Source organism: Crocodylus siamensis, chromosome 2 (genome assembly GCF_052110815.1).
Source record: "Crocodylus siamensis isolate JL-2025a chromosome 2, ASM5211081v1, whole genome shotgun sequence".
NCBI classification, from domain to species: Eukaryota; Metazoa; Chordata; order Crocodylia; family Crocodylidae; genus Crocodylus; species Crocodylus siamensis.
In genome coordinates, this window is record NC_143396.1 from 92,261,609 (window position 1) to 92,322,556 (window position 60,948).

The 60,948-nt window shown below is 41.6% G+C and overlaps 2 protein-coding genes and 1 pseudogene across 6 annotated transcripts; 1 reads left to right on the forward strand and 2 right to left on the reverse strand.

The window, feature by feature from the left end:
* The first annotated feature begins 10,547 nt into the window (after nucleotides 1-10,547).
* On the forward strand, nucleotides 10,548-28,206 carry TMEM184C (transmembrane protein 184C). 3 transcript variants are annotated; one of them, XM_090036355.1, is made up of 10 exons: nucleotides 10,548-10,800; nucleotides 12,392-12,522; nucleotides 12,626-12,662; nucleotides 17,055-17,260; nucleotides 18,203-18,277; nucleotides 20,411-20,504; nucleotides 22,313-22,425; nucleotides 24,213-24,312; nucleotides 24,838-25,009; nucleotides 26,301-28,206. In XM_090036355.1, the coding sequence occupies exons 1-10, from the start codon at nucleotides 10,567-10,569 to the stop codon at nucleotides 26,588-26,590; spliced, it is 1,452 nt and encodes a 483-aa protein (XP_089892481.1). In that variant the 5' UTR covers nucleotides 10,548-10,566; the 3' UTR covers nucleotides 26,591-28,206. The 3 variants fall into 3 exon arrangements, with proteins under 3 accessions (XP_089892481.1, XP_089892482.1, XP_089892483.1); XM_090036356.1 differs by having other exon boundaries at nucleotides 10,574-10,795; XM_090036357.1 differs by having other exon boundaries at nucleotides 10,701-10,805.
* Nucleotides 14,196-14,324, reverse strand: LOC149870506 (U4 spliceosomal RNA; annotated as a pseudogene).
* A 3,897-nt stretch (nucleotides 28,207-32,103) lies between the features above and the next one.
* On the reverse strand, nucleotides 32,104-60,724 carry PRMT9 (protein arginine methyltransferase 9). 3 transcript variants are annotated; one of them, XM_090036358.1, is made up of 14 exons: nucleotides 60,596-60,724; nucleotides 60,255-60,332; nucleotides 57,242-57,452; nucleotides 55,829-55,977; nucleotides 54,770-55,006; nucleotides 53,861-54,028; nucleotides 51,661-51,763; nucleotides 49,446-49,552; nucleotides 43,219-43,411; nucleotides 37,185-37,368; nucleotides 35,572-36,274; nucleotides 33,577-33,730; nucleotides 32,759-32,881; nucleotides 32,104-32,504 (listed from the first exon to the last, which is right to left on the reverse strand). In XM_090036358.1, the coding sequence occupies exons 3-14, from the start codon at nucleotides 57,425-57,427 to the stop codon at nucleotides 32,289-32,291; spliced, it is 2,523 nt and encodes an 840-aa protein (XP_089892484.1). In that variant the 5' UTR covers nucleotides 57,428-57,452; nucleotides 60,255-60,332; nucleotides 60,596-60,724; the 3' UTR covers nucleotides 32,104-32,288. The 3 variants fall into 3 exon arrangements, with proteins under 3 accessions (XP_089892484.1, XP_089892485.1, XP_089892486.1); XM_090036359.1 differs by having other exon boundaries at nucleotides 60,416-60,672; XM_090036360.1 differs by having other exon boundaries at nucleotides 60,255-60,640.
* Between the last annotated feature and the right edge of the window lie 224 nt (nucleotides 60,725-60,948).

The window sequence follows — 60,948 nt, forward strand, 5'->3', positions numbered from 1 at the left end:
AACAGCAGGCTTTCCAATTGGCTCTGATTACAGTAGCTGTAATTTCTACAGCTGCCAAACTACTCAGAGCTGGCCCCAGTTGCCTGCATGAGCATGGCTCTTTGCTTATGAACAGCATCCCTTCCAGTACCTAGAAGGCTAAACAGGAGGATAGCTGTTTCTTTCCCAGTCCCTGCCTGGACAACTTTGTTCCAGTATGGACCACTACTTCTGGCTCCTGATCCTCTAGGGCCAAGCCCATATGACCCACATCCCAGCTGTTCGCTGACACTACAGCTCAGAACCTGCTCCTCACAATAAGTGCCTATGCTCTTAAAAAAATAAACATAAATAACGGGTAATTTTTTTTAAAGCACAGTCAGATATGATAATGGCATGACCATTATCACCACTTCCAACTGTGTTTTAAAATAAATGGAAGCCAGTACTCAACCTTGGAAAGACTTGACCAGAGTATAAGCAGAGGTACAACATTAAATGCCTGGGGGACTTTAAAGTACAACAGTGAAACACCTGTGAATGTCAGCTGGGCTCAGGATCACGTAGCAGCTAAACAGGGGAGTTCCAAGATTGAAATTTTGGATGTAGGTTTCTAAATATCAACCAAGTCCCACTTTAGGTGCTTATGTCCTCTTTCCATTCTAGTCTTTGTTTCTTTGGCCCAATGGTGTTATAATGGTAAGATTACTTGATTTACCAGAATAAGAATATTTATTTGAGCAAACAAGTCAAACTGGAAATATACAAACTGATTAATCTATTTAAATTGTTCATGGTAACCATGGTACTTGCATCAGGATACTATTACCAAAAGTTTAAGGAAAAATAAGGGTGGCCTTACAACGCTATTACTGTTGCTAAGGAAATAAACTTACTTCTTGTTGATGTACAATGTTAAGAAGACAAATGAAATGTCTCTACGTAAGGTCGACTTTCATTAACTATTGAAAACAGAGATAAATCAAACTCCCTTGTGAAACTACTGAAATTGCTTCCATTCAGCTTACATGCTAATTCTGTAATGTCCTGCTGGTAATGTCTAAAGCCCTAAAAGAATAGGGAGCTTAATACTGTAACCTTTGGTGGCTTTTTACTACCAGTAGTACCTACAGAAGTTTTCCATCAAGTGACCTTATAAGTGACTGTATCAAATTTATATCTGTTGGGGGGGAAGCAGATGTACTGGAACTTTCATATTCTATGGCACCTTGGAAAAAAATGTTATTTACAGGAAGAAGTGATGAAACAGTAACAGTAGGGCAATGGTGAAATGATCTTCCTCAGTTCTTGCATTTAAGGTATGGTCTGCTGTAGATAATGCTGTAGGTAGGAGAATTGCTCCTTCATTGTTTTAAAAATAAAATTGAATAACACTGAAAAGAAGAACACCACCCCTCAGAATCTAGCAGAAAGAAGTCATTTGTACCAGGAAAGAGTATCATAACCCAATATAGACAGTATCCCAAAATCTGAGAGGATGGGAAAGTGTTAAAGACTGTGCAGGATGGCACACAAAAATGGTCATTGTAAATCATTGATATGGAACTATTTGGGTTACGACCAGGCAGAAATGTTCAAAGCCAGGTCAAGGAGGGCAGTCCCAGCTGGATATAACCGGGTCAGCTGTGCCTTGTTAGATTCAGAAACTTAAGGGACCCTGCAAACTCTAGGACTAGCAATGTTGGAGTCTGAAACAAAGTTGTGCCACAGCAGGAAATAGAGGAGTTTTGCAAAAGCTCAGAGTAAAAATTATGAGTCTGTGAACAGTACAAACTACCCTTCAGTGTTATGCCAACAGGCTATACTGCTGAAGAAACTTGAGGAATTCTATTAAGGACCAGCTTTTGCCTCCCTTGTCTCCCCCAGCAGTATCCATGATCCTTAAAAAAGTGGTATCATAATTATTTCTGGAGGAAGGCTAAGAATTCACTGCTGCTTAGCTTCCAGCACTGTTAAGGCTACAGTAGCAGGACTAAGGGCCTTTGGCTTTAGGGGAGATATTCTAAGTATTCTAAAACGTGCTCTCTCATACTTGACTTCAACAAAGGAAAATGCTTTCTACTGTTTTGAAACATGGATGTAGTATGGAAATATCACTACAGGGAAAGTGGGTTTGTGTCACTAAGGGCCCTGCTACACATTACAGCTGGCTTTCACTCAGCTTCAATTTGAGAGTTGTTACATACTTTCAGGCACTAACTTTAGATCTGGTTAATTCTTTTTATAGTGGGATAGTCATTTTATCATGTGATAAATTAATTTGCATCTGTGGCTGGTCTACATTTATTGTGCAATTAACCAGTTAATTGCATAATTTGTAGCAGGGGCAGAGATATTCTGGAAATGTATTGTTTTCTAATATAATAAGGGCCTTGCCAGGTGCTCACTTGCAACAGTTGCAAATCATTGGGCTGTAGTGACCTATTAAAGAAAATCCTTGCCTGGAAAGGAACAATTTTGCATTTCTAAAAAGACACTTAACGCATGCTAAACTATTTGAACCTTGTGGCTGCTTGAGTTTTAACTGTACTCAGTAAGTGTTGAGGGTGTGACATCACCTTTATTCTAAAATATTCTATTGTACTGAAGTCAGGGATGTGAAAGGTTAAATGTTTAAATGAGAAGTATATTTATACCGGTAATGCATTACCAGATAACATTTAAAGTGGGGCACAGTCCAGTGGGGAAGGAAGGGAAGCAGCACAGCGACTCAGGAACAGGAAGGTGGCAGGGCAGGGCAGGGCAGGCAGGAGGGAGAAGGGAAGGACTTGTGGCAACTGTTGAGAAGAGAAGTGACAATCGTTGATCCTCCTGGATCATGGTGTATGAATGAGGGCCACCCAGGCCTTCAATGCATATGCCTGGGCACATGGCTGACTGGTGCCTCCCGAGTCTGGTGGGGCACCCGCAGGCGCCACCTATGGGGCCGGAGATGGCAAGGTCCTGCAAGTGGTGGCAGTGGGGCTGGAGCTGGCAAGCTCATGAAGCGCATGCCCGCCCCCATGCCTGCCCTATGCATTGCCTGGGCAGGAATTCTTGGAGTAGTGGAGGCTGGTGGGACTTATACCCATAGCTAATGTGCTCCCTCCTTCCCAGTGGCACTGGCAGCTGCAGGAGGCTGGGAAAGCTCCTCACCTGCTGCTGTTGCCTGTAGCTTCAGGTGAGCTGTGTTGTCTAGCAGGGCTTACCACTGCCTCCTCTTCTCTCCTACCTACCCCAGTCTAACAACCCAGGGAGTTGTTCCTAGCAGCAGCTGTGTCCAAGCATATCTATGCATGGCTCCCAGCTCACCATGCTGCTCCAGGAAACAGGGCAGGGTGGAGCAGACACTAGCTTGGGGCTCCACACCACCCGCTGGGACTAGGTGTATATTATTGGTTAACTATTTAATGAATATAATTAGAGGAGGTTAAATGGATAATTTTTTTAAACTATATTTACATTCCTAACTGAAGTCTTGTCTAGTTTGTAGTGAAATATTACTTGTCCAGTCCTGTGATTCTGACTTAAAGGCCAAGGACAGAAAGAAAGACGGAGGCTATGCCACCAGTGATTGTGTAACCTTATACAAAAATACTTCAGTTCAATATGTTTTGGGAAGAGCTGCTCTCTGGTGACTAGAGCAAAGAACAAGAATCTGTTCCAATCTCTTCTATGGCCTTGGTGTGTGACCTTGTGCAAATGACTTATCTGTGCTGTATTTCTGTTTTCTCATCTGTAAAATTGGTAATAGTTAACTGCCTTTTAAAAATGCTTTGTGAACCTTGGATTTTAAAATGAAATTTGTTAGATGGTTTGCTAGTTGCCGGATAGAAGTAACAGTGGTGCTGGCAATTGCTTATTAAAACTCCTACTTCCTCTGACTCAAATATCTATGAATCTGAAAAATGGTAAGCTTTTTTTTTTTTTATCCCTTGAAGCAGCAGAATTTTCCAACCTGTTTTCTGTCCTGGCTTTATATTCCACTTGTTGGCACATCATCCCTTTTTATATGCATTCTAAGGCTATTATCAGTACAATCTCAGTAAGCCTTTAAAGACGCTGTTTTTAAACTGGGACTTATATGCAGTGCCTTTTTCTCCTTCATATTTCTTGGTATATAGGCAGTATTGCCAAATGCAAACATTCACAATTTATTAACTGGGCAGCAAAAAGTGAGTGGTTTGAAAATCAGAAGTTAAAAAACAAAACTTGAAAAATACAGTCCTTTTCCATTTACATACTGTAGAATGGTGCTTGAATCTCCCAGATTCCTGCAGAAAATACTAGATATTTTCACCCCCAGTGTCTAGATCCTAGTGATCTATTTATATTTTTGGGGATGCAGACTACATAGATATTTGGTGACGGAGGCACCTTACTGCCACCTAAATTCCTTTCTACCTTGTGACCTTTGGACACCAATGGCTTCTTTTTTAGACTTCAGCTACTCAGCCTCCTGTGTTGGGGAACCTGTATAAAATACTGGGGATGTATTTGTCAGTATCTAAGGCTGGTTTGCCCCTTAAGGCTAGGGACAGAAGTTACACACAAACCAGTTTAAGTGATCAAAATCTGATTTAAACCTGTAACAGAACAGAAGCTCAGTGCACATAAACTAGTTTCAGAATGGCTGAAACTGGTTTAAGGTAAACCTGGTTCAATGTACTGTAGTATCAGACTTAACTGATTTGAGTTAAACCAGTTTATGAAACTCCTGTCCCAAACCCTTTCCTGGTTCAAGTTAAATCCCCCAGCATGCCTTACAGCCCTGTGCTGGGCTGTCTACTCCATAAAGCAGGAATGAGCCCCAACCCTCTGCTTCCTAGCTAGAGCAGTGAGGGCTGGCTGACAAGGTGGGGGTGGGGTAGAAGCCCAGCTGGGGATGCATCTCCCCCGCCCCCCCCAAAAAAACCAAACAAACCAAAAACAAACCCCAAACCCTGGCTGAGGTCTGGGGCTAAGGAGGGAGGTTAAACACCTGTCCACCGCTCAAACTTACTGCTGGCTGCAACTAGACTACAAATCCCAGGGGCACCTGGAAGCAAGAAGAAGTGATGAGCAACCGTGCAGAGTTCTGCTGCTGTAATTCTGGACTGCAAATCCCAGAGACTTCGGGGCAAGTGAATATACAGCCAGAGAGCAATGCCCCTGGGCTTTTGGCTTGAGCTAATGAAGCCATGTTGTTGCATTTCCTGAATCAAAGGTAAATGTCTGTTCGCTTCTGTCTCAATTAAATCTATGCAGTTTAGACAAACCTGCAAAGACTGAACTGATTCAGCTTCACGCTTTTTGACTGTCAGTTCCTAGCTTAAAAGTGGAATGAAAGGAAAGTAGAGCGCTGCCAACTCTCCCTATTACCAGATCACATGCTAAGGAATTTGATGGGTTTTTGGTTTCCCCATTCACGAAGCTGTGCTGAGAAGAAATTATTTGCCACAGTGCCTAAATCACAGAGGACTGAGAGTGTTTGGAAGTACAACTTGCACAGTGCAAAATCTGGGTCTTATCCAACAAAACCTGCTATAGTTAGCTTCAATGGAATTGTTCATGTGTGTTCAGGTATGATTCCCTAAGGCCCCTGCTACATGTCGTATATTATGCAATTAACTGGTTAGTTGAACAATAAATTTAAACCAGCCACAGGTGCAAAGTAATTATCACATTATTGAAATTACTCTCCAGATATATAAAGAGCCAACCAATTATGAAGTTGGTGCTTGAAAGTATGTAACAATTCTACAGCTAGCTTCTATTCAGCTTTCATTTGACTATGTAGCAGGGCCCTTAGAGAGGCCAGTAGTGTGGGGCAATAAAAATATATCAACAAACCATTAGTAGTGGCAGAAAGACTTAAACACCAATTCTTTTAGTACTTTGTGTAGCTATCTCCTAAAATACACCTTTTATCTAACACTATGGGCTTGTCTGCACCATCTTGGTGCCTCTGCTTAGAGTGGTACTGAGTGCACATATGTTCTGGTGCTGCTCTTAGGCTGTCTCTGTCCTGCTTCCTAGCATAAGCTTGGGGCTGCTCTGAGGCATCAGTGCTGCAGGCTTTCTAAGACTTGGTAGGTATTAAACAAGAATGAGTAGATCAGTGGTTCTCAACTTTTTTAGACCTGAGGCACCCCTCAGAAAAGGCGAGCTCTAATTTTCACTCATTTTTTGACTATGGAAAAATAATAGATTACTCTTTGTGTTGCAAGGAACTCAGACCACAACAGGGCAGAATGTTTTAAATGTTATGGGTCTACCTTCTAATTTACGTTTGCACACACAACAGTGCTAAGATTGAGTGGCACCTTTGAAAGGATTTCAAGATCCACCCTCCTTCTCCTCTCTCCTCCCCCCAGTGCCGCAGCATCCTGATTGAGAATCATTGGAATAGACAAGAGTATGCTTTTCCACAGCAGTCCTGGCTGTACGTAAAGGAAATGTTAAGACAACCAAATACCACAGTTCTGTGATTAACTTTTACCGCTCTTCAAAACACTCAACCTGAGTTGAAACAATCACCCTTGCTGGGTACAACCTCATAATCTCCTCCCTCTAGACTAGGGTTTAAGGCTACAACCCCATTGTAGCACACTGCAATTATCCCCGGTGGGTTTGACTTCAGTTTAGTGCCTGTGGCTCTGCCTGCTGTCAGCAACAAGGATATTGTTTTCCAGTTGCTAACTAGCTTTCACAGAACATAGTGCTATTACCCAGAAAATAAACAGTCTACACATAGGCTAAGCCAACCACATATTGCTCTTTATCCACAAAAGGTCTCTTAAAGATTTAAGTCAGTTCTGGATTGAGTGTGACTGCTTTCTCTTTAGTTCCGGGGTCCAGCCACAGAATCATTGTCCAGTCCAACATGCTGCCTGTGGGTGTTGGACTGGACCCACTTGCTGCATGCAGTACATGCCAGACCAGCTCCATGCACTGCATGTGGTGTGGAAATCTGGATCCTGTGCATGCTGCATGCAGTGAGGAATCTGACATGCACACAGGGATGGTTGAGGGCAGTTGTGATGCCTACACTGTACTAGCCCTGTGTGCTGGATTCAGCATGCAGGACCAGTCTGTGGGCCCGATCTGGCCTGTGGACCAGCCCTATGGCACTCATCCAGCCCACTGGCCCTGATGAGTTTGACGACACTCCTGCTCTAGCAGATTGCTCCTTTTATAGTTTATGCCATTCTTAGCTGATGCAACCTGGGGCAGCAGGGCAGAGAAGCGGGGTAGGTAAAGCTTCTCTAAACTAGTGCATCTCCCTGGGATTCTGTACTACTCAGCATTGCTCTTTCCTAGTGATTGTCCCCAAACTCTGTACATGCCCATGTAACACTATAAAATTGACAAAATGGTTGTGGATCATTCCACACACCTGAAGTACCTGGCATACTTTGGTGTTTCCACACTCCAAAGGTTTCACCCAGGTCTTTGTAGCGGGCAAACTGAGTTATGCTAAGGCTTTTAGCCATAGTTCACGACTCCCCAGAACTAAGCAACAAAATTGAACACAGTGCCTTCTGTGGCACTGGGAGATGTGGGTGCTGTGATTGGGCACTAGGCAAGCCAGGGACAGCAGTTTCTGTATAAGGAATGTGGCTGGCACAGAGCCAGAGGACTGGACAATTTGGGATGAGAGAAGTTAAAAAAGTGATGGACAAACAAAGGAACACGTGTGTTCTGTGTTGCCAGCCTGGGGAGACAGGAGCAGCCTTGGACTTCTTGTTTGAACAACGAGGAATCCAGAAACTAACATTCCACACACCCAGCACAGCATCTGAGGCCAGTACCACTGAAGGTCGCTGCTGTAACGCCTGAAGGAACCGCTTGCCAGGTCATATTGCAAGGAAGAATACTTGTAATAAGCCTCGGGGTTCCTACTAAAAGTTCACTTGACACCAAATCAGATGAAGGGCCGTGTCAATCCTTGGGGTTCTTGGTGTGACCGCCGGACTGGAGGGAGAGGGGGGATCCTCCCCGTGGGTAGTCGCCTGTGGAAGAAGGACTGTCGCTGGTGCTGCTGGTTGGGAGTAGATGTTATGATGTCCATTCCCCGCCCTAGATCTCGCCCGCCACGACTTGGTTGTTTACGTTCAGTTAGGGCGGTTCCTGGTCACTCTGCAGCCCGGGGTCCTCTCGGCGGTCACATTGCGGGGCTCCACCACCCCTTGCACCTCAGCCTTACACCTCCTCTGATGGTCCCTCCTAATGTGCGACCCCGCTTCCTACAGACAGGCTGATCACCTCATTGGTCTGACCGATCCTGATTCTAGAGTTCCTTGTACCCTGGGTGACCCGGGGCTGGGTCACGGTCACAGCGGGGGCTTCACTACGGGGTCCTTAGCCCGAGCTCCCCAGCTATACCCCTCAGCTGGGGTATCCCTTTTAACTGGAAAACAAACCTGAAAACTGAAACTAGGTCCTCACAGCCCTACTGGCCGGGCCCCTAACCCGGACCTTCCCGGGCCCCTTTTGGGCAATTCCTATCCTAGCCTGTGGTCGGAGCCGGCTGGCGTCACCCTCTGCCCGATAGCGCCTCCTTAGTGCTCTTCCAGGTCCCGGCCCTGCCTGGTGACGTCGCGTTCCCGCACCGGCGCCCCAACCCAGGACCTGCAAGTCCTGCTTGTCTCGGGTTTGTAGTCCCAAAATTCCCCGTCGCTTGATTCCCCATCCTCAACGCTCGTTGGCCGCTCCTTGCTCGTCATCCTGCAGCTGGCCGTGGCTGGTATCCTTCCCTCTGCCTGGGTACACTGCTGCTCCCTGCTAGGGTTCCTGGTCCTTCCTTCTGGGGACCTTGTCGCTTGTTCCTCCCCAGAGTCCTCGACTCCTCGCGGTGAGGGGTTGGCAGCCTGTCCAGCCCGGGAGCTTCCTATCCCCCCTGCTGGGGGGTCCATGGCTCGTTCCCCTTTCGGGTCTTCTGCCTCGGCTGATGCGAGGCTCCCGGCTCGTTCTCCCCTCCGTCCTGGCTCGGCGGCCGCTTTTATCGCTGGCGCCCATTTGCCAGCGTCGGCTTCCGGTCGTGTCGGCGTAAACAAGCGGCGGATGTTTCGCTTGGGCTCCGCTGCCGCCGTGGGTAAGTCCCTTCCCAGTTTCCTGGGACACTTGGGTAAAAGGAATCCTAAGGACAACAGTCTCATGTGCCCCTTTTGTACCAACCTATTCAAGCAGGGGCTTGGGTGCATGGGAGGAAGATTTCTGAGATGGTTTGTCTGTAATTGCCACTGTTTGAAGTCAAACCTCAAAAAAATGCACTGCCCTCAACACCTGAAGGGAAGGGATCTGAGAGTTTACCCCAGTTAGCATAAACCAGTGGTTCTCAAACACCGACAGCTCAAGGCACCCCTCAGTAGATGCAAGGGCCCCTCCTTAAAAAATACCAGCTCTTCATTTCGACTCCTTTTTGACTCCAAAAAAACACTACAGCCATTCTTCTGTTGCCAGGAACTCAACAATAGGGCAGAATGGTTTTGATGCGACAGGTGCCTTGAGCGCCTTCCAAGGCTGCTGCTGTGTGACATTACTTATTTAACTATGGAAAAGCAATACAGCCAAGAACAGAAAGCCTGCAATGGGGCAGAACTTTTTTTTAACACTGTGACTTTCTATTGGAAATCCCTCTCCGTTTTATCTTGTGAGTCACATCTGCACCCCAAACAGAGCTAACATTGCCTGGCCCCCTTGAAAGGATTTTTAGGTTGAGAATCACTGGCCCCACCACTAAGCATGAGGCTAAAGTTGGGGTGACCAAAAATGGATTTTGCCTCATAATCCCGGCCTCTCTCAGCTCCTTAGTCAGGGCCGTGTACTTGATATGTGGTATTAAAAGAACCGCGAAGAAAAAAGATGAATAGAAATGAACAAAAGATGATTAAGAGAAAAAAATAGAAAAAGATGAATAGAAATTGGAGAAAGATACGACCTATTATTTTGTTAAAGCCAACTCCTTGCTATTAATAACTTTATTTGCATATGTCTATATCATATCAGATATGATGTATAGAATTTATAAAAACATACACTGAAGACACAGATACATATACATTTCAAATATCTATAGATAACATACATTTTAATATATTGATATCTATACCTCTACACACGTGCCCGAAACCAAATTTCAGCCCCTAGGATGTGCCCCAACCCCGCCCCCCGCCCCGGCTTCGAAGCGCGTCAGGGAGCCGAGGGGGCGGGGCTGGGAGCGGAGCTTAGACGATGACCCAGCTGAGCCGGAGGATAAACCATTGCTCTGGGCCACGGGGGGGAGGGAAAGGAACGCTGGGAGAAACCATCGTTAGGCGGGAGCCCCTTATTTACAAGTTATTGTTCGACTCTCCGGTAAACCCCACCCCACACTGACCCGGCGTCCCGGTTGCCCAATGAGAGATCAGGTGAGTGAACTGTTGACACCCGGCAATAGCCAATCAGCATGGGGCTTCGAGCGCTGTTGCTAGGGCGGAGCCGGAAGTGCCGTGCGGGTTGTGAGGCGGAAGCGGTGCTAGCCAAGGCGCTGCTTGGCTCCTTGGCCAGAGGGGCGGGGACGTGGGGCGGGCGGCTCGCGGGTGACCGGGGCGGGGCCGCCGGCGGATGGGCGCGGGGCAGCCGCCGTTGCTGCTCCCGACGGGGACGGGGACGGGGACGGGGACGGGAGGGCCCGGGGGGGCTGTGACGCGGCGGAGCCGGGCCCCCGGCCGGGACCATGCCGTGCACCTGCAGCAACTGGCGGCGCTGGATCCGGCCGCTCGTCGTCCTGCTCTACCTGGTGGGGCTGCTCGTGGTGGTGCCGTTCTGCGTCTGGGAGCTGCAGAAGCTCGAGGTGAGGTGAGGTGAGGTGAGGTGAGGTGGGGGCGGGGGGAGGACCCGGGACCCCTTCCCAGCCCGGCTGGGCTGGGCTGGGCTGGCCTGGCACAGAGCTCTGGCAGGGTCAAGTTGAAGCCAGTCCCTCCTTGCTGGCCCAGCTGTGCGTGTATGTCTGTGTCCCTCGCTTTGGGCAGGCTTGTTGCAGGAGGCTAGTGACGTGTACCTGTGTCCCTTGCTTTGGCTGGATGTGTTGCAGGAGGTTATCCTTCCCAATGATGTGTGTGTGTGTGTGTGTGTGCATACCCGTGTGTGTATGTGTGTGCCTTTGTCGCTTGCCTTGGCTGGACCTCCCCAGTGATGTGTGTGTGACTGCGTGCATGTGTCCACAAATAGCTGGGTTGGTCTGAAGCCAGGTAGAAGGGACACTTGCTCTCCCCAGCCCCTCATTTAGCCGTAAAGGTGCAAGAGCTTTCATGAACCCACGTTCACTCTGTCTGATGGGCACAGGGAGCCTTTGGCATGATGTTGGTGCCTTCTTGGCCCCTGCCACATGTTACAGCTATTATGCAATGAACCGACTCATGCTGTAAATATAGATGGGCCACTTGGGCAAGGTAATGATCATACCAGTAACTGGTCGCCCATACCCTAAATGTAGACCAGCTGCATGTACCAAGTAATTATCACAGGATAAAAGTGACTCTCCAACTATAAAAAGAGCCAACCAGCTTCAAACTCTACAGCTGGTTTCTATCCAGCTTTCACTGAAACATGTATGTAGCAGAGCAAAGGCCTGTTAGTTCTCCGTTTGTTCCTGGCAGGTCTCCAATCCTGTGATGGCTTTGAACTCCACAAGGATCATCAGTTCCTCATCAAACTTTACTTTTTTGCTTGCAATAGATAAATTAATTTTGATAGCTATCCTAAGTACTTCCCATAATGAGAGACAGTCAGCCATGCTGGTCTGAAATCAGAAAGGCAGGGGGATTGCCACCTTCCTGGCTAACTGTCAGAGGTGTGTGGCATGAGCCTGAGCTCACTTCAGCATCTTATGAAGTAAGCTCAGCCTCTCTGGAGTTGACTCAGAAGGTGCCAATCTACCCCACTTCCCCATAGTGTTAACTTCAGTATTTCATTTAAAAAATTTTAAAGTTTAATTCTTACTTCCCTTACTAATAAAAATGTTGCCCTTCCTTCCTTCTGTCCTTTCTTCCAACTTAATTCCCTGTGCTGATTGTCTTGCATTTCACTCAGTTTGATTGGGCAAGTTTTACATCATGGGTCTCATGGATTAGCATTGTTCTGTGTAAATGCAGAGCAGAAGTGAGGAAATAGGGATTAGGGAAAATGGTACAATATTTTGCAAAATTCTTAACTTTTTATTTAAAAAGTGAAACAACTCCTCACACTACCACCCTTAAGTGTAAAGAATTTAAATCGTACCAAATACTCTTTGCCAGCTCTGGTAGGGTTTGTGTGTAATTATTGCACCGCATTGTAAAATGACAGAGCGGGACTTATTCTCATGGACTTGAAATTAGGTTGGAGAAGTTCACCCTTTCGTGTTCAGTGACTAATGCTGGAAGCTTGTGTTCTTCTTTTCCCATGTAAGGTTGGAATTCATACCAAGGCATGGTTTATTGCTGGGATCTTTTTACTGATGACTATACCAATATCTCTCTGGGGAATATTGCAACATTTAGTTCATTATACCCAACCTGAATTGCAGAAACCAATAATAAGGTAACTTTTTTATATTGTATGTGTCATGCAGATATTAAATTTCACCCAGGGTAAAAAAAAAATATTTCCAGTAACTTGAAATTTTTTTTTCATGTCATAACAGAATTCTGTGGATGGTACCGATTTACAGTTTGGATAGCGTAAGTATATTCTTTCACTAATTTACCAGTTCACTGAAAATAATATATTTTTGCTTGTTTTCTGGCTTTGGAAATGAATGTCATACTTTACAAAAAAAATGGCTCCAGAACTATACGTACAATCCTGGCCATAGAACTGAAAGCTCTTGTTTGAATTGCTTCTCATGCTCCTACTCAAGGGATGTATCAATAGTGTAGCTGCTAATGGTGGGACTTCTTAATAATGGTATCTGTTACAGTGTTTCAAACCCTTCTTAGCCTGTTGTCTTAGGACAGGCCTAAGGGTTTTCTCTGTTTCTTTCATTTTTAAAGTAACAAATGGGCTAGAAACCTAAAATTGAAGTGACTTATCCAGCCTCTTCAAAGAATCTGCTTTAATGACATTTATTGTTTAATTTTTGTCTCTGTTTAAAGAAATAAGTTTTATATTGATGTACAGGAATTACTGAGTTCAGGAAAGTCTCAGAATTCAAGAGATGTATATTCTCAAAAGAAGAATGCAGAAGGACAAGATATATATGTAAGGTGTCTGACTTGCATTGGTCACAGTGTATGTTCTGTATCTTTCACTCCAAGAACTTACATGCGTACAAACAATGAGCTCCAAGTCTTGCCCTTCCAGAACACTATGAAGACAAACCTGTGAGTTCTGAAAGCCCAGGGTCAGTGAGTACTGTTTGATCACTTTTCTTCCCTGAGGAGACAGGGGCTGATGCAGGCCCAAGATCCCACTGAAAGTATCTTTTGCTTTTCCTGGAGTGAAAGCACAACTTTCAGTATAAAAGATTTTGTATTCATCTCTTAATGCTAGATGCAGGAGAAACCCCCAGGTGCTGGCCTCTGTTTGTTTTGGGGGTACCCATTGCATCTGAAGCCTTCCTTCCAGGTAGGAAAAAAAAAAAAGGCTTCTACTAGGAAAGCCAAACAAATGAGAACATGGGTCTCATGTCCGCCATTAAAGCAATGGGATGCTTATTTTTACATTTTAAGACTTTTATCACAAATCTTCCTTGTTCTTGTGGGGGGAAAATAATTATCAGTACTCTAGATACGTAATGTGAATAAATTCCAGGAAGCCATCTAGTTACTGAAGTGCTTTTATCTCAAGTGGGAGAGGCTTCTAGGTTATTCACCTAGTAAGAGTATAGTCTTAATTTCATCTCTAGTTCAGTTTCTACTTCACTTGAAGCTTTACAGCTTGTTCTGTTTTGTTCAGTGAAAGCTTGTTTGACAGCCATTTCCACTCATAAAAGTATACATACAAAGAGTAATAAAACTGTATGTACTCATGATGCAGTAAAAAGGTAATCGGCTTCTCTCCACTAGTTGAAGATCCAAACATAACATGGGATTTTACCCAGTTTGTGAAGCTTGTCTTCAAACCTCTAGTGCACATTTGGTGTTTCATCTATCTAGGCACCATTCCTTGTACTGATGAGTATCTGCCAGAAGAGTGATCATATGGCATGCTCTCGTCATCAAAGGAACAATCTCTAAATTGAATTCTTCCCCACAGTGATAACTGAGGGTGTGCACAGATGTAAAGTTTGAAATGTTTCTAAGTATAAAGGACTTGTAAATGCTTAAGAAAAGATTTTCAACTAGCAATAATCGCACCTCGGATTAACCTCATTGGCTACGATACTGCCACTGCGCAAAGATAGAAGACAAACGCTTTATTCCCCTTTCAGTAGAGATTAAATCACATTCTACAAGGGCAAAGCCACTTCCGTGGCATGCCCATGGTGCAGTCTTGTTTTAGAGATGGCAAAGTTGCAACCTAAAGCTCTGATGCCTAATGCTGTATCAAAGTATTATTAGCTCTAATGTGCAGATCAGATTCTCTCAGAATCATCATCCTTCCTGCGTTTAGGTCTCATAGAATAGTTTGGTAAGCTACTTAATAAAGAAATGAAGGTTACTTGACTGAGGTGGATATTGTACATTCTAAACTCATCTTCCCCTCTTCCTTAACATCATCATTTCCAAATTTTAGTTTGTATGGGATCAGTGAAGGAAAAGGTGGCATGGTAGCATGCTATAGAGCTCTTTTCCTTTATGATTGTAAAAGACACAGATTTAAAGGTGTTGTTCTTCAGTAAGGTCAGTGTTTCTTCAGTCTTTCTTTGTTTTATAATAAGACATGACATATCTGTGACATGCCCTGACCCTGGATGCAGCCAGGCATGACTTTGAAACACACTGCTGGAGTGTTCTCACACCTTCAGGAGTGCTCTTCAGCTCCAAACCGTTCTGCTGTGTGTGCTGCTTGAACACTGAGAACAGACTGAGATGCTCCAAAGGTCACCTCCATAACCTATGGCAACTCAGCTTCACCTGCCTTACCAAAATTTCACCAGGTCTCAGCAGAGGGGATGTTGCCAGCCAGAAGAATCACACCTTTGAGCATGTAGCCAGAAAAGATGGATCCCCTTCTTTGGAGAAGTGGTCTGCCTGTATGGTCAGATACTCTGAAATCACTCTTACCTTGACAATAAGTAAGTTATGAAATATAAGAGAGAGATTCACTATAAAAACAAAATCAAACATCAGAAGTCTGTAACCATATGCTGAGATACAGTCAAGGAATAATAATAAACAAGCAACAAGATATCAGAATAATAATATGATTTTTTTAAGAATGCAGGTTCTACTCAGCTCAACAGGTTAAGTAGCCCGCGTTTCCAGTCTTTCCATCAGGGCCTCCTGTCAGATAGGATACAATGCCCACTGGCTAAAGGAGCCCAGTGTTCCCTGTGCTGGGGAAAACTGGAGACAAACCAGAGCTCTCTTGGCAAGGCTTAAGTATAGTTTCTTAGCTGGCTATTTACATACATTATCCATTAGATTCTTGGGAGCCTCTGCTATGCACATAACTTCCTGCTCCGCAAGAATGTATCTTTCTTAGACTTAGACTGTTTGTAACAATACATTCTCTGCTTTAGATCTTTTTCAAGCTCTTGTAAAGAACAGCCTTTGAATAGAAAGCAGTTAAGAAAAAGTCAGCCGAAACACAAAGGTTTGACATAAATGATAGCAATATGTGCATGTGAATTATTAATCTTAACTGAATACAGGTAACTTTTGCTTAAAATGGTGACCAACTTAAACCACCTAAGTTGACTGTTAATGCTATTATGAATGGGCCTATGGAAACAGGCTGGTAGTAAGTTCATGGAAAAGTTGAGAGTAAAACCAAAATTTGTATATAGGTTTAACTCATTCTTAAAATACAGCTGCTCTGTTTCTTCAACCCATGTCTTCAGTTGCTTTAACACTTCTGAACATTTTAAGTCACAGATCTCTTTCCCCCTTGCCAAAAACGTTTTTAATGTTTTCCTTTTCAGTAAATCTTGGAGTAACTCCAAGTTAATCCCTGTTTGGGATTGTTTGAAGGTTACTCTTTCTATTTAGCAGATAAGAACCTGATTGTATGTGAATATACTTCACATTTTAAACCTGTGCAACTTTTAAAAAAAGAGCTCAAACCCTAAAACAAGTAGGAATAAAATGAGCTTCACTATGAAGTGTTTATATTTTCTGGGGCTGGGGTGTTATTCATCATCAGGCCCTGCAGATAAATGGTGTTGGGCCAGTCCACAGGACAGACTGGCGTGTGGGTCCAGTTTGTGGGACCTGGACTTCACTCACTGTGCACACCCTGGACCAGCCCTCCATGCTGCATGGGGTTGATCCAGTGTGTACTGTATGCAGTGTGCGTATCTGCTGAGACCCATAGGCTGGACTGCAGACTGGATGATAGGGCTCCACAGGCTGGATCTGGCCCATAGGCTATAACTGACACCTCTGTCTTTGGGGAAAATAGTTCTTTATTTGATAATAGCTATGAGCCTTTGATAGCTGTACTTCATTCATATACTGAGAATAGTGCTGTTAGCAAGTAGAGTGTAGCTAAACTGCTTTGAGAATGCATGCTTTTATACACAACTTATTTCTCCAGACCAATTTGGCCACTCTTTCCAGATGTTCAAGGGAAGCCCTACCACATTGGTTTAATGAAAATGAGTATCACAGACCTCTAAATGTCATTTAGGTGTGAAATTTGAAATTGTGACTGAAATGTTGGTTAGCAGCATGGGTTTTCTTTGTCTGTTTGACCAGCCAAAAAGCTTTGGGTTATGGAATTTAAAAGTGCAGTCTTTACTTCTGTCACTTTGTATAATAATACTATATAGTTTTAAATACTTCTGATACGCTATTGCTCTTACGTTTATACAATATGAAATACCTGCATGTAAAAAATGTAAAAAGTAAAAGTGGTACTCTGTTTTCTGTATGCCTGGCATACAGTCTGTGGAAATCACTCAAGAAGAGTACAGTACAGCTTGCTTTGAATGCAATTGTTTTCAGTGACTCTATCTTTTCTTACAGTGGATAGCTTTGAAATATCCCAACATTGCAATATATGTGGATACCTGTAGAGAATGCTATGAAGCTTATGTCATCTATAACTTCATGGTATTCCTTTCAAATTATCTAACCAACCGCTATCCAAACCTGGTATTAATCATAGAAGCCAAAGATCAGCAAAAACACCTACCTCCCCTCTGTTGCTGTCCATCATGGGCTATGGGAGAGTAAGTATATTCTTGCATCTTAAACTTAATGTTTAGTGCTGTGCATCTTGATACAAAGCACGCTGTTGTTCATAGCCTTGATGATCAGGGAGCATTGATTATATTGTTGAATATAAGTCAGCTTATAGTGCCTAAACAGTACAGAGGGTTTTGTTCACTACTGGCTGAAACAGTGATTGTGGAAAGTATTTTTGCTTCTTATAAAGCATCACAGAAGCATCAAACTAAGTTGGGGAAGGAAACTAACAGACTTGTATGACTTGAAGGGGGATGGTTTATTTTCCTAACAAAATAGGAAGCAATACATTTCTCTTGAATTTGTACCTTCCCCCTCCTGTTTCCCAGTTTTACCCTTGCACAAGGGGCCAAATCCTTTTGCTATAGCTTTACTAATGTAGCATAGCCCTGCTGACTTCATTTTAATGGCTAAAATGAGTAAAGTGAAAAATGTGTAGCCTTGAGACCACTAACTGGTCACGTTCCTATGTTCTTAATCTGAGGAGCAGTCAGTCTAGTCTTTGTCTTGTGAGGGTAATAATTTGGAAGTTAATATGTTTTCAGAATGACCCTGGCTCATGACTAAGAAATCCAAAGTATGCGTCTGTTCACATCTTTAATGAATAGGTCTTCAAGCACTGCAGAAATAGAACTTTGTTATGCTGCAGAATGGTCAGAAATGTTTTGTAGCTGAATGAATGGAAGCATTGAATATTTCTTTTTGTATTTCTGTATTTTGTGGAGTCGTGCAGATCAGTTTGCTGTGGTGTAATATTTAAACATCACATGTAATGCTGTATCATATCAGCTAGTTACCAAACAACATTCTAGAAGTAGATTAACTTGAAACAATTAATTTAGGGAAATGCTGAAGGCAAGAATTTTTCTCAAGTTGTTTTTTTCCCCTATGTTAAGTGCATTTATGTCCTTTTCTTCTTTCTGCAGAGTTTTATTATTTAGATGTAAATTAGGTGTTTTGCAGTACACTGTGGTCAGACCATTTACCACCATTATTGCTTTGTAAGTATACCCACAGAAAGCTAATGTGTTTAAAATATAATGTTTGCATTCTGCTGGAAAGATGTTATGGTTTTTTTTCCTTCATATTTGAATTAATGCAGTTTAAAAGCAATTTTTATATTTGCCAAGGCAGCTTTTATTTACCTCAGCCTGTGACCACTTTGTGCCTCCTAATCACCATTTCCAGAGCTGGGAGTATGTAACTTCTGTCACAGGGTTGGGGGGAATTAGTTTAAACTGATTGTTCTGAGGGAAGGAAGGACATTTTTTTAAATTCAGTGATCTTGATATCTTAATAGCTATATATGTAGTTTTCAGTAGCTAAAAATGTTAATATTAGATTACAAATGGTTAAATCAGTTTCACATGGTAATATTTCAATTGAAATAGTCTATCATGGAGCAAAAAAACTTACCATAAAGGAATTTTTCATGCATCTTTTGGAAACATATATGATTAGTGGCCTGTTGGGAGGCCCAGTCTTGTCTTCCTGCTCCTGTCTGGAAAGTAGAAATGTTAGGATATACTACTTGAGGCTCAAACTTTTCAACAAACCTTTGACTAATTTAGCTCCTTTCATGTCTGGCTAGTCTTAAAGAAGGATTTTTTGGTGATACCTTTGGATCAGCTATCTGGTTGGGATTGACTTAGCCAAACTTTTGGGTACCAAAAACCATTCCTTGGGTCATTGAAGAAAAAGCAGGCACAACCTAGGCTATATAGCAGGTAGAAGAAAAGCCTGAGTGAAACTCCATATATATGAATAAAAATAGGCTGTAAAAGACCTTGTCTGCAAGTTGATAGAAGGGAGGACTGCGGTAGAAAAAAATCACCTGGCAAGTGGAAGAGCAAGACCATCCAAGAGGATTGTTTTCACCTGGAGTGCGCAGGCATCAGATAAATTATAATGGGCCATGTTTGTGTTAAATCCCTGGTTCTTAGTGTTCAGTAAACTAATTAATTTTGGTTCCCAGCCCTATCTTTTGAAGATTTCTTAGATGTTTCCCTTTGAGTATGAGGACTGAGAGGCCAGAAAGTGGGTGTTTTCATGAGAAATGTTCTCCCACCTGTGTTCTAGTGTCCCTGTCCTCTTATCTTTTTTTCTGTGATCATGTTGGTGCATAGTTTTTTTTGTCTAGTATCACCCACATAGTTTCTGTGAGGGTATTTGGTGTCCTGGATCAGGTATACCATATTCTGGGGTAGAACTGTGGATTCTGATGGCTTCATTGTGAGGGATGTTGATTTTTGTGGAAGTAGAGATGAGTTGATAGGTCTTCCATTTTTTGTTAAAGAACGTTTTGTCTCATTTGGTGCCTGTTGATCAGTGAGGAGTTTGTTTCTGATCATGAGCTGAGCAAGGCTGGAGGGCTGCCTGAAAGCCAGGAGTTAGGAGAAATATTCTGAGCCCCCAAGGTCTGGTCCTTTTCAAGAATAGGCTGAAATTGTTTGATCTTCTTATCAGTTCTAGCATGGTATTGCAAATGATAACCCAAGGGTGTTTTGTCAGTGGGAGTTTTCTTGTAGATTGCTGTGGGTTACTTGGATTGCTTTTACAAAGATACAGTCTATTTATCCAGCAAGAACACTTTAAAAGAGAGAGGCAGTTTTCAGATTGGCAAACTGGATGCCCCAGGTATTCTCCTTGGAGCAGATGCAGTGGCATCTGAGGGCCTGATTTAAGATAACAGCTTTTTTGGATTGAAGGTTTTGTGGGTGTAAGTGTGGTGGTCCGTGGGTTTTGTTGAGCAGCCTTAGACTGAGAAATCTCTCAAGAATGCAACTCTTTCAGTTTATACTTTGTTTATATTTGAAAGGCTGTCTGGCCCCTTTATAGTGGTAAAACTGCATTTTATTACTGATGAAAACTTAACATTTCAGAAATGAGGGTTTATGTTTCCTTGTTCACCCCAAAGATTTCATTGAATTTTTCAGACCATAGCACTAGCATAAATTTCACTACAACATGCATGTTTCTGAAGGCTATAATTCTTGTACAGACCCTTAGCAATGCTAATGATCTTGAAACTTGAAAATAAATTCCAGGGTCTAGATGTTCTGTGGCAGAAAGATATGGCAGTTCCTTTAGAACAGAAGATTGATTGATGTGGTTAATCCTTAACTTTCTTTCAGAGTCTGTGAATTGGTTGGAGTGTATGATGAAGGAAACTTCAGTTTCAAAAATGCTTGGACATACTTGGTTATATTCAACAACATGTCCCAACTTGTAAGTATCCAGATGTACCTTTTGATATTTTTGTTGATGTCCAGATTAAAAATGTTGCTACATAATTAAATCTAGATATTTACATATTTCATTATGATTAACATTTCGGCTTGAACTGAGAAGAATTGAAGGGCTTTCTATTTAATACTATGTTGTTTAGATTTTAAGGTGATCTTACATATATACTGATCCCTTATTTTCTAGGTCAGCATTAGGAAAAAGAACTTTTTCTTGACTATAAATTGATGACTATGGATGAAGTTTTTGAATTGCTTTTGCTCTTACAGAGTCCCAAAGGAGAATCAAGTAATCAAGAAAAAGGATTCAAAGGATTAAATGCACTAAAATATTATAACAATAATAAAAATACTACTACTACTACTACTAATTAAAATACTAAAATTTAAACCGCATGAAAACATTTCTGACTTGATATTTTTTCATGTACAAAAGTCAGGACCACAGGAAGCCCAATTTATAAGTCGAACCGCTTGTAGAATATTGAAATTTTGGAGGAAGAAAGATACAGATTTACAGTGAGAAATATGGTGTTATAACCTGCCATTTCTAAATCACTAATTCAGTCCGCATCTGCATAGTGACTGCATGTTGTTAACACTTGTTTGATCTTGGAGGTATATGTGAAATGACTTGGACTCTCTCTGGCTCTCATCCCAAATATTGTCAATTAATACCAAATGTGGCAGTCTTTTCAGCATACTTCTCAAAGGCCATAGCCTGAAGGGACATGATACTGATCTGTATATAATCTCTACAAATGCATAATCCATGTTAAGTCTTAGTGTATTGGTGGTTTAAAGCAGGGGTGGTCAACCTACAGCATGCATCACAGTTGGCACATGCAGCCTGTGTCTGATCATGGATACTACAGGTAAGACAGGAGCAGAAGGCAGAGCTGGAGACTGGCCAGGGAGCACAGAGAATGGAGCAAAAAGCAGAGTGGCAGATAGAGAGGAAGTGGATGGGAGTGGCACTTGGAGAGGATGTGGGCTAATTTGCCAGAAAGGTTGGGTCCAACTAGATTAAAGGAAGGGAAATGGGTGTGGTAGCTTCTTATCTTGTGTCTTACTTTGGACAGATAATTTAGGTGTCTCGGGTTGTTGATGTGACATGTTTCACAAACCAAAAAGCGATTGCTCTAAAACGGCAGTCGGTAACTTCTGAGGGCCAGAATGACCTAGCTCAGGTTTGAGGTAGGTGGACACTAGGATCCATAGGCTGATGCCCCTGCCATAGTACTTTAGAAGCATTGCTGAAGCTCTGTGTCTGCAGGCTGGATGCAGTGGCTCTGCTTGCCCTAGGTTACTGGCCCCTGCTCATAGTCTTCCTTTATTTTATCCCTATTAGAATGACTCTAACCAGAAATGTGTAGTGGAGTGATTATCAGATTTTTCAGACTCAAGGACTCCTTGTTAAATTCAAGGCACCTCTCAGAAAATGTTCACTCTTTTCTGAGTAGGGAAGAATAGTACAGCAGTTTTTCTGTTGAAAAGAACTCAGAAAGACCACTACAGGTCAGAATGTTTTTAATGCAAAGGATACCTATTTGAAATATCTAGGCTTATCTTGAGTCACATTTGCACACCTGTAATACTACACCAGTGCTACTATGCATGGCACCCTTGAAAGGATCTCAAGGCACCCCAAGATTGAGAATCACCGGTGTCTGTATTGTGTTACTTGCATTTTGCAGTAAGATTCTACAGAAACAATCTGATCCTTTTAAATGCCCCACCTGCCAAAATGAATAAGGATTTAAAAGGCTTAAAAACTTTGTTTTCTTCCAGTTTGCTATGTATTGCCTGGTCCTGTTTTATAAAGTACTACGTGAGGAGCTGAATCCCATCCGACCTGTTGGCAAGTTTCTTTGCGTGAAGATGGTGGTTTTTGTTTCCTTTTGGTAAGTAAAACATTAACACGATGGTTGTTCCAGGGATTATCATGGAAGAAAATGGCTGTCTGTCACAAATGTCAGAAAACCCCTCCTGAAACCCTGTCATTGTTGGTAGAGGATTTTGAGAAAAAGGGTTTCACTGGCACGTTATCGGTCCAGACTTGCCTAGGAGACCTTTCAAATTAGTGACCTTTCAAAAATTTGAAAAGAAAAATAATTGCAAGGAAAAATTCCAAAACATAGCATGGGAGATGCTTCAAGATGAGTTAAGTTTTTATTAATGAAATTTCATATTCTAAAGTTTTCCTCCACCTTTGTATCCTAATTAAGGTCAGTGTAATTATTTCTTGGTCCTGTAAGGTCATTTTCAGTCTCTTCCTATCACAAAGCAGTGTGATTTAGTGGACAGAGTACTGAACTGGGCTTCTGGAAAGCAGGATGGATAAAAAGTAATGTTTTTGTTTATAATTTAAAACATTAGATTTTTTTATTTAAATCAGATTTTTCTGACTTAATTGTATTTTTATTTCTTTAAGCTGCTTTAAAAAAAAAAAACCTATATAAAGATAGTTTTAATTTAAGATACGTTAGAGCTCAAGGTTATCATTTTGGAATAGGGATTATAACTTCTAATTATATGCTATATAGTCATGTAACCTTTTTTAGAAAAGTTTTGTAAATAGGTCACAAGCAGCCATGGACTATATTAGGGGCCCTGTCTTAGAGTTCCCAGATTCTCCTCTATAAATTAGTAAAGAAAACCACTCTACCCAATGGGACTCAGTGCTCAGTCTAGAAGATCCCATTAAGGATCTCTGTGATGCTGGATTTCTGTCTCAAGACATAACATCCTTGTTAATAGCAGTATGTGGAGATGAGAGAGAACAGACCTGATTTATTTACCTATCAGACTTGTTGTCTCTCTGCAAGCTGGTGTACAGAGTCAAGCCCTTGCCTCTCTCTAAAAGCTGAAGTTTCAAGAAGGTAAATGAATATAGAATTGTTGGGGGTGGAAGAGATCTGGGCAAAGAGAAGTCTGGAGATAAATGCAAGGTAGGGGTAGTAGAAACAAAATAAAAACATTTTGAGCAGACTATTCCAGAAGTCTTGAGGGATAAGATTCTGAATATAGCCTCCCCATTGATATGAGATCTAGTGCGGGAATGGTATGGCAGAAGGGAAAACCTACCATGGCAGCAGGCTTGCCAGGCTGTACAAAAGACCCTGTTTGGGAATATTTTAATGAAGATTTATCCTACAACAACAATGCACTTTTTGTAGAAAACAGTGATTTTAAATTGAGGCTTCCTGATGGGTGACTTAAATTACAATTTAAATCCTGATTTAAATTGGTTTGATTTAAATCCATCCTGCTAGAAAACTACTCTATTCTACTTGAATTTGGGTGAATTGCTGTTTTGTGTCTATTCCCACATTTTTCTTGTCTAATTTATATTGTACAGTTTTTTAAAGAGAGTATTTGTATAGCATTTGATTTACGTTAATGTTGACCTTTTTCTCTAAAAGAACTGTAAAAATTGCAATCCACTTATATGCAGAGAAAACCAGAAATGGGATGCCCACTGTTGCATCCAGCTTTTCATTTGGCGCTTGTAGAATCATAATGTGTTAATGTAAAATACAGTCATACTTAGAAAAGCTATTTTCCCTAAAATTGAACCTGAAAAGGTGAGTCTACTTGTAATCAAAACAACATGATAATGGGGATCCTACCTTTGGTTGGGGCCTTCAGGTGCTACTATAGTACCAGTAATAAGTAATCATTTTTATAGGCAGGCTGCACTTATTGCCGTGTTGGTGAAAGTTGGTGTTATTTCTGAGAAACACACCTGGGAATGGCAAAGTGTGGAAGCTGTGGCCACAGGCCTGCAGGTAAGTACAGCAGTTCTTGCTAAAAGGAATATGGTAATGGGTTAAAGAGATTTTAGTGCAGGCTGTTATAAATGAGACTCTGTAACTGACTTTCCAACTGAAGTGTTGTGATTGCATGCTCATTATTGGATAGTATAAATGGTCTGTTTTATATGAGAGAGAAAAATAAGAATATTTTGAAGCTAAGTAGCATAGAGCTCCTGGAGATGAAACAAATATTTGTGTTTCTTCTTGGAATAATTGCTTAAAGGATTTCTCATTGGAAGCAGAGATCTAGTAGTGAGTCAGGATGCTGAGGCAGAGTGCTTATTCAGTATGTAATAAGTGTAGACCTTGGAGGAAGTTGTTAAGAACATGCAAAGTGCTGTTTAATGCACAAGTAACTGGTATGAGGGCCCTGAAGGCTCTGTTCTTCAGAGCTTAGGGAGTTCTAGCTGGTCTTATGCTGGAAGTAGAGCACCAGGAATGTAGGTTTTGTCATGGCGATACCCCTGGAGAAATGTATAATTGCATCTCTTGTTGCAGGATTTCATTATCTGTGTGGAGATGTTCTTGGCAGCTATTGCACATCACTACAGTTTTTCCTATAAACCTTATGTACAAGAAGCTGAAGAAGGGTCATGCTTTGATTCTTTTCTTGCAATGTGGGATATTTCTGATCTTAGGGCAGACATATCTGAACAGGTTCGAAATGTTGGTAAGTTTTCACCAGGGCATACAGTTTAAGGGCTATTTATCTGCATCTATTTTGGTTTTATGCTGTTACCTATAACTCTAGGTTGCAAGAGCTTCCATATATTACTGATAGCAACAGTAAATCCCTATAATACAGTGGTTCTTAACCTCTTCAGGGTCAGGGCACCCCTCCACCTCTTCTTCTAATGTGGTGGCACCCACATTGAGAACTACTGTTTGTGCTGCTTTAACTTATCTCCGATGCAGCAAATTTTATTTACATCAGTCCAATATTGGATTGGTACTGATATATCGGTGCACCTCTAACCTATTTACTGATGTTTTATGTCTTATCTGAAGTTGTTAACCTGTTTCCAGTATTTGTTACTTAATCTGTAAAGCTGGTAAATATTAAGATCAGTTTAATATGATATACTAAATATTTACAAAATACCTAGCACATGGTTGGAAATAAGATGAAGCATAGGACTAGGATTGAGAGAGACCTAAGCAAATAGGGGGATTGGACCTAAATAAATCTTGTGAAGTCCTGCACTTAAGATGGAACAGTCCCATGCACCAGTACAGGCTGTGTGCTGACTGGCTGGGCAGCAGCTCTGCAGAAAAAGACCTGGGGGTTACAGTACACAAGAAGCTGAATATGAACCAGCGGCATGCCCTTGTTGCCAAGAAGACGAACAGCATTCTGGGCTGCATTAGTAGAGCGTCACTAGCAGATCAAAGGAAGAATCTCTTTCCCTGTATCTGGCACTGGCGAGGCCACATCTGGAGTAATGTATCCAGTTTTGGGCCTCCCACTACAGAAAAGATGTAGACAAATTGGAGAGTGCAGCAGAGGGCAATAAAAAAATGGTTAGAGGCTGGGGCACATGATTTCTCAGGAGAGGAGGAGGGAACTGGATTTGTTTTGTGTAGAGGAAAGAAGACTGAGAGAAGATGTAATAGTAGCTTTCAGCTACTTGAAGGATGGTTCCAAAGCGGATGGGGCTAGACTGTTCTCAGTGATGACAGGAGGAGCAACTTCCCTTGCTGCCAGTATTGCAACAAGGAAAGTTTAGGTTAGATATCAGGAAAAGCTTTTTCACTATGAAAGTAGTTAAACACTGGGACAGTTTACCCAGTAAGGTTGTGGAATCTCAATCCTTGGACGTTTTTAGGACCTGGGATGCTACAGTTGGGGAGGGTCATGCCTTGAGCAGGAAACTGGGCTAGGTGACATCCAAAGTCCATTCCAACTCTCATTTTCTGTGATTCTATGAATAATACTTGATTTTAATTTGGCACAACTTTAGGAAGGACAGTTTTGGGCCAGCCAAGGAAAATGTTTTTTACTGAGGATCATGAACAAAATGAACATACAAGTTTGCTGTCATCTTCTACTCAAGACCCAATTTCAGATGCTGCTTCTATGCCATCTTCACCCATGGGTCACTACCAGGGGTTTGGACACACTGTGACACCTCTGACTACACCTACAGCTATGCTATCTGATGGCATTTATAACACAATTACTGCTGAAGAGAATGAGGATTTCCCTGTTACTGAATACAGTACAGCAGAGAAGCCTTTAGACAAAAGTTAAGCCTATCTCCACTTGTGTGCTAAGGAATTTGAATCCTTTCCTGCCATGTTTTGTGATATAGACCATTGTATGTGGAAATAGTGTCAGTGGTTGGGACAAACTGCAGCAGAGCACATGGTTTGGAATCTCGGGTCTAAATACTGAATCTATAACTGATTTGAGGCCATTGTACTACCTTAATATAAAACACACGCAGTTTGAAATGTCTCTGTACATAAGAAGCAACTCCTTAGAGTGCTGAAGTATTTAAAAGGCTCTTTAGTGGATATGAAAGACAGTATTGTACTGAAATTAAACTGACATTAATTCAAAAGAAGTCTAAAAACAAGGACTCTGTTTTTCACATGCATGGAATGTAGGTAGTGCTAATAAGCAGAAGGTTTAAGAATGTAATTGCACAAATAAATAATGCTGACTTCTGTTAGTTTCTTTCCTGTAAAATAGGTACCCAAGAAAGGTGGGGGGGTCATGGGGGGAAGATTACTACCCCTCCACCCCCTCCTTTCTCTTTTACATAAATGTATACAACTAAAACCCTTTCATGAAGACATACCCTGTTTCCAGTGCAGAGTGCTGATCTGGCTGAGCATCAGCCTGAGGCCCCTGCAAAGCTTATCTGCTCCCTATGAACTCAGGACCCAAAACTTCCCCCCCCCCCCCCCGAGCATGACAGTACTACCCATCTTGCATTTTTTCCTTTGTAAAAGAAATAAAAAGTCTGAGCAGAAGAGCTCAGAAATGCCCATATTTTAAAACTGCTGGTCAGGGGACATAATCTACACGTGGCTTCCATTTCCTCTATCCTTAAAATGGGAATAGGACTTTTCTAACTTCATGGATGTATGGGGAAAAATAATTAGTGTTTGTAAAATTTGCCTAGCGGGAAAAGCATTCATTGAGATTGAAAGAAAAGTTTCTTTTTTCAAACTTGAAGCTGCAGTAAGCTCTTAAACATTTCTTTAAACAATCTTAACCATATCAAAGAAGAATATTTCCCAAGAGTGGGTCTGTAGCAGTTTGTATTCAGAGATGTGTGCCTCTCTTTGGTCTAGGTTCAAATAAAATAAACGAATTGTCCCCTCATGGAGGAGGAGAGATTCACTAAGGGAGAATCAAATAAATCTGGAGTTGCTAAGTTTAGACTTCAGAACAAAATAAGTACACTTCTATCAAAGCCCTAAGGATTTTTTCCTGCCCAAAATGAAGAGGGGTGTATTTTTGTACCCCAGTAACAAGCTTATATTTGTATTGCATGCTTGCAGTCCAACATTCACATAGGAAAAAAAAATAGAGCTGCATTGACACTTTTTACAGTAGCATCTACAACATTCCACCAAGAAATACTTGCAACTTAACTTATTTCCTTATCCGCTTTGATAACCCTTTACGGGACAAAACTTAATTGTAATGTTTGGCTCATCATAAAAGTGCTTTTTGCAGTACTAGTGTTATGTAAATATATTTTGCCTTATTCACTAGGCTGCATATTTTATAGTTAAAATTGGATATGTACTTAACTGTATCTGAAGTTGGCAGAAAAGAACAAATCGTACTTTCTGTTTTGCTAGTTCATTGTCATCATTGTAAATAAGCAAATAAATTTTAATTTAAACTTGTTTGTTCTCTCCTGTATTTACTGTGTTTTATAAAGTAATTGTGGATGATGACCTCAGGTTGCAGCATGGGAAATTTAAGTTGGAGGTCAAGAGGAACTTTTGAGGGGTCAAGTGTTGGAACAGGCTACCTAGAGAAAACTCTGGAATCTTGAGCCTTGGAAGTTTTCAAGAGCAGGTTGGATAGACACTTGGCTGGGATGGTTTAACCAGGAGATGATCTTGCCTTGAGCAAGAGTGGGGCTGGACTAGCTGATCCTGTGGGCCTGTGATCTTACAAATCTCATAAGAATAGCCATTTGCCACCTTTCAAAAAGAGATGTCTTAAGTAAAACAAATCTTGTTTCAGCCTTCTTGCTTAACTGATGCCTAGAAAAAAAATTGGCAAATAGACTTCTCTCTACTTGCATTCATAAATGCAGTAGTACCTATTTATGTATTAATTCGTTAAAGCAGGTTCTCCTGCTTTGGTATCCTAGAGTGCCTTGAGATTTTTTACAGGTGCTGCAGGTTGCTGCACCATTGTGCAAACATGAAATGTAACATAAATCCATAGTGTTCAAAACACTCTGACCTGTTGTAATCAGAGTTCTTTGCAACAGAAAAATTGCTCTATTATTTTTTGATAGTCAAAAATGAGCAAAAACTAAGAGCTGGCATTTTCTGAGGGGTGCTTTGAGTTTTAAAATGTTGAGAACCATCATCTTAAAGCATATTAGTTTCTGCCTCAATGCCTGAGAAAACAGAATTTGTAACCTGCCCATAAACTGTGGATCGAGCAGTGTTCTCTTCTAGAATTTGTTTCAGCCAAAGCGAGTGTCTTAACAGATCCTTTTGAATCCTCTGGACTCCAGTTCAAACATCAGTTTCTATAAGCAGTTTTCTGTGTATACAGGAGGCATTTGCTGAAGGAGCAAGGTCACCATCTATGGTGTAGGTCAAACGCAACACTTTGAACTCCAGCAGATCACTGATACTGCATCCACAGCTGGTTACAGTACCTGATGAGCAGGAAGATGCATTTTGCAGCAGCTTGTTTCCAAACTGAGGTCTACCATCTACAAAATGGATTGCAGTCTAGTTGGAACTGATAAGTAGTTAATAACAGGAATTTCATTCTTTTGAACAACAGTGGTTGCTGGGACCATCCTATGTATGTTTCATTAGTTCTGTAACCAAGAGGAGTAGGGTGGCCTGAACTTGCTCTTGCAGTCCTCACTACCTCTGCCTATGTATACACATGCATGCCCATGGGGGAGGGAAGAGGCGGGGGTTAAATCAAGGCCCTCTCAGTGAGGGACAGTGCCGCAGAGGCAGGAGAAAGGGCAAGTCGAGTGGAGCCCAGCTGGGCGGGACTTACCTGCTGGGGAGGTGTACCCCCAACTACTATTTTCTGCCTCAATCTGCCTCTTCCCTCCCCACAGACTTACCTGCTGGACAGGGGGCAGAGGTGGCACAGGTGCACGGTAGATCTCAGGTTGCTTGTAAATGCTAAAAGTGATATGCCAAAGGTGATCTCCTACTTAAAAAGGTTGAAGACCTCTGCTCTACCCCATCTTACAACTTGCAAGTCAAAAGGGATGTTTTAAGGTGATTGTCTGGAGTTCAGTCTCAATGGCTTGGTGCAGGCCTTTAGGTCACAGGCAAACTTTAGCAGAGTAACTTTTCGTTGTTACAGGCATTTCAGTAATGTAGAAGAGCCTTGGCTGCCAGTTTTGTATTAGAACATTTTCTGCCTATGCTTCATCTGTTTATGCTCAGCTTTTCTGCAGTAGGCTGTTCCTCTCATTGTTACTCTTGGTCAGTTTTTGATTGGGCAGCTCCCATGTTGCCATCCTCAAAGGATTGTCCTATTGTGTTCCTCTTCTGGTATCCATGTGTCCAGTGTGCTTAAGATTGGAATCTTTGGTCCAACAGCATTTGTTGGGCTCTCACAATCTGCCCAAAATCTTAAACATAGGCCATGTCCAGATGAGCGCAGCATGTGGTGCTGCAGACATGTTTGCAGCACCACATACCGCACATTCAGTTGTTCTCCGCACTGGGAGGGAGCAGAGATATCCAGTGGTCAAAAAACCCTGCACACACACGTGCACACACAAATGCACAAAAGTGGAGTGGCACATGCAGGGGGACAGCACGTGTTGCTCAAAACCAGAGCCGCATTCCAGCTGCTGGCCAGGCTCCAAACAGCAAGATTGCCACTGCTGCAGCCCCAAGAGGCCCCTGGGGCCCCAGGTAAGGGTAATCTCAGGTAGCTTACCCCAGGTGGGCAGCTTACACCCCACCTAGGGTAAAGCTGCCAGAGAGCATGTGGCACAGGCATTTCCCAGGGATAACTAGTGGTGACACAAGGTGTGCAACTGCTAGTTGTCCCTGGGGAACCTAATGCCCATGCTTGTGTGAATGCAGCCATAGTGGTTACCATTTGGCTCAACAAGGGTGAAATGTCTTGCATATTATTTACAATGGAAAAAAAAATTAAGTACTCACATACCTCATGGCACATACCACAAGACTGCTGGCTCCTTTCTCCTAATTATTTGCAGTTTTGGCTCTATTGCAGCATTCTGTATATTCTTTTGGAGTTAGGATCATTTTTTTCTGCACCTTAAGGATATATCTTAGGTAGAACAACCTATCAAATGCCAGCTGCTATTTTCACTGTTCTCCTATATGAAGCACTGATTTCAGTAGAACATGTCCTGCAGTCAAGTAGCTTCACTAGAGATTCTTGCACTACAGGTAGTTCAGGACAGTTTTAATATACTCATGCCTAGTTATATTGCATCATCATTTAATAATGCTCTACTGGAGCTGAAAAAGAACATCTGGTAGATACCCACATTGACTAGATTAACTTTCCAGGCAGTAGATGAATAATAGGGTTCTTCTACCGGTTTCATGTACTTCTATTGTACCCATGACAGTTTTGTGAGACAGGGAAATACAGATGAAGAAAATGAAACTCTGTGACTTTCTCTCTGTGAAAGTCAGAGAACCAGAAATTGTATGGACTCTGTCAGAACCACAAAGCTAACTGCACACTTGCTTTGACTTTGCCTACAACTGAACTCACTCAAAATCTTGCCAAGCTTCTGACACTGCAACAAGAAAGGGTAGTACAGATTTGTAACAACAAACCCAAACAGAAATTAAGCTTGTACTATTGGCAGCTCCAGATGATGAGGAAATGTTCAGAGATCTCTACCAACCAAGCATATGACTTAATGTCAGAAGTAGTGCTAAGCTGCATGAAAAGAGTTTAATACAAGGATCAGTGGGAACACATGGAATTTGGGGTGGGAGATGGAAGAGAGTCTCAAATATTGTTCCAGAATGACACTGGTATGCATTGTTATTTATATCAGGGGTTTTCAACCTTTTTTAGTAAGTGTACCTCGGGCAGCTGGATGGGGGGCACAGTGCGGTGTGGTGGATGATGGCAGCGGCAGCTGCTACTGCATGCAAACTCCCCGCCCCGCCCCAGTATCCAGCTGGCCAAGCGGTGCCTGTGCAGCCCGCAGAGGGGTGCCACTGCCCTTGCCCCACCCTGGCCCTGCTCCTGCGAGGCAGGGGCACAGGGTGGTGGGTGCTGGTGCTCCATCCCCATCCACCCGTGCGTACCCCCTACAGCCTTCCCAAGTATCCCCACATACTCCCCAGTTGACAACCCCTGACCTATAGTCATGGCTGCTTGCATAAAAATTAAACTGACGAAAACTGCAGGTATCCTGTGTGCCTTTGTACAGAGGCCAGTGACCTCCTGGTACTTAAAGAAAAGAAAAACAGAAATAGAGTTAAGTGATCAACCCTACTTGTAACAAGAATTATTGCAGTAGTGAGGATGTAATATAACAGACTACTAGATGTCCTGTTAAATGGTATGTAGTTCATCAATAAGCTCGTCAAAATAAAAATTTATTAACTGAATTGCTGTTATTAAACATATCATTTTGGGTTCAGTACATAAGATTTAGATTTTATGCTCATGCTATGCAAGACATCTCAAGTGCTCAGCAATCCAACTAGTATGCATAGATAATACATAAATGATTTTCTTTCAACTTCCAGATGACTATTCTTCACTCTTTTATTGTGATGCTGACATTGCTTTTATGGTGCTGAATACGGAGCACAAGTTCCTCTCCTTGCTTAACTGGGATGGGTTTATCTAGAACAACTGCAGCTTGTTTCCAATGGGAGGACTCATCTGATGTATCCAAACTAGTATCTTCATCTAGATGTATATGATACCAAAATGGAATGGCAGTGACTTGGCCAGACTTACAAATTTGCACCTTAAAAAAAGGAAAAGGATATTTAAGACATAAATAAGATTGAGAGGGTGAAAAAAGAGTTAAAATTACTTAAATTATTGTAATTGTGGTAGTGTTTGGGACAGGAAGAAAATAAAATAATTTAAAATTTAAATCTGGTCCTAAGAGGCCTGCAGCTATGTGTATTTTGTACTGTAAGTTTCAACCAAGGTAATCAGTCTGAACATTTCTGACAGGAAAGTAAGTACGCTTTTGAATGTATGGACTTAACTTACCTTTATCTCTCTAGTGGAGCTGTTCAAATAAGGGTTCATGAAGTCAAGTCTTAGAAGCTCCACTGGCTTGCTTAAGGGCACACATGGTAATGTGGAGAGATCCAAATACACACGAACAGGCACCTGCAGAGGAGTACACCACACTTTCAGGTTTAAGCAGCAACTTCAAAATAATTCACTTCTGAGAGTGACTTAACCTTTTAAGAACCTGACTATCATAAGACAAGTTCTTTAGGGAATAAATATTTAGTCATTCTTCTGTACATTATACTATTAACTTTTATCCCTCCTTTCAGACCAAAATTTACTTTTGCCCTATCTGAAAGGAGATGTCTTGACCAGTGTTTAGGCACAGAGCATAAGTTACAAAAATGTACATTGTGTTAAATTAATCCAACACCATTCAGCTTCTATAACTTATTTGTACAGGCATACCTCGTTTTATTGCGCTTCGCTTTATTGCGCTTTGCAAATATTGCGTTTTTTACAAATTGAAGGTTTCTGGCAACCCTGCATCGAGCAAGTCTATTGGTGCCATTTTTCCAACAGCACTTGCTCACTTCACAAGTAAGGTATGTACATTGTTTTTTTAGACATAATGCTATTGCACACTTAATAGACTACAGTGTAGTGTAAACATAACTTTTATATGCACTGGGAAACCAAAACATTCATGTGACTCGCTTTATTGTGGTGGTCTGGAACCGAACCCGCAATATCTCCGAGGTATGCCTGTATTGTGTCTTTCTGCTCCTCAGCTGGTTATTTGCAGATTTTGATAACTATGCTTGAAACTGAAGAAGCCACCAACTTCATACCTTGAACTGGTTGATAAACGGTGCTATATTAAACCCAAGTGTGGGTTCTGTCCCTTGAACAGCACTCTCAAGTAATAAAGACTGTGATGCTACAAGCATCCCATACATCAAAACATATTGTGGGAATATTTTCCCTCCAGAATGAAGCAAACACCTGTTAAAAGAAAAGAAAAGAAGGGTTTTTTTTTTATTATTACTGCTTCTGCATGGTTTCAAATTCCAAAGAAATAAGCTACTGTAAGGTACTGAATTCAAGAAGATCACTTACACTAGCATTTGAGTTCCATTATTTATAAGGGCTCCTCTGAATTGGAGTCTAATATTCATGTCACCTGAATTTTTGGCACCTTGTTTATTTGGAAGACTGATTATAAATATTTTGACTTTCTATCATCTAACACTGTTAAAACCAATGATCCAACCAATGAAACCCGCACATCAGTCTGGCAGGTATACAAGGAACTGGAAGAGCTAGAGAAAGGCAGTCCCTGCATAAATGCTTTCCCGGAATTAGAATGAGGCCCTAAAATGTGTATATTGAATGGTGAAGGTGACATGGGTTGTTCAAGTATAAATGGCTGGTTTATTTGTAACAGTGAGTCCCAAGCCAGTGCTGAAGGAGTGGTAAAAAAAAAAGCTACGAGTAAAACTGGAAGATGATGATGGAACAGATCACTGGAACAACAGTTAAGAAGAAAGCAAATCTCACCTGTAAGAGTCAATCCACTGTGTAAAACAAAAGTGGCCAGCTGTTCATTCAAGCCAATGGCCAATTACATATATCAGACAGATTTATGATGCCAATGATGTTGCTTTTTTAAAATATTTAACAAAAACATTTTTACCAATACAAAATACAGACTTATAGGATCAGATCCCATTTCCCCTAGATGAGTATCTGAAAAACAGCTCATAAACAAAGCCTTTCTGCCCCTTCCTTTTTTGATTTCAGGTTACTTTATGACAGCATGTTGCAAATGCAGGTACATGATTTTTTACAGGGAGGTTAGCAGGGTGTAACAGGATTGCACTTATGTGTTTAATTGATGGAATAGGACCTTGCTCATAGAATGAGTGTTTTACATATGCCAGAAATCTAGGAGACCACTTCACTCCACAGCCACAAATCACAGCACTGTTAAGAGCAACAGCATCAAGGAAAACATCTGAGTTCTTCAAAACAAAAAAAATTCAGAATCTGCATCGTCTCCTTTTATATAGCTGCTAGCAAGAACAATTTATGGGAAAAATAGGAAATTTACTTCTTTTTTAAAAACACACTTTCACAGCTCATGAAAACTGAAATGAATACACACACACACACAATAAAAATAAAAACCAACTCCCTTTTTGTTCCCTATTCAAGCATGTCACCACAAGTGTTAACTCACTAAAATCATCATGGTCCTAGATGGATGGATGCTACTCAGCTCGATCAGAAAAAGCTCCCCCCTCATCAAAAAAGCAACACAACAAAACAAAATGCTCCCCCTATTCAGCTCCATAAATTTTTACATTCTTTTCTGTGTGTCCTCCTTGATACTTTCAGATATGTTACATCTTAGTTTCTCTCTTGCTTTGTTGCTTTATTTCAGCTTGTTCTACCTTTTTCTTATTCTCTGCCTCTGACCATTCCAGCTCCCATGTTATCAGCCACTTAATTTCAGTCTTTTCTAATCACAACCAAGTAGCCTGAAACAGAGAACATTCTTGGCTTTTTCTTCAACTTGGGAGTCTCTTAAATTTCAAACTGCTTCAGCTATTGTCAAGATAATTGTCCTTATGGCTTCTGGCATTCTAAGCAATAATATTTCCCTTAGTTATTCTTTTCATTGTCAGAAAATGTTTCTATAAAAGTCAAATTCACAGCTCTTGTTTCTAAATATGATATATTAAATAGATTCTGTATTATATTTAATACACCAGATCCTTGCGAGGTTTGCAATAGTTACAAAAGACATTTTCTCACCATCAGAAAACTACCAAATGACATACCTGGATATTGCTGCTTTTTCCATCACCTCCTGCTGGATTAAGCCAGAAGCTTCTATGACATCCAGGATTATAATACTCCACAATTTATCAGATTTGGGTCTTTGCAACACCGAACTCTCATCCGTTAAGTGGCTGAGCCAAAACTCTAATGTTTCTTTTGGGAAATGGTTGGCTTCTGAAATTATATTAAGGGCTATTTGGTGCTGCTCTTTTTCAACAGAACTGTAAGCTTTCACTGGCCCAAGTTTACCTGCAATTATTGGCAGAATTGAAAAGCCCTCAGACACATCTAAAATATAAAAAGGGTCAGTGCTTGTCTGCAAGGAATCCTTGTTTCGACTCTCCCCAAGGTTCCTTTCACTGCCATCGACATCCATTGACTGCAGTTCTGTATTTGAGGTAAAAGATGACAATACTTTGCTAATGGCAGCTTTAAAGCATTCATGATAAGCCACATTGTTTAGTAAAGCAATTTCAGTTGATTCCAGCACACATTCATGACCCACTCTATCTAGTTTGCTGGTAGTCTGAAGACTAGCAAGGGCGCTACACAGCTCAGCCTCATTGCCCAAAGCTGGCGTATTCTCCCTTTCAACATCCATTCTGCACTCTGAAGGGGAAACAGAAATCTTCTGGATCCTCAAATAGCAGTCCTGGCAGCTTACTTCCAGCATCACAATGTCTCCGGGTTTCCTGAAATAATCTGATCAAAAAACAGTACCAAAAAAGGAACATTAACAACTGTATTAAAACAACCATTATAGCTAAGTGTCCCCTGCTTTTGCTCTAAAGGGGGAACATCAATCCTGTTTCTTGACAAGTTGATATTGCGTTTGCATAAAATAAATTGACTCTCGATCTGTAATAGAGGTATATGGCATTCCTAAAACACAGGCTCCACCATGCAGTTCCCCATGTGTTGAGGGGAGCTGGCCTATTCTAATCTAAGCAACGAACTAATACTAGGCCCTGCAGCCTTTTTGGAAGTGAAAGTGAATGCATTGTAACTCTCTCCCAGCCACAAATGGCTTGCAATATGTATTAACATGATCCTTTAAATTTACATGCAGGATGGAACCTTTTAATCTCAAATAACGTGTGAAAGAAAGATAACTACCTCTGGCAACAGCAAACCTTAAACCCAAGATTTTACTGGACAAAGTTAACTAACATTTAACATTTTTCTATTTTCTTCATATTTCCCGAGATTAAATGTGAATGTATGAATAATTCCATGAAGAGCCATAACTGGAATTTCTAGAAGTACATGCTATATGTTCAAAATGAACGACAGACAGCATGACGTTTTCTACTGAACATGTGGTGACAGAGCTGCCAAAGCTACCTTAATGCCACTCAGTTCTCTTCCCCAACTCCCCACATCCCCAAATAGGAATAAAACGCTGTCTCTGAGCAAAAGTGGAAAGAGACATAGGGAAGAAAAGGTCTTGCTAATCAATAATGAAGTAAAGGCTCTGAGGACTCGAGAAAAAAAACCAAACAGTCTGGCCTGGCTAGTAATGCTTCTTCCTCTTCCTCATATATGTTCCCTCATCACAGGGAAAATTGGTTACTAGAAGACAAAAAACAAAAATAAAATCTACAAGACATACCAAGAAGGCCCTGTACAGGGTAGATTGCCTGTTCCCAGCAAGTTTCCTCGCTGGGACTTGTAGACAGAGTGTGTTCATCATCAAGGTGTAGCACAAACCACACCACAACAGCATCCAAAAGTCCTCCTCGAGTGATGGGTACACTGATCTTGCAAGGTTTTCTAGTAGCAAGGTTTTTCAGTTCCTGACCAAGAACGGAAAAGGAAAAAAGAACAACATGGCAGTTTTCCCTTTACCAAAATCAGTCTGTTTATCATAGGTAATTGGCCGTTACTCAAAATCCATATGGACTTTAATGAGAGTTGTAAGAGATGCTTAACACCCCAATAATCAGTCCAAATTCGTAAACTAGAAGGATACTAATGGCTATGAGCTTTTCTCCAAAAAAAAAAAAAATCATCGAAACAAAGACTTGAAGTAAGGCACTATAAAGAATAGGCCTGTTCATTCAACTGACTAGCGAGACAAGCTTACTCAGCACAGCTAAATTTCTGAGTTATAATTTAGAAAAGCAAAAACATAAAGGCTTCGCTTTAAGTATGCAGTTAACCCTCAACAACTCTAATGAGTCTCAAGAAGTTTGTTTATGCAAAAGCACTGGATAGGGATGCTTTTGAGAACTAAAAACTAATAAAAATGAAACAAAAAATTATAGTACATTTGATTTCATAATTATTTGAATGGTAAAAATCTAATAGGGATTTTATAGGTTCCTTTATTTGCCAGTTTGTTATTCTGTGTCCAAACATGCACATATCATTAAACCACTGATAAAAAGGAAAAAACTTTCCTGATGTTAGCAAAATGTTACATTAAAAATACTAGAATCATAGTTTATGTTAACATTTCAAACAAATTACAATTTTTTTAAAGACTCTGCCTCAAAAGATGTGCATATAATATATCCACCAAATGCCTAAATATTAAAAAAGGAACAGGAATCAGATCACCTCCAAAGTATGATTTCTCCACCCTTCCCACCAACGCTTACCAAAGGTACTTTTATAAGAATAACTAAACAGAACAAATCTTTAAGTTAGGATGCAAAATTTCATCCAGGAAATCATAAAACTCCATGAGCATCTTAAAATCCAAGTGCTAAATACATGTTTTAAAAAGTTTCAGTCTTAACGAACGAACAAATGAATAAACATTTTTATTCCAAGATTCTGCCTAGTTCTCATAGCACACAGAATTTTTTTCATTTTCCTCCTGTATTCTCCAAGGGAGTTATTTTTTCAAGTTGATAAATGGGTTAGTACTATGCACAAGGCAAACACAGAATGCTGATGAAGTTCATAATGAAGCCTAAGTGCTCAAAGAAATGTTTTGTTGCTTCGTCATTTCCCAAATTTCCTTAACTTCACTAGAGAATAGCGAGGAATGAGCAGGAATCCCAGTTTTCGGTTTCCCATGGGAAAACAGAGAAAAACACAGATTTTCCCCTTCACCAGAGGAAATTGTGGACTTCTTATTTTAGCAGAGAAATCCATGGATTTTGCAGTTTTGCAAAGAGGTCTTTGCAGGCTGGCAGACTTCCAGCCCCTGTGCGCACTCCCAGGGGGCAGGGGGGACCCGTGTTTGGGATGGGGGATGAGTTGCCTGCTGTGGGCTCAGGCTCCCTATTGCCCTTCCTGGACCCTCTGCAACCCTGCAGGTGCAACCCAGTATGCCAGGGCAGCGTGGAGATCACAGAGGCAAGCAGCTTTCCTGCATGGCTCCGCTGTTCCCTGCAGTGCTGGATGTACAGATCTGGGGGGCACAGGTCCCCCCTGGCCCCCAGGAGTGTGCACAGTGATGGGGAAGCTGTTCCACCCTGCTCAAGCCTGCAGCAGGCAGCAGCTGGAGGTGGGTGGGGGTGGAGCTGGGCTCCACCGTCTTGTCGGGGGCAGGGGGCTGTGGACCTGGGTCCCTGGGCCCATAGCCCTAGCAGCTGGGGGCCTCCTCTGGCAAGGCTGGGTGGGGGGCGAGTGAGGGGCATAAGCACGGCCAAGGGCATCAGCAAGACCAGGGGGCCGTGGGGAAGGGAGAGGGGGGAGTGAAGGGCACCAGCAGGACTGGGAGGTTGTGGAGTGGGGGACTGAGGGGTCTTTCATTTTAACCACAGATTTTTATCAGAGAATTTGCAAATTTTTTTTTAAATCAGGGAAAACCAGGATCCTTAGCAATGAGGTTTTACTAGTATGTCATCCACAAAAGCTAGACGAGGGGTGTGTGTTATTTAAAAAAAAAAAAATGGTAGCTTTCAATACTTCTTCCTTAAAACAAGGCAATGCAGGTCCACATCAAAGAATGCAAGTCTTATTCTTCACTCATTTTCTACTGCTACTTATAATATTTAGGGCTCCCAATTACTTGGATGCCGCAAGATTTTTTTTATTTTAAAACTATGTGAGATTAGTAATGATATGATTAGTAATGTAATGATTACTGGCAGCATTTTACCATGAGTCTTCCATTTCCCTTACATGGCTACCAACATCCAAAACCTTTAATTTGCTTCTCTCCACCCTCCCAAACTCTTTCCTCTTCTATAACACACTGCTTCCCTATACATGCAAAGCTCCCTCTCTATTTGGGTCTGTAACATTCTAGTGTGTAAGATGCAAGTAAATTTCACTTTGCAATCTGTGGCCAATGTAGAGTAAGATGGGAGACAGGAAATATCTAAGCAATGAAGGAGGAAACTAAACAAGGAAGAGAATGCTATTACTGAATGACTTCTTTGAGAAAAATGAGAGAAAGAGTGAGTAAAAAAAATAACTGGACAGAAAAGGAGAGGGAAACAATAAGAAAACAAAGATAAAGGCCACAAGAATGCAAGTTGGCATTTTTATTCAGTGTACATCTCTGCAGGTTATTTCTCAGTTCTAATAATTTAGAACTGAAATACAGAGAATCATAACCAACTACTGCTGATACTAGGGGTGCACTGATGCATGGTCTGATATCACACTGGCACCAATATAAAGAAAACTGACTGTATCGGAAATCAGTCTGATGCGGCTGATAAATGGCCCATGTGTGCGCACAGCTGCAGTGCAGCACATAGGCGGTGAGGAGCACAGTCTGGGAGCATGGAGAGTTGTAAGTCTGTTGTGGATGGGGAGGGAAGAGGTGTGTGGGGCAGATCAAGGCCCCCGTGTTAAGGGAGGGAGTGGGGCTGGGCTGGGGCAGGTGGTGCCCAGCTGAAGTGGGATGGAGCTGCAGCTCATCTGGGGTTGGTGCAACTCCCACTGCTGCATATACCCCAGGAGGGCATGGGGGGCATGCCCCCCCACCCCGGATCTGTGCGTGGGGCAAGGCCACTACGGACTGGGGCTGGGGCTGCACCAGGCTCCTCCCACAGGGGTGGGCCAGGTGGGGAAGGCAACATTGGAAGAGGTGGGCTATGGCAAATTTGGGGGGATGCAGCCCCTCCCATAGCGCCCCTCCCAGCACCGCCACTGCCTGCCCCAAGCGCAGCCTGGCACAGCCCCCACTGGGAAGAGCCTGGTGCAGTCCCGGCCCCAGCCCGCAGTGGCAGCCCACCGTGCCCTGCACACATCTGGGGGCATGTGCCCCTGCCCCCCAGGGTGTGCACAGTAGTGTGACCTGCACCCCCCCTCCCCCCAGTGCCCCTGAACAGGTGGAGGCTCCATCCCATGCCCTGCTCCTCCCTGGCTGGGCAGCGCCTGTCCCACTCCCTCCCTCACCACAGGGACCTCAACCCCCATGCCCGTTCCAAAACAACCACTTACCAGTTGGACACTGCTCTTCAAGCTACTGGGCTGTGTATCAGAAATCAGAAGACTGGTATCGGCCGATATGCCTCCTTAAAAATCAGCTATCAGTATTGGCCCCAAAAGTCTGTGTGCACACCCCTAGTTGATACAATCAATGTTAAACTCCTTACCAAGAAATTGCACCTGAGTTGAGAGTAAATTTTTAGAACTATATGATCAAGTGGCAGGTAATTCGACTTCTGAATTTCTTATTTTGATATACCATCTCCCTCTCTCTCTCTCCAATGCTAGTAAGCATGTCAATAGACTTTTTTTAAATGGGAGAAATTAACATCTCATTTAATTAAACTACATTTGAGAACCAAGAGTAGGCACAACAAAAAAATGTAAACAGAAAACCAAGTGAAGTGAGAATGGTCAGCGTTTGAAACAGCCACAGATGTCTGGTGGTAGGAGGAAGCAAAGCCATGAAAATTCAACTGTTTGAAACAAAAAAACCCAAATATATTTCTTATTTTCACCACTGTTCATTACTTCCATGCCTCCTTAAAAAGGAGCACTGAAATCTGCCTATACTGAAAATTTAATTGAAGGACCTAATGTTTAAAGGAACAAAGACCACATTGCTTTAGGCTCTTATGCAAGATGGAATACAAACAAACGTATCTAGTGCACATGTGAGGTTAACATGTTTAAAAGAACTGCAAGCATTTGACAGAACTGAGTAATAGTTTTACGAAGCTCCAGACGGAGAAGACATTAGGTCATTGAGGGATAATTCCCAGTAGTACATAAAGTACTTTGCTTTACTTCATTTTTAACCTCAGATGTCAGATAAGGTGAATAGAGAAAGTTATTGATTCAAAGCACTGATGTTCCCAGCCAATTTGTAGTCAAAAATGATTTCATCTATATAACAGAATTTATTTTAAGCTTTGGCTCCCTACTTAATTGCAAACTTCACTGTGTGGGTCAACAAGCAAGGAACATACATACACCAGGGACAAAATATATCATCCTTTAAACATGCTCAGCTTTCACCAGCTCAAAACCAGAATTAGAAGATGGATAGGTGAAAATACTCCTCCACTAAAAAACTTCAAGAACTCTTAGGAACCCCTCTATATTTTTGTTGAAATAGGAGTCACAGTTTACATACTGCAGTCTTATTAGTTATAATGAGACAATGTTGCTATATACACTTAGGATTTGTCTTTACAAAACAATCAACTCAGACTCAGACTCAGTATTGCCTTTAACCGCCTCCCTTCTCCTGCCTGTACACAAAACCGTCTCATAAAATTTAATGGCGCTTTCAACCCACTCTGAGTGCACAGGCTAGAACCTGGGTGCTGCTTCTTCCTGGACTGGTAAACTTGTCCATTTTACAATGCGAGTACAGACTAAATCAAGGGTTGGCAACATATGGTCTGCATCCCAGATCTAGCCAGTGGAACCACTAGATCTGGCTTTGTCTGTGGCCATAGTGAGGCCAGGCAGGCAGCTCCCAGGTGAACTGCACCATTACTGCTTCTCCCTGCTCCCCCAGCTTCAGTCAAACATGAGCCAGGTGCAATAGCACTGCCAGGGCCAGGCAGCCAGAAGCTGCACCAGGGCTGGGCATCTTCAAACTGCATCTGTGCTGCTGCCAAGAGAAGTGTGGGGAGGCAGGGTACAACAGTGTGATGCAGTTCCCAGATACTGGGTCCCCACACAGCTTCCCACTGGCAGGGAGCTGTGTCTGCACCACAGCCAGGAAGCAGAGAGAAGTACTGGTAATACAGGGGCAGCTCCCAACTGTCTGGCTTCAGCGCAAGTGTGGGGAAAGACCCCCATGGCTTACATGTTGTGGAATCCACCCAGCCTATGCTGGACCAGAGCTGGGTTGTGCCACCCTTCAGTCTGTAAAAGGTTGCTGGGCCCTGGATTAAGTTACCTGAGTGCAGACTGACAGTCCTCTGATGCCATCCCACACTTTTTTGTCCCACTCTCCACCTCCGAGCACAAAAGGACAGTTAAGCTTCCCCAAAATTCACTAGGAAGAGTCAGAGAGACTCCATTTGCTGCAGTACAACATCCATGCCCACTAATTGTATTCCAAAAGTCCTAGCAACACAAAGAAGTGGCCACAGCAATGAGGACAAAGTAACTTGGGGATGGCTTTGCCTCATGGATAAGTGCTAATAATCGCCCAAGCAAACTCTGCAGTGAAGACATTTCCATAGAGACCAGTCAGATGTTTGGCTCTGCATCATTATTTCCAAGAGATTTTTTTTGAAAGGATGCAAGGCCAAGAAACAGTTTTTTACCTGGAGATTGTTGAAATCCACTGTCATGACTTGAAAGGGTTCTGTCAGAGGCATGTAACCCCCAGGAATTCTACTGAGCTTTTCTGTGGTGTAAGGTTCAAGAGTCTCCTCTGAGTTTACCGAAGCATGTGTTGGACTACAGAATTCCACTGTGTCTGCCAAACGCACACTGGCAACTTCTTGTATTCCCACTCTAGGGGAGGCAAGAGATGGGGGGGAAGAAAAACCACACAAACATTCCTAAATTTGACAAAATCAAAACCTATTCACAGTCCTTTCTTTTACCTGTCAAAGCATTTCATGCACAATACAATAATTAAGTGTGCACTGATTGATTGTATTTGTTCCTGTCATGTTAAAAAAAAAATCTAGAATGTACATCTCTTTGGGGAGTTAAGAAAACAAAGAGTTAATGGTTAGTTAAGGAGTACGATACGATATCTAAGGGCTCCAACACCCTCAAATATTGTTCACTGGGACTCATACTTACTGTTCACAAGCAGCTGGGCAAAAGAAATGTGTGCATTAAAAGAATAGAAATGATATGTTTTTTCCCCTCCTTATCTGCTTTGGGAGAAGGATGATGGCACATTTTAGAACAGACTAACAAATATGTTGTAATAATTCAGGGAGATGCACAGGAGAGAAAATGCATGCCAAATAGATGCTTCATAGCATCTTCAAGATGGTGATGATGTAAAGCAGTCCAGAAAAAAGCAATTTTTCCCAAATAAAATTGGCAATCAAGATGAGAAAGTTTGTTTTTAGGGTAGAATAGGCCTCCCATATTCAGAACAGTTTCCCTTCACAAAGACCATGGAATAGTCCCGTTATCTTGTAGGAAAAGGACTTAATAAGGGTGGCTTTAAAGAAAAGATGATGACATCTTTAATGCATTTAATTTTTATGCTTGTAAGTTTAAGGATTCTGAGCCATAGTCTATATTCCTAATTTCAAGAATTACAAGAAATAAGAAATTTATATTAGGAAAAAGAAGATCTTACATAAGCTGGAGCTCTCGATTATTCTGAGAAAAATGTACGCTTGTACAGAATTCATTTCTTCCAATTTAAGGCACAGCTAACATGACACACTCAGAGGTTCAAGTGACAGCCCATCTAAATTCCTAAAACTGTTCTTAAATTCCTAAAAAGGTTCTAGAATTACAAGAGCCCTCATAAAAGCTAAACTTTCAGTAGTCAGGTCATATGGTATATCACTTCAGATACAGTTCTCTCCTGATCTGTGAAATTTCTGATGGCAGAAATAAAGGAATTATCTTTTGTTATAGTATCAATTTTTTTAAACAGCAAATGCATCTTGATGAAGAAAAACAGCAAAACAAATCAACCTATGTCTTTGTAGCAGTCTGCTGGCAATATTTAAAAATATGCTGCATTATGTTTATTGCATAATATAAGTGATATTTTTAAAATGCATTCTAACTGTTGCATGCAATCAATATTTAACAGATACCAAAATGTTCCCTATAATGGGGCCTATAAACAGCCTTTTCTTCCATAATCTGTATCAAAATATTTTTAGACATACTCACCTCAAATATTTTTAGTAAAGATAATTAAGAATTGGTATAAATTTATAGGAGCTATGGCATATTTGGAGATACACAGAGCAATGACACATTTTCCTTCCTGTTAACTTCATAAATGAAGATGAGATAGCTTTCTAGAAGATACGTTGTAGCTCAAAACAAAGTTATTAGCTTGATGCAGAAGTTAATGGGGGAGGCTCTTTGGAATGCACTGTGGAAGAAGTCAGGCTATATAGCTGCAATGATCCCTTCCATCTTTACTGAATCACTACATAAGTGCCATATTAAAGCATCTGTCCTTAAGCCTGAAGGTCTGAAAATCAGGCCTAGAAGTCCAAAACTTAAAATTCTACAGTGAATTCAGTTTGATAAAATGCCTAGTTACAGTTCAACAAGGCCCCGATAGATGTTATTTTATAAAAGTTAAGAACCTAAGAATTGCCATTTACTGGGTCAGACCGCAGGTCCATCTTGCTCAGTATCCTGTGTTATACAATGGCAGAGAATAGATGCTGAAAGGCAGAGTGAACTGGGTATCACCAAGGTTTTTTCCACTGTCCCATCTCTCACCTGCAATTGCCAAGCATTTAAGGTCTAGGAAATTAATTCAATGGCTGTACCCCTAACTCTCATGCTCAGCAGCTACTGATGCTCCTTTCCTCCAAGAATTTGTCCGATCCCTTTTTCAAATCTGGCTAAAGTGTCAGCTTCCACAACATCTTCTGGCAGAGTTCCACATTTTAAATTACATATGGTGTGAAACAGAACTTATTTTTGTTAGTTTTTAAAACATTACTTTTGCAGTTTCACTCTGTGACCCCTAGTACTTATATAGTGAGACACAATAAATAAATCCTTATTTCCATCAAGGAACAGGTCAAGTTCATAGGGCAAGATGTACCTAGATGGTAAAAAGTGCCCTGGGAACTTGTTATGCCAACAACTCCTAGCAAGAGGAGCTGGAGAGCTGATGGCAGGGGCTGTCAGCCCTTCTGGGTAAAGAAACTGCTCCCCTAACCCTTATACCGAGTAAAGAAGACCCATTAGAACAACTGGGGGCAAGAGAAGCAGGACTCAAACACATGTTTGTGTGTTTTTCTGCTCTCCCTATTCTGCCTTCACCTTTAGCTTTCCAAATAAATTCCCTTCCTCTTACTCATGCTGATTATGTTTACACTTTGCTTCTTACAGGGAATAAGTGTTAATGTCTCCTAAAGACACAGCTTTGAAAGCAGGTTGGGGAAAGGGAGGACAGTCAGCGAGTCTTGACATTTCCTGCTATGACACCCTGGGGCAGCGTTGTTCAACATGAGTTAAAGAGGACAAGAAGGAGGGCAATCAACCCAGGAAGCTGGAAGACCCAGTCAAACACAATCACCCTGTGTATTACATGCCACATATTCAAATTAAAGTCTGATAGATGCCATGCACAAAAATGTTCTACATTTTTCAAGTAACATCATGGTAGTTGGTTTGCCATTTTTATTGTGCAATAATTAATTTACATGTATAGTATGTAAGTTCAGTGTGCAATTAACCAGTTAATTGCACAATAAGTATAAGGTGTCAGGGGCCCAAGTGTAGCAATTTGTGCCACTGACCTGTAAAACATTTTTCATGAGTCATGTTATACCAAACAAGGAAAGCTGTTTAACTTATAAATGCAACAGGATGTGCAGCATAAGCCTGTACCTTACAAGTTTTGGGGAACTCTTGTTCTTTTATGTTGAGCCTTTCCTTTAAGCCTTTTTCACATGATAGTTCATTACTTTGTTTGTTCTTCTAACAGAGAATATAGACAGTTTTCAGACCTGCTTTTAAGGGAATACACTGTAGCAAATATTTCAGATAAAGTGAAAAGGGCATGTAAAAATGCAACAAAAATATGACAATAAAAATGCTACTATGGCAGAAGAATAGAGGATTGCAAACTACACAGCTATTTTTTTTAAAAAGGTGTTTATATTTGGAAACTGTGGTCCAGCAAGCTCAATCTGAGTATCAAGTTGACAGCATAAAAGTAATACAATTCAAAATACCTAAATAAAGGGGTAAAACCCCCCGAAACCAAAACCTGCCTAACTTACACCATCAAAGTAGTGATTATAGGTGATATCAATTATCTGACCTCCATTAACAAAATCCTTCACAAGAAATTAAGAAAACTAAGCAGTTATGGGAGGAAAGATAAGAATTCTGTAACGGGTTAAATCAGCTAAAAAGGCCAAGACAGAAAGAAAGATAGAAAGACAAAGAATAAGCTTTCTACGTGACAAATGGTTTTGCAGTAGGATATGGGGATTTTGGTTTTTGGTACGTGAAAAAGAATGTAAACTATAAGGCTGCAAGATGTGCAGATTAATGTTGATAACTGTGGGTCATCAAGACTATAAAGGGGACTTCAGAAGAGAGCAAGGTGAACAGGATAAAATTCAGTCCTGATAAACAGTAGGTAAGACATCTCAGATTAAAATAAGTTTGAACTCTTATACAATGGTTAGTCTCTAAAATCATTGTAAACAGCTAGGCAAAGGAAAGCACAACAAAAAATTGCTTAGCATTGCTGCATATTTAGCAAAACAAAATGTTTAAAAGAATATAAAGCTTAGAACACTGCATTCAGTTCCAGTTATCTTGCTCAGAAATATATACACCCACGATGGATTCAAAGATAATGGAAATGACAAGACATGGAAAATTCTGCATGAAGGGAGACTGAAAAAGTAGTATTCCTTAGAAAACAGACATTATAGAGTTAAACAAAATGAGGAAAGTCAGAGAAGCCAAGTAAGATTTTCTTTTTAAGATCAAAGGGATATTCAGTGAATATTCTGTGAAACTGTAAGGAATCAAATTAAAAAGCACTGAACATTTCTTCTTATACGACATTATTAACCTAGAGATCATTGAGGTCGAGCTCTCAGCAGGGTTATAAAAAAGTTAGCCATATACATTTCCAAGGGATCATCCAAAATTATATTATCCTACCTAGATTTTGTAAGGTTTAGAAACCTTGCTTTAAGATATGAGTGATTAACAGACTAAGGGGAAACATCTTTTCAAGGCAAGCTTTTCCATAAATATCTGTTACTAAAACTCTCTAGTAAAGTACTGAGCAATGTCAGGGACCTCTAGCGTTAGAAAGACCACAGAACTGATCTGACAGGTCTGCAAGATATTCCTTAATAATATCTAAGGTGCTATAATTTAGTTTAATGCAAGGATAACAAACTTCAAAAGGTAAAATCATTTGAGAAAGGAATTATGTTTGGAATCAAACTGTGTACCATTTGGGGATGAGGATGCTGAGAAGATGCATTAACATGCAGATTATAGCAAATCCCCATCTTCATTCTCTGGAAATGCTCTCTGCTGTGAGGTGTGAAGCTAACTGAAAAGGAAAAATGAGGGCAAATACCACACATTAATGCAAGAGTCTCATAATTAATCCAGAAACAGAGAGGTATTACTTCCATTCAGGTGTGGATTCAGAGGGAAATGCACTAGTGCAGTAGCATCCCCTTTTGATTCCTGATCTACCCAGAGTTTACAACCAACTGCCTAGCAGTGACAGCACCATTTGTATTCAGGCAGTAGTGAGGAAATCAACTGGCTAATTATAATCTACCCAATTCCCGCTAAACTCTTCACTCCACAGGTGTTAATGACCCTGTCTTGTTTAATTGTATTGATGCTCCACTAATCAAGCTATCCCTTTTTTCTGTAATTCTGCTGTCTGTTTGCTGCTTCTGGTAAGGTAGCTCCTATTTCACAGCCCTGCAGATTGTTTTCAACTCATTTCAATAAATATATTTTTTGCTTCAACCTTACACTGAATAATACAGTCCTAGACCCCTAGCATATTAGTGAAATCTCTAGTTTAATTTTTAACTGTAGAAAAATGTGCTTTTTTATGTGGTCACGCACCTCACCATCTACAGCCCCCTTTTCACAATTCTAGATCTACCTATGCTTCCATTATGCTGCAAAAGGCATGCACTTCATTGCAAGTGATTAGCAAAAAAGTTTAATGCATCTCTGATCTATGGATGCTTTAGTATAGTCTTATTTTAGAGGACTGACCTCTAGAGGGCAGAATGCATGAACAAAATGCATCGAATGCATTAAATGCATGCATTAAATGCATGAACAAAGGTAGAAAAACACAGAATATTTCAAAACACACTCACATTTTGAACACTTTCCAAATGTCTTATATGCCATGTTCTTTATGGATGAAAAATAGTATACTATAAAGCCATAATAAATTTCTGTGTCCTGACATTATTAATTCCTCAGTATTTTCAGATTTAAATAAAAAGACTGTCTCATTAGAGACTCCATTCCAGAATATGTGGATGGAATGCCTAGCATGAATTTCTTCTGATGAAAAGTCTAACATACAGGAAAACATACATCCAAGTTGCAGTCCCTAAATTAATCTAGCCATTCTGAGTATACATCTAGAAGCTAATCAGTAGCAGGTAAGTTATTAAAATACAAGCAAATTCTGTTCATACTTTACACAGTGCTTGCCTGTGTAACTGTAAGCTGAAACAGTTAAGAGAATGGGGGGGGAAGAGCCCTCTCCCCTCGTAAAAAAAAAAAAAAAAAAAAATCAACTTCATTTTAAAAATCTCAAAGATTATACTCTGATAGGTTTAGTTTAATATACCTGTGGTGTCTGCGTATTTCTTTGCATTCCACTGCCATCCCAAATACAGTAGCACCTGCAGGAATAACTCGGCCGTAGTCTTCAAAACGAACATCATTACATTTGGGCTGTAAAAGTGTAAATAAAATTATTGCCTCACTGTACAGTAATATATTTCTTTCCAATTGTACTGCTGAGCCCAAATGTGGCATTCCTGCGTGTAATTCATTCCGATAGTTCAGGGATAAAAGTACTTTCAATAGCTAATGTTTTCTTGTGTTTATAATTCCAGTTAGTAGGGCTAATGCACTTTCAAAATGAAAGATCTACCTTCCTTCCTTTAAAAATATCCAACTGTGCACCATGTTATTAAGGGAGGAAAACTTCTAGCATTATTGTTCTTTTCCCAAATTTTTATTTCCTCCACAGTACTCCAAAAGCCCCTCTGATCCTAGGGCATCAAGTGCTGCATTTCTCTATTTTTTTTCCCGGAAATTAATGAGTTCCCTCACTTGGAAGTGCCATGCATGTTCTCTAAATCTCAACCAAGAAAATATCCCATTTTCAGGTTTAGCCTTAATTAGTAAATACTTTTGCCACAAAATGAATCATCAATGAATGATGGTTTGGCAGCTGGCTCCCTCCCATACTGCCCAATATTGTTCACCTATTTTTATTATTCATACTTCCCAGTATTTATTTGGATAGCTTCACTTTTTTGTTTTGTTTTACCACTTATCTTTCAAAACTAGCGTTCTTTTTGTACTTATTTCATGTCTCTCTTTAAAATGTGTCTCCGTGTTTACCCTGTCCTTACATTTTAGGTCATCTACTTACAGTTAGTTTGTATCATCTTTGCTCTGCTCAGTGCAATCTTTTCATTATATTGCAACATAAATAAGCTAATGAACAATACACAAACTCAATGAATCGGGGACATGGCAAAAATAGAAGGAATCCAGAAAAAATGCAAACCAAGTGGTTATGTTTTAGTACATCTAAAACTAGCCTGCCACACACTTGTAGATAAAGTTTATGTTTAAACAAGAGTTTCATCTTCCTCTTCATTACTATGTCTTGTTATTTTATAGTCTGTATTTTAGCTCATCTCAGAAGGATACATGTGAGCTCACCACACAAAATGAGTAGATCCTCAATTATTCTTACTTTAAACGGTAGAAGCCAGTTTTGGCCTAGTATAGTAGAAAAACCTGGATGAGTGTTTAAATGGGATCTTTTCTTTTTGCTTCAAATGGGAAAATGGAAAAGAATCAGACCACCAGAAATAAGAATTTTCAGAGTCTGCAACTTGTTTCATAAAAAGAAAAATGTTTGTCAGCAACTAGCATTACAAAGTTAGGAATTGTAAGTGGGAAGTTGCATTAATGTAGTGGAAAGGCAAGGTAAATGTATAAATATTGCAAAAGTTACTTCTTAGCTTTTCAAGTAAGGGAGGGCATACTAAATTGTAACATTTGTTCTCTGGTGCCATAAACAGAACTACCTGCATTGTAGTTTTACTATTGCTATTAATTACAAATGATGTGATTTTGATCTCAGTTACACTATTTAGCCCTTCCCTTCTAAGTTACACTTTCAATTCCAGCCTAGTTGAGTACTGACTTCCTGGCAGCTGTTTAGTGTCTTAAAATGAAATACATTAATTTAATGTTAGTGGACAGGTGTTCACAACACAAATATGTCACCACCATTTGCCCAGCAGAGGTGCTGCTAAAGGCCAAGTAGTGAATAGCCATAAACACTAATCCCCCAAATTTCTCCAGGAAAAGTAGCCTTGAGAAAGTTTAAAAGGAATACATGATTAACAAGGTCTTGTGTGTGCCTGCCTATTCTGAACTTCATTCTACTAGGCCAGGGGTTGGCAACCTTCACCCTGTGGGCTGGATCCAGTCCATGGATATGGGGGTTTGGCAGCTGGCTCCCTCCCAGTGCTGCCACAGAAAGAAGTGGCAGTAGCGACTGGGTCCCAACATCTACCTGCTTCTGACCCAAACAAGGTCAGTCCAGCCTGCAGCCTTAAAAGGTTGTCAACTGCTGTACTAAAACAAATCTCATGTTCTTCACCAGGATTAAACTGGTGAAAATTTAAAAAAATACATACAAAAACGTTACTTGTTTAAATATTCTGCTTTTCCCAATACTTAGGATAAAGATGTCTTGTATACGGTCATAAGTAGGGATGTCATTTAGATATATATACACACACATCACCTACCTTTGGCTGTAAAAGCAAATGCTCCCAAGCATGTATCAAACTCTCCACAATCCCTTCTCCAAATAATCCAGCATCTACAGTCTCTGTGACAACCAGGGAAACTCTATGAAAATTGGTATTAAGAGAAGTGGAATATAGTTATGTATAATTCATTTTGCTATGTCATCCCCTCTTTTAAGTGCAAAACTAAAATACGAGTCCATGGTACAACTTTAAATCAACAGTCATTGTTTACTGAGGTAATACAGAATGAATAGAAAACATGCATACAGCAGACGAACATATTTTAAGTTACTGCTGTAAGTTATTCAAGCCATAGAAGGGTTTTTAGATACTGAGCAAGTTCACTATAAATCCCAGTCAATATATAGTGCAGAAGGTATAGTGATAACCTTTAATAGATTTTCTGACTACTTAAATCTTATGCTCCCCAGAAGCATCCCATCTGAAAGTAAGAAAAGGGCTCTTAATTAAATGTACCAAAAATTAAAATACTGAATCAAAATAATTTGCCTTCAGGGATGCTGAGTTAGCTTACTCGCTCAATCAACAGATTTTTTTAAAAAATGCATTACATACTCATTTGGTTATAGCTATATTATTAGCCAATCCACATCCACTTTGCTAAGTCTACTGGTGAACAAGATAAATAAAACAAACATGTCAAAAACAGATGCCTTGTTGGAGGAAAAAAGATATTTTTAACTATACAAGCAAACTTTAAGTCTGGAAAAAAACATGATTAAGTTAGCTATACTACAAATCTCATAAACTGAAAAAAGTGCTGATGACCTCTCTTGAAAACTGCCCCAAACGTGAATTTACTGTAGGTGAAATCATCATTTCTACAACTAGTTTGAGGTACTTTGCAACAGAATAGTGTAGGACAGAACAGAAAGTTAAGTTTTAGTAATATTTCCAAGCCAACTCTCTCTGAATGGTGAAGTTAAAACATCCTGTGGACGGCTATCTACAAGAAATGTAAAATAATGTAAAATAATTTATTGAGCCTCTATGCCACAAAGCACAAAATATATGTCTTTTGGATTTTTGGTTGTAGCTGTGTTGGTCTAAGGACACAGGCAGTCAAGTTTTTTTGGGCAGATGTGGTATCTTTTATTAGACCAACTGAGTAGTTGGAAAAAAGTTCTTAACAAGCTTTTAGGTGCAGTCACCGTTTGTCAGACACAGGAAGTCTCTGCTGTTCTGAGACTCCAAGGAATGAGAGAAGCTAAAAGTGTACTAGGATGTCAGTGAATATATAAACAGGTAAAGATAAGCAAGACAAAAGGAAAAGAAGGGAAGGGAGGGAGGGGGAAGAGAACAGGGGGAAAAAAAGTCAGAGGGAGACAGAGATAAAATATAAAGGTGACAAAGAGGCAGGCTGTGAAAAAGGTAATGGAGATCAGAAGAGCAGGAATGGGAGAAATTAGAAGTGACAGGATGTCAGTGAAAATGTAAAAGGGTAGGAGTACAAAAACAAAACAGTAAAGCAGGGGAGGGCAGGGGAAGAAAACAGGGGACAAAAAAGGCCAAAGGGAAAAACACTACAGAGGTAATGATACAAGGTAAAAAAGAGGCTAGCAATTGAAAGGAAATGCTAGGGAACCAGGAAGAAAAAGGGAAGAGAAGTGGAGGAGGAGAGGAGAGAAAAGGTGAGGTGGGGGAAAGGAATGTAAGAGGTCAGGTCAGGCAGGTACCATGTGAATCAGATGTCAAGCAGTTTGTAATGTGTCATAAATCCAATGTCTATATTAAGTCCACGACACTATATGTCTAGCATTATTGCTAGAGTGGATGCAGAGAGTTCCCTTGACTTGCTAGTCCCAGCATGTGTAAGAGCTGCTGCCAAAAAAGAACAGAAAAGACAGACAACAGCATCTGAGAACCCCAAACCAAATTTCTAGAAATGTTTTTCCTTTTCCCCCTTTTTTCAGACTTGTCTTTGTCAAATAAGTTTATTTCTAATTAACAGCATTATCCAATAAATTGTTACAAGTGAAAGAAGGTTACTTTAAATGATCTGAAAAATATTATTAACTATATAGTTAAAATACTATGACAGAAATAATTAATTTGATGGGTACCATCTTAACAAAATTATTTTTAGCCTGTATTTATTATACTGTACACTTCCCCTCCCCATCCCCTTTTTTAAAAACTTAAATTAAAAATCATCAGAATAAAATGTTTAAGTTACCTTTCAGGTATATGCTTTGGAATTTCTACATCAAGTGACTTCATATGCATAAGTTTAATCTCTCCTTCCATATTATTTGCTGCTATGACATCAGAAGCAAGTTCATACATAGTCTTTGATAACTCACAAGCATAAACATGAAGAGCTCCAGCCTTTTTGGCAAACATGCTGAAAAATGACAATCATCCAAGACATCAATTCATTCTTGTTATTATTATTATTTTAGTTTAAATTAAATCACTCTCAAATTTCTTAAAGTATCTTTTCATCCTGTTCATATTTTTATGAAACGCAATAGAAATCCAGATATCAGCTCTACTTCGAATCATATCAGGCATTTCCCCTAATATACAATGTATTACCTGCAGTAAAGTTTCTCTAAACCTATTGTAATATAATATATTACCATAAGAATATTGTATAATGGCAGAGTCATTCCCTACTATATTTTAGCTTAGACCCAAAGACTGCAGGGTAGCATGCTAATAACACACTTGAGTTACTTAGAGCTTACAACATGATCTAGTTACTTAGCTAATTAACTCTCTAAGTAACTAGAGCTGTTTTGCCCTGTATAAATGTGTACTTAAGCAGGAGTGACCTTATTGTTTAAAAACAGCACCAATTCACTAGCTTGCATTGCAGTTCTTACCACTGAAAGCATTATGGCTTTATATCAGCATGAGACTACCAAATGTACTGCCAATGACTCATTCCAAGTAACTTATTCCACAATACAAATGACTCTTACTGGTGTCTATACACCTTAAGCTTTGCTTTAATTTTACATGGAAGTCAATTTTTTACTTTTGCAATAACTAATTTAAAATAAGTCAAGCTAGTTAAATATTAGCAAAAAAAACCAGTTCTCAGTGTAAGATTTATATTAAATGTTAATTTGTGCCAAACCTCAGTATTCCTGTTCCTGCTCCTATATCTAGAACAGATTTGCATCCAGAGTGGACCATCTTCTCTATTGCTTTCTGGTAAGTCAGATTCCTCTTGATATCATTCAGCATGATGAAGTGCCAACGTTCAACCAGCCAGTTTGCAACACGATAAAAATTTTCCTTTGCATCAGCAAAGTCAGGATTTAGCTTCACTGCTTTATGAAAATATCCAGCTGCTTCATCTCTAAAGCCCATTCTAGCAGTAAAAATGACAAATAAATAGGGATCATGTATCACACTGCTAAATATCTACAACTCAAAAATGTTAGGAAAAAGTCATATTTCACCATTACTGAACAATTCAATTATGAGTGATTATTTTGACATCATTGTATTCAATTTGGAAACCACTTCGTTTTGCTTAAACTGCTTTGGCTTCAAAAAACTGAGCAATGGATACAAGCATGCTTTATTCTGATGCTCACAACTTTTCAGGTAAAGGTTCCAAAGCAAGCTCCTATCTTTAGAGGTTTGAAAGTAAGTGCTTTCTGTCACTGCAAGACATTTTCAGACAGAAATCCCTTTATTAAAGGATTTCTATACAAACACTCTTTTCAACAGAAAGCCAAGTTACTGGCTTACTAAAATTGAGTGATAAATCACTATTCCAAAGTCCCTGGTTTTCTACATGCTAAAAATGAAGTTAAATTTCCAAACCAAAATAAAAACTCCTCAAAGAAAATATGATTAGCTTACTAAGAGAGAGATATGGTTCTATGACCAGTTTTTAAAATAAAAGAATACACAATACACATTCAGTATATGTTACATTATATACATATACCGCTATTGTTCACTGATTCTAGTGACTATTTCATGCTTGGCTTTGGCACCGTAAAGCAACTGCTAGAACTAGCTATTATACGTATTAATGGAACTGAGATTCAGTATTACTTAATGGACTCAGTAAAATGCTGAAGGGACACACTGGACTGGTTTCTAAATGTTCATTGTTAAATGATATCAAACAGCATACCATGAAATAAAATAAAATGACTGAATACAGATTTCTACCTACCTGAAGAGATGTTCCCCCATGCTGTTACATATTACTTCGTCATTAGGAAACAATTCTAGGGCCTGCTCATAGCAGTTAAACAGGTCTTGAACTCTTGCAAGAGAATCTAGCTCTTCTGCCCACTTGAAAAGGGTATACTGAAATGTTTCCTGAGAAGAAACACAAATCACTAAAGCAGTGATGCATACATAAAAAGAGAATTAAAGACTCTAGAAACAAAGGAGATAACCATGAAATCAGGCCTATGATGTAAATGGACAACTGCATACGAATTTTTAAAAAATGTTCCCAAAAAAAGAGAAGTTTTTCCTGGTCCTCACCAGCGGACCATGAGGTATGTGGTTTTGTGGTCCTTAAACCTTAAACCACACAAAGTACAACACTGCAGAAACATACTGAAAGCTTATAAATATGTACTGCACTATGCAGAGTACAAACAAGGACCAGCAGAGCCTCATTTTGGGGTCTACTGAACACAAGGAGGAAACCGGACAATTTCCCAGGCAGATCCTGGGGCCAGCTACCATTTTCACAGACTGAATGCAGCAGGGGGGAGGGTCCCCCCACCTTGCCTCTGATTGGCCAAGGGGCCCCAGCAGTCCCATCCTTCCCCACTGATTTCCCGTGGTCCTAAACCATGGCTTAATTACCCTGATTAAGCCCAGGGAAGCCATTAATCCATGCATTATTAAGTGTGGATTAATGGCTGCTCTGGGCTTAATCAGGGTAATTAAGCCACAGTTTGAGGCCATTCCCAAGAGGTAGGCTCCTTGCCAAAAATTACCAGCAAGCAGAGAAAAGGGCGGGAAGCCCTACAGTCTTGGAGCACGGGGTGAAGGGCAGGCTGCTGGCAGCAGGAGGCACAGAGACTGCAGATGGCTGCATTGAGGTGCTGTAGCCAGGACGCTGCACCAGGGTCCATAGAGCCTGAACTGGCTGCATGTGCACAATGAACTGGCCTGAGACCATAGGACAGCTGTCTGCAGCCTCTGTGCCTCCTGCTACTAGTTTTCTCTGCTTGCTCATAATTTTATTTCTTTTCCTCAGCAACCCTGCCAAAAACATGGAGCCCACTGCTTTTCATGGAGTTTGCCTGATTTCGTGTTTCCACAAAAATTGTGTAATCACAAATTTGGTAGGTCCCTACTCATTTCAATTCACTAACAACTTTTAAAAGGAAGATTAAAAAAAAGGTAAGTCCTAAATCAATAATCTCTCTTCTCAGCCATGTAAAACATTATTAAAAGTGTTGATGGACAACACTGCCCTTATATTTCTTAACTTTCTTCCATTATGCAAAATAAATTAAAACCATATGATCGCAGTAAAACCTGTTCATTAAAAGCGTCTTTAAGAATGAAAAATAATACAAACTAAGATTGTTTCTTAAATTATTTTAAATAGTTCATTTACCTTGACATCATTTTTTAGTTCAGGAGCAAGATTCAGTACCAGGAGATAATGAGCATAAGCAGTTCCAAAATCCTGGTCTTCCAGACAATGCTGAGCACTCTGTAAAGATCTAGAAACCAGCTCTCGTCTGCTGGCTTCCCGGCCACTTCTGAGGCCTCGATGTGATCTGGCTCTAGAATTGAGCATTTTGATCCTAGTGAAATGTGAAGCTCTTAAGAAAGAAAACAAAAAAAAAATTACTGTTATTCTACAGTGAGAAGTCCGTGTATAGAAGTGACAGGTCAAACTATTCTACATTTCTAGCATGTACTGGCAAGGCATCCAAACCTGCAAAAACTTGCAGACATGCTTAGCTTTGAGCTCTGTGAATAGTCCATCGACTGTAATGACCTCTTGTAGCCCATATAGCTAATGGCACATGAAAAATCTTCAAAGGTTCATATGTAACCATACATATATGGTTTATTTGTTTACCCCAGCTCAGAAAAGCACATAGCTCACCTCTAAAATAATCAACTGGTAATTAGGAGTGCACTGATAGAGAATTTTTGAGCCAATACCAGTGGGAGATTTTTAATGAGCTGATAGCGATCCAATTTTGATATGCAGCCAGGCACACAGAGTGGCATCCGGCTGGTAAGTCTGTTGTGGGGGAAGAGATCGGGGGGGTGGAATTCAAGGCTCCCTGCAATGAGGAAAGGAGTGGGGCAGACATTGCAAAGCCAGGACGGAGTGCAGGACACAACTGTGAGTGGCTCTTCTAGGGAGTGTGGGAGGGGGTGGCTCCTGCTACTGCATGCACCCCAGGAGGACATGGGGGGACATGTGCCTCCAGATCTGTGCACGGAACAAGGGCAAGCTGGTGCTGCAGGCTGGGGCCAGGCTCTTCTTGGTGGGGGGTGAGCAGGGCTGCACTCAGGATGGGCAGAAGCACTGGGAGAGGGCTCGGGAGGGGGTGGGGGGGACTGTAGTCCCCCAGTCCCCATCCCCCCCAGGAAGAGCCCAGCACCACCCTGGCCCAACACACCCACCAGGAAGAGCCTGGTGCTGCCCTAGCTTGCAGCAACAGCCCACCCTGTGCACAGATCCAGTGGCACCCCCCACACCCATGCCTCCTGGGGTGCATGCAGCAGCAGGAGCTGCTCCCTCTGCACTCCCCGGATGAGCCACTTGCAGCTCCGTCCCATGCCTACCCTACCCCAGTTGAGCAGTGCCTGCACCTGCCCCACTGCCTCCCTCGCTGCAGGGGTCTCTATCTGCCCCCCCACGCCCTTTCCCTCACAAGACTTACCAGCCAGACTCAACTGCTTTTCATGCTGCCAGGCTGTGCTCCTGAGTGCCTGTGTGCTGTGCTGCAGCTGTGCATGCACAGGGCATTTATCAGTCATATCAGCCAAAAAAAGCTGATTGCCAATACAATCCATTTTCCTTATATCAGTGCTCATCTGGTACGGGAATGATGAATCTGCACCTCTACTGGTAATTATAAACAGATACATTTGCAAAACTTCAGCTTACAAGTTGCAGGCTGCCTGATACAATTGACAAGGCAAAGAAGACTCCCCTGCTCAAGCAACACCAAGTGGTGACACCTTACGGTAATTCACATCTACAAGCAATAAGTTACAGTGTTCTTTTTCATAACCACCCAGGGTTAAAATATAAGAACTTGACAAATCGTGTCAAAATACAGGGATTCTACACACTTGAAGTCTCTGGGTGCAAACAAGCATTTGTAGCACTCAGCTCAGGTTTAGGTGGCTTACGGTAGGCCTGAGCTGGGATCCCACATGTGCAAATGTTCGGTACTGGCTGGGTGCAAACAGCTGCAGGTAAGTAAGTTGGAGGCTAGGGAGGTTTGGGAGGATGTGTTCAGTATAAGGGATAGAGGGAAATAGCCCTGTCAGAAGGGGTGGGGTTAAAGCAGGACAGCTGTGGTCGGCTGAATTAACTCCTTCTAGAACAAGTTAACCACAAGTGGATCTAAACTAGGGTTACCATATGTCCCAGTTTTCCTGGACATGTCTTCTTTTTGGGTCCTCCCATCTGTGTCTGGGCAGTTTTGTAAAATATCAGGAAGTGTCTGGGCTTTTGCTCTGCCTCTGCCCCAGCAAGGAGTTGCTTGGGGATGGGGGCAGCAAGGGAAGGTGACTGGAGGCAGGGCATTAGATCCTGTATGCACAAGCTGGGCAGCTGCAAGTGCTGGGGCTGCAGCAGGGTGGGGGAAGGAGGTGAGGGGCATTGGTAGGGCTGGGGGAGACAAGAGGCTATGGCTCAGGAGTGAGGAATATCAGCAGGGCCAGGTGGGCTGTGGGTTGGGAGTGACAGTACCGGCACCGTCTGCGGGGCAGGGTACTGAGGATTAGGAGTGAGGGTGATCAGCAGGGCTGGGGGTGGCAGCAGCACTGTGGCTTGCGAGTGACAACAGGACATGGGCATATATCACTGCTCCCATCCCATCATGTACCCCTTCCCTCTTTTCCCCCCACAGGTGTTCTCTTCTTTGAAACTGAAAATACAGTGACCCTAATCTGAACTGACTCTCAATGGGCCACATCACTTCTAGGGTGATCCAAGCCCCATGCATGCCAGGAGACTGCCCTAACCTTAGCCACGAATGCTGCATACCCCTGGAGGCTGGGGGGGCATGGCAAAGCTCCCACAAATGGCAGCAGCACTGTTGGCAGAGGGAGCATGGCAGAGGCAAGTAGGGAGCTGCTGCAGGGCTATCGGCAACGGCGGGTTGAGGTGGTGGCAAGCACCGACCAGTGGTTGGCAACCACCTGCAAACACCATGAGCAGCAATCGCGGACCGCCTGCAGAGCCCACCGGCAGTGTTGGCAGCAAGGAGGGGGGATGGCGAGTGGCGACCGCCCATGAGTACCACGTTTTCGCAGGGGAGCACCACCACACATAGGGGGTGCATGTGCACCTGTGTGCACCCCCTATGTGTCGCCAATGACCTCAGCTACAGCCACTAAAGCATAGCAATAGGACACCCCCTGTCACTTGCCTTCTGGCGACCACTGCTCCAGGCTTCACCTCCGCATGCCGCTGCAGCCCCCACACACCTGGGTTTTCACACGAGGCGCTGGAAGGGACAAGAAACGGCAGGTGAGGAGCAGGGATGCACCCCCCGGTTACTGCACAGAGTAAAAAGCGCCGCAGCTGTACCCTCCGCCCAGCAGCGCCGGGCCTGGCCCGGGAGAAGCTGCAAGGCTGGAACCTCCACGGCCCGGGGCACGCGCGGGACAGCGCAGTGACGACGCGCGATGACGTCAGAGATCTCTCGGGCAAGGTGGGAATGGAAGCGGGAGCGGGAATCGAAGGCTGTTCCCGAGGGAGCCTCGTCACCTCGGCACTGCCTTCCCGGCCGCCGTCGTTCACCCCCGCACAGGGCGGAAGCAGCAGCTGGGGGCCGCCATCTTAGTTCCGGAAGGAGCTTTACAGCCTCACAGCACGGCCTGCGAAGCCGCGTTCCCCACTGAGCATGCGCCGCGAGCGGGAGGCGAGGGAGTTTCTTCGAGTGGGCGGGGATTGGCTTGTGGGAGGGGCCGTCAGTCGTGGGAGCGGGGTGCAGGGGCGTAGAGTTCTTGTTGCTGTCTCTTGGGATGTGGCCTCGCAGGCTTCCCAAAAGCAGGAGCTTGCATTTGGATCTTTGATGTAAAAATCACGGTTCGTTTCTTTGGAGGCTCAATGAATAATAA

What these genes read in the sequence shown, in the direction of transcription:
- PRMT9 (XM_090036358.1), bottom strand. Translation starts at nt 57,427, where the DNA reads ATGCTCAATTCTAGAGCCAGATCACATCGAGGCCTCAGAAGTGGCCGG. An exon ending in CCAAAGCATATACCTGAAAG is followed by an intron (nt 51,764 to 53,860) that starts GTAACTTAAACA and finishes CAATTTTCATAG; the next exon opens with AGTTTCCCTGGTTGTCACAG. An exon ending in GAAATACGCAGACACCACAG is followed by an intron (nt 43,412 to 49,445) that starts GTATATTAAACT and finishes TGCCTCCCCTAG; the next exon opens with AGTGGGAATACAAGAAGTTG.
- TMEM184C (XM_090036355.1), top strand. Translation starts at nt 10,567, where the DNA reads ATGGGCGCGGGGCAGCCGCCGTTGCTGCTCCCGACGGGGACGGGGACG. An exon ending in CGATTTACAGTTTGGATAGC is followed by an intron (nt 12,663 to 17,054) that starts GTAAGTATATTC and finishes CTTTTCTTACAG; the next exon opens with TGGATAGCTTTGAAATATCC. An exon ending in CTGTGGCCACAGGCCTGCAG is followed by an intron (nt 24,313 to 24,837) that starts GTAAGTACAGCA and finishes CTCTTGTTGCAG; the next exon opens with GATTTCATTATCTGTGTGGA.